Here is a 72,089-nt window from a genome sequence, read left to right as displayed (position 1 = left end):
TGCTCTCTGATTCCTTGTAATAAAGGACTTGCTGACAAATGGGTTGGTGGAGTATAAAGTGAAGTCCTTTGGGAAATCCCCTGTTACTACAGCCAAACTATCTAATCTGTGACATAACACATAACCCTCAGTATGATACAATGACAGAAAAATTCCCACTGGCGCTCTCTGGTATGTGTCAAAGATTTAAGAGGAAAATGTATGTATCTTGTGCAAGCGATGACATTTCTTCTTTCTTCTGCAGTTCTTATGGGTGATGCTCATTACATAGGAAGAGAAGGCACCATCACCTTGATGGAACCTGGCTCAATAAGGTTCTGAGGCAGGCCACTAGATTTAAATATTTATTCTCATATTCAACCTTCATTGAAATAATAACAGCAACAAAAGACCAAAAAATATATAAATGCTACATATTCAAGATCAGTCTGTAACTCACAGCCAGGAAAACTTTTATTTCCTTTACAAATACCTACTTTTGTTGTTGCATTATACTTATTGGCATATAAATTCTTCTCAGTTAAAGTTCCAGTAGTGATTGCTGTTGCTGCCATTCAAGGCGCTTGCCCTTCAATAGTGCCTATCTTCTCCCCCAGTGTTTTTTGTATAATGTCTGAGGGCTTGTGTACATGAACATTTAATTTGTAGAAAGCTGGGATGTGAATCTACCCTGCGCTAGCCTGCTGCACTAACTGCCCATGTGGACCCTGTTGACATATATTAACAGTTTCTTGATGCACCTTGATCTAGTCCTGTTTCAAAGCAGTGCAGATCAAAGCGCAGTAAGGAACTCTGAGTGCACATCAGCAAGGTCTACATGGAGAGTGCACGGTAGGCTATTTCAGGGTAGATTTACACCCCAGCTTGCTGTGAACTAAAAGTGCATGAAGACAAGCCCTGAGAAAGAACAACAGAACACCAAAGTATGAATTGTTTCTTTAGGTTAGCCTCATGAGAGAAATGAAGAGGGCTGCAGACTAGATTTCCGTTTCTCTAAACCTTGTAAGGTGTTCAGATACTATGGTGTCTGACAGTCTAAAAGCCTAGATAGACCTTCTCCAAAGCTTGTATCCCCACATATCCAGCAACTGTTACCTTAGGAAACGGAGGATCTGAGATCAGTTTGACTGGGGTTACTCCAGTAGGTCTTGAGGATTATCTGAATGTAGATTTTTATTATTTGTTTTTGTTTGTTTTTTAGTGATTGTGAAATCTCTAGAGGCAAAATTGAATACCTGTGCCTCAAAACCACAACATCTGGATGGTATTACACTCTCCTATGGAAAGCAATAGCAAATTATAAGTACAAAACGTAATGTTACTCAACACAATGTGGAATGTAGAAAATCGCTCTACTTTGAACTTGCTTGCTAAGAATATTTAATTGTAAGCAAATATCTGGAACATATGAAGAACTTCCAGAGGAAATGTTCATGAGGGTGTTTTGGGTTGAGTAGAACAACCTAATGTTCTGAGACTCCTGATAGTGTAGCAAAATTTGATAAAGACACTTTTGGAGAAGCATGTCATCTCATTTAGAGATGTATCTATTCTATTGAATCACCAGATCAAAATGAAAAGAATTGCGCTATGTGAGCTCTAGTTTATGTCCCTAATTAAACTGTGCCTTTCAAAGGTTTCTCAGGTCAAGAGAGAATTTTTAAAACACAACAACATACACACAAAAGAGAAATACTTCGTGTTGCGAAGACTGTTCATACTGTGGGCCAAGTCCTAGTTAACTCACTCCTCCAGCCAATACCATAGTAGCTAATGGGGTGGGACAGGGAGTAGTCAACTTAAACATGGCTCCGTATATTTCCAGATTTGTCTCTTGTGACTTATCAAAGAAGGAAATGTTTTTTTAAATGAATTCTGACAGAGTGGGATGGAAGTTAATGTCTTTTTTTTCCGGCCAAAATTCATATAATTCGGGGTGGAAAAATGTATATTTTGTAGCTTATGATGAAACCAAGTGCTTACTGGATATTATACTGAAATGGAATTGTCTACGCCAGATTGCTGTACAGTTACTATAATGATATATAACAGCACATTTTCCCAGTTGTTTCCTTTGCACTCTGGCTGTTGCATAAATACTGAGCTTCTTAATTGTCATACACTATGCAAAGCTATGTACTCCGATTGTCTGGCAGCCATTATTAGCCAATGACCGTACAGGGACTTGTATAATTGCTGTATAGTCTCGTTGACAGTATTGTGAATATCCAAATCTCTGCATTTGGCTATTATAGATCTTAGCCTTATTTTTCAGAAGTAATGAAACTACTGCCAAAGCTCAGCACCTTTAAAAATCATGCCATCTGGCCTGACAGGCGCCTACACTCAAAATATACAAGCTGTTTGCCAGCAACAAACATGCAACTGCTGCTGCTTACTCTTTTCAACTGAGGCAGAAAAACTCCAAAAGGTACATGAGAGAAGCCGGGAGTCAGGGAGCCCCTCCAAAAATTAACATGGGGCTCTGAAAGAGATGAAATTAAATCTGTTTAAAAATATAATTGGAAGATCCTTTGACTAATTAACCTCCTTCCTCCATCTGTCTTACCAGCCATCCCCTTTTCTACCTATAGGTCGGCAAGTGTCTTGTCCTCAGAACAACTGCTCTGCGTGTGTTATTGTTTGCCTTCTTTCATTGGAAGGTTCCCAGTTTTTTGGGGAGAAAAGTCTCGCTAACTTGGAGGGTAAGACATAGGTAGGCAGGGAAAGATGAAGAAGCAGAGAAGAGGAGGGATAGAGGTGGAGTAGTGGGGAAACAAAGTTTTTAAATGCTTTAAAACAATTTCCCTTACAGCAGTTGGCAGCCTGTTTTTGTTTGTATGTTTATCTTCTCTCTCACTTAAAATTTGAATATTTAATTAAAAACATCAGAATAATGAAAACAACTTGAGGGTATTGCCTTTTAACTCATTAATATCCTGGTCTGAATAAACTCCTTAGCATTTGGCCTCAAAATGTATTCATCCAGGATCCAGTTATTTCTTTGTAAACAGGAAACAACCTCAAGTTATCATTTAAATACATTTATTAGAAACTGAAAATATACTGAAGCCTGACAACAATGATTTCGCTGTCAATTCAACTATTCCAGAGTTCTACAGTAGATGTTAATTGAATTACATATTGCTGGTTAAATTAAAAGGCCCAAGAGGGAAAGGATGTTCTTGTGGATAAAGCACGTGGAAGGGTTAAAAAAAAAATCTAGGTTCCATTCCTGAGTCTGCTGAGCTCTTGCTAGATGACACTGGACAAGGCGCGTAGGGTCACTCCTCAATGGTGTCTAGGCACCTAACCTCCCATTGAGTCCATACCTTAAATACCTTTAAACTTCTTCCCCTTAAGGGCAGTTGTTCTGGGGTGTTGCCAGTGGAAAGACCCAATGTTGACTTCAGAGGACTGTGGATAAGATTAACCTCCCTGAGTCTCAGTCTCTACATCTGTAAAATGGAAATAATAATATTAAGCTTCACAGCGTCCTGTAAGGTACTTAAACACTTTAGTGTTTGCAATGATCATGAAGATCCACCAGTGGAAGGCACAATATTTGTATGGCCATTTCTTCCTAAGGCCTCTGTCAGGAGCGGGGCACCATTCTGCTAGCAATGTACAAAACATTCGTCATCTCAGTTTTACTCCCCTCAAAAGCCTCATATCTTTTCAATGTGTTTTTCCCACATAGAGGAGTGGAAAGTTGAGGACTTCCAGCTTGCTGTGCAGGGCTGCCCAGAGGATTCGGGGGCTGGTGCAAAGTGGGGGAGCGGACATAAAAAAAAAGGCGCCACCCGGTGCGGCACTTGTACTCACCGGGCGGCGCTCCGAGTCTGCGGCAGCAGGTCCTTCACTCGCTCTGCGTCTTCGGCAGCACTGAGGGACCCGGCGCCGAAGACCCAGAGCGACTGAAGGGCCTGCCGCTGAAGACCCGGACCACTGCCCGGTGAGTAGCCAGGGAATGGATTCTCGGCCTGGGCTCGCGGGGCACCTGCGGGGCCTGGGGCAAATTGCCCCACTTACCCCCTTCCTCCCCCCCCCACCCCCCGGGTGGTCCTGTTGCTGTGTGACCTTTAATTGTTTCAACTTGGATGGTGGATTTTGCCACATCCACCGGGGAGCCTATGGATCGACTGTAGGGAAAGTCGATGCCATAGCTAGATCCCTGGCCTCAGCACTGCTGCACAGCCCCTTGGACACCTTTGGATTGTACAACCCCTGCAAGAGTCATGCTGCTAGGAGCTTCCTTCTGAATGCCTCACAAGTGGTTGTGGGATTCCAGGAAAAGGGGGTGGGGAGGGTTAATAAATTCCACAGAACTTGTAAGGATTTGCTCTATGGGATTTTGAGGGAAGATACTGGAACACTCCAGCCAACCAACAAGCTCCAACCGTCCTCAAACTGCAGATCTTCATGGAGGAGCTTCCAAAGAATTGAAGGGAAGGAGCAGCATGCCATGGTTGCCCGTCTGTGCCCTCCCAGCTGAGACATGTGGCACACTCTCCCCTCTACTCATGTAACCGCAGGGGGAGCATTTGACCCTAGAACTGAATAATGAGGGCTCTCCCTTGTCTGAGTAGTGCCTGTCTCTTTTTTTCTTTATACCTATACCCTGTCTCCTTCCCACCCTCGCTTTGCACGGATTAGTGACAACAGTGACATTAGCCCTGCAGAATCCTTGTAATTTCTGAGACCAAGATTCCATATTGTGCCCAGTTCCTGCACAAATGTGATGAGAGGCTCCTTGCACGCTCTCCTTTTGCAGATCTGCTCAGAGGATAGGCACAATTTGGCCCTTACCTTTCTCTGATTCATTTCCCTTTAACTGTCCAAAATCACAGAGGTACCATAGGTGGCTTTTGAAGATAAAACATGCTATACAGTACTGGGCAGATCCTGAATTCTTTGTGCATCCAGAACTCTCATTATAGTGACTGGCAGTTTTGGATGTGCAAGGAATGCAAGATCAAGCTCTGTAAGAGTAAAGCATTAGAATTAAATCCCCTTTAAACCTATTACAAGCTCTTGTCCTCGCTGAAGATTAACTGCATGAACTTTTAAAAGCAATCATTTTTAGAGCTATGGACAGAGAGAGGGAAAAACACCCAAAAAAACTGAACAATTTTTTTGAGAATGGCAACATACATTTTTCAGCCCTATAACTCAACATCAGCTTTCCTGATTTTATTGAAACTTTTCCACAGAAAGTCACTTATGAGTGGAAACTAGACATAACGGCCAAGAATTTAGAGCATGTTTGCATTAAGTTAGATCTCTCAGTCTCTGTTTAGGTCCCTTCATAAGTGGCATGATTTTCAAAAGCGCTAAGCACCCAGATGCTCCCATTGTGCAGCACAGCACTTGAAAACTTAGGCCACTTATTTAGACACTTAAATAATGACTGGCGAGCCCAACTTCAGGCACTCATTTTTGAAAACCTTGGTTGAGAATTTTAAGCCCAAACAGAATTTGGGGACTTCCTTTTCTTTCTATTTTTTATTTTGCTAAAGTTAAAGGAGTAAAAGAATCACTTGGAATGGCTTATTGAGCCTTAACCTTAACGTGTTACTGGGACTGCACAATATATCTGAATGCCAACTATTCAAGTAACCATACTAATCCTGAAAACGGACACAAAATCTATCACAGTTCAGGGCAACTGCACCTGTATCCCCCTCAATGGTTCATCCAAGGGCATCCACTCTGAGCCTTCCAGCTCCCCACCTATTGGCTTTCTTGGGTGGAGAGACATGACACTCTCCCTTCTGACAAGGGTATTTTCAGGCTGCACTGTTCCCTGCCTTCACTATGTTATTCTGAGCTGAGACAGCCCTATGTCATTGGTACCTACATGTATCATGACCACCAGCTCCTCCCCAGCACTACACATACATCTATCTAGATGTCTTGAGAGAGCCGCAACCTTTGCACCAGGCAGGCAAGTCACCATGCGGTTCTCCCAGTCATTGCAAGCTATCTATGTTTCTAATGATCAAATCACCCATTACTAATGCCTGTCTCTTTCTAATAGCTGGAGTTCCCTCCCCTGAAGAGGTGTCCTCAGTGCAAGAGGATACCACAACGTCATCTGGAAGGAGGGTCCCAACTATGGGATTGTTTCCCTCTGCTCCAGTTAGATGTTCTCTTAAGGAAAGAGACGTTCATCCTCCACAACAGCACAGAGACTGTCAGACTGGGGCTGTGGCCGTTCTACTGTGTCCCAGAAAGTCTCATCTATATACATCTGTCTCCCTTAGCTCCTCCAGTTCAGCCACTCTGATCTCCAAAAGCCCCTACACGGTCTCTGAGGGCCAGGAGCTCCTTGCACCGAATGCACACATACGCCACCTGCCCATAGGGCAGGTAATCATACATGATGTTTTGGGTGCAATAAACTGGGTAGCCCCCACTCTGTTGCTGGACTTCTGCCTGCTTTATCTTTTTACTCCTGCAGCTGGTTCCTTTGTTGTTATTTTGTTTATATCAAGGAGGTATTTTTGGCTTTTAAATTTAAAGAATGTTGAGTTCTAGCCCCTGCTCACACTTCCCCCGGAGAACTTCCTCACAAAACTCCCCTGTTAGCCACTCCTGTTCACAAAAGGGCACAATTTTATTCAGACCTCCACTACCTGTGAGCATCAGTGGTTTTTTTAATGGTACCTTTCTCAGTAACTACTAATAAACATGTAGCGATTGACTTTGTTTGCCAGCCATACCATACAGTTACCAAATCTTGAATCCCTTACTCAATCAGAAGTCCTACTGACTACAGTAAAGACATCAAGATTTGTTTCACAGTTATTTCCTGTTCTGCATATAATGGAATCAATAGTGCCACAGACACAACTGTGTGGTTATTGCTAACAAATGCTAAATTTTTATTTGTGGCCACTATATTGCCAAATAGACATGAGGGGAAAAATTATTTCCCATTTGCAACAAATAATTTATTTGATGAATTTACCTCTATTCACAAATTACCCCTGAACAGACTTTGATTTTTATAAATTTGTTTATTATTTGAAATTGTTAGAATGTTTGTTTCAGGCAATGGGTTATTCATGAATGATTGATTTTGATTATATTTTATTTGCTATATAAAATGTGTGATGGTTGATGGTCATGTGGCTTTGTTTCTATTCTCCTGCTGTGTCAAGGTTCCTTCCCCACTCTGAACTCTGGGGTACAGATGTGGGGACCTGCATGAAAGACTCCCTACGCTTATTTTTACCAGCTTAGGTTAAAACCTTTTCCAAGGCATAAATTCCACCTTGTTCTTGAACAGTATGCTGCTACCAAATGATTTAGACAAAGAATCAGGGAAAGGATCACTTGGAGTCCTATTCCCCCAAGCCCCTACACCCCCTTTCCTGGGGAGGCTTGAGAATAATATCCTAACCAATTGGTTACAGAGTGAGCACAGATCAAACCCCCTGGGTCTTTAGGACACTGAAAAACAATCAGGTTCTTAAAAGAAGTTTATTTAAAAAAAGATAAAATAATCACCTCTTTAAAATGAGAATGGAAGATAACTTTACAGCGTAACAAAAAGATTCCAAACACGGAGGATTTCCCCTCTAGGCAAAACTTTAAAGTTACAAAAACAGGGATAAACCTCCCTCTTAGCACAGGGAAAATTCACAAGCTAAAACAAAAGATAATCTAACGCATCTCCTTGCTATTACTTACTATTTCTGTAATATTAGATGCTTAGTTCAGATATGGCTTAGGGAGATGTATTTTCCCTCCCTGGCTCCTTGCTGACCGGGAGAGAACAAAGACACACGAAAACAGAAACCTTCCCCCACAGATTTGAAAGTATCTTCTCCCCTTATTGGTCCTTTTGGTCAGGTGCCAACCAGGTTATCTGAGCTTCTTAACCCTTTACAGTTAAAGGAGGGATTAACCCTTTACAGGGTTGAGTGACCAGACAAGAGATGTGAAATATCGGCAGGCGGGGGCGGAGGAAAAAACCCTCGAGCCGGCAGTGGAGGAAAGAACAAAAACACAAGCAAAAACAAAAAACCAAGAGCCGCCGGAGCATAGGAAAAATTGGTGGGGGCTGAGCACCCACCGGCAGCTCCACACCCCGCCCCCCTGCACCAGCTCGCCTCTGCCTCCCTGAGCGGGCTGCTGCGTCCTGCTTCTCCCCCCTCCCTCCAGCACTTGCGCCGTCATACAGCTGATTAGTGCAAGCCTGGGAGGGAGGGAGGAGATAGGAGGAATGTGGCATGCTTGGGGAAGAGGCGGGGCCAGGGCGGGGATGTGGGGAGGGATCCAATGGGGCAGTGAGGGGGCGGGGCAAGGGCAGGAATTTGGGGCGGGATCCAATGGGGAAGGGAGGGGGCAGAGTCGGAGGGCAAAATATCGGGACAATTCGTGTACCGACTGAACATCGGTTGGTATGCGGGACAAATAAATAGCGGGACAGTCCCGATAATAGCGGGACATCTGGTCACCCTATTACAGGGTAAGGAGGGATTTTATGCTACCCTTAGCTGTATGTTTATGACAGGCTGGATGATTAAAACTTTTATAAACAGAAGGGAAATCAAAGAGACGTCAAGATGACCACAAAAACTTTCAGGGACAGACTTTGGGACTGATTTTCATTTAAACTAAGGCCACATTACACTCTTTTGGCAGCATAAAAGAGTGTCAATGTAATGTAATGTAAAGCAGTATAAATGAGAATCTTGCCTTTTGCATTTACAGCTGTTCAAGTGACTATTTGTGCGATTTTGCTTTCCAATAAAGCCTTGGAAATTAAAAAAAAAAACAAAAACACTTCCTCCTAGGAATGTTTTCAGAAAACACATAAAAAGCATTATGAATACTACCAAAGCAAACTGAAGTTTTTACTTACATTAATGTTTGTTACAACTTTTTTTTCAGTGTTCTCCCAGCTCTAGTTCCCGTATAATAGAAGCAATTGTTTTGCTTATGTTGGATTTCAGTGGGCTACCTTGTGAAAAAAAAAAATACATTGAAAAATGGAATTGGGATTACAGTTATAAACCTCAGTAGAAAATTCACAGCCATTAATCCTAACTAGATTTTGTGTGTGTGTGTGTGGGAAATCCCCCCAGCTTAACCGATCAAAAAACATTGATGTATATGTAAACGTGACATGCACCTGTGAAAGTCACACGTTAAAAGATCACTTGAACAAGGACCACTTAGGCCTGTGAAAAGATTCCCCTGCTCATTTGGACATCCTTAACAGATTTATTTTGTTAGAATTTCACAGAGGGGAGCAAGGTAACTTTTTTATTGAAAATATGCATAAAAGATGACAGATGAGATGAATGTTCACAATCTATATACTCTGCATGTGTATACAGCACATAGATGTGGGTGATATCCATGTAATAGATTACAAAGCCATAAAATAAAATGCACTTGTCATGCGCTTTTGACTTTCTCACCTCTCCTCTCTACCCCAAATCCATCTGCCCTAGGATTTATGCTGACATTCCTTAACCTCTTCAAAAGGCTGCCACTTTTTAAATAAACTTGCTAGCAGAATGTTTTCTTCTTTCCCCTCAAAATTAAACTGGCCTGAGGCTTAGGATGGACAATCACTAGTCCTGGACCAGAAACAGCTTTGAGTTCCAATATCTCATGACTCCCCAGGGCTCAAACCAGGAGCTTTATATTCTTGGAAAGGGAGTTTTACTGCTCTCTAAATAATCTCTTCTAATAAATAAAATGCAACATAAAATATTGCATTACACAGTCAAAAAACACCTTTAACCTGTTAGTCTCTTCCCTCATAAATGGTCAAGACATCTACACAATAGAAAATAGCTTATATTATAATTACACCCAAGAATGCTTTGAAATCAATTACTGCACCCAAAAATATAACACATTCTGCAGATATTTAGACTCCTTTCTATCATCCTTGGCAAATAAGTAATGCATTAACCTGGTATGATGAACTTCTCTGACGTCCTCAGCTTACCAGTATATGTGCACACTGGATTATGTGTAGATGAATATGTGGTGTGTGTTTGGAAGGTGAAATCTCTGACACACACGAATATGAAGATGAATATGGAAGGTACCAGGTAGCTGGATTTCCAGGCTATATAGGGAGCGCAGTTATGATAGCTTTATCTTTCTGCCTCCTAGTAGAATAACAAATTGGCTAGTGATGGAGAATAAAAAAATGCAATATATTTAAAATTGAATATTAACTAACAACTTTAACTTAAAGATAATTAAGTGCTTTGTCTCTTATGTGTGTGTATAAGCTTTTTATTATAAAGTTACCTATACATTTTTCTGATGTAGTTGGAAAAATCTGGAATTAATTTTAAAAGAAAATGTTCCTTTAAAATAATTACAATTTATTTAGCTATTATTTCTTTGGACTTATACAAAAATAAAAGGGGCTAATGGCAGGGTGCCCCTGACACAAAAGACAAAATCACAACAACATTAAATAGCAGTTTTTCTGCTTGATATCCAATATAAGAGAACCATTATACTGTGGATGACTGTTTCACCTAAAATGGAGTATAACCCAGACTAAGTGTGTGTGTGCATCAAAGGAAGAAGAGTAATGTTGCCTTGTCAAAACATATAAATAAGGGAGTCAGTCTGGTCTTTACAGCTGCTGTTCTTGTGAGGTGAGGTCCTGATTGATGGGTAACACAACCAGCTCACATTATTATTGTGAAAGTCATAAAAGTCCAATTGATTCTGGAGTTGAAGTGTAAGATCTGGATTGTAAATAAGGCTCACTGGGGCTTAACATTATAAAGAACTGGAATGGTTCTGGGCAATGTTACTGGTAAGATGGAGTATAACTCAGACTAAGTGTGTGTGTGCATCAAAGGGAGAAGTAGATTCCTCGCTGCACTGGAAGACTCACCTTTTGACTTCCCTAAGGGCCCAGAGCTTGCTGAGGCAAAAGTCCCCCTAAAGTCAACAGAATTTATTCCTGAAGGAGGAATGTGGGATCTGACACAATCTTGCCCTCTGTATATTAATTATTATAATAATGGCCAACCAAGAACAGGGCCCCATTATGTAACGCACTGTACAAACACAGAGTAGTAGACAGTCCTCACCCCTAAGAGCTTATATTTAAGCCAATGAGAAGACTGTCATTGGATTTAATGTAAGCAGATTAGCGAGTTGAGCTATAGGGGGCTCCAGGACTGCAAAGGTACCCAGCCGCTGCACAGAGGCATAAAAGGGTGGGAGGATCCTTGCACCCTCCTCTTGTGCACTCATAGAGCAGATGAACACAATTTGGCCCTTAAATTGAAGTTCTTCTCTGTAAAGCTCCATGTACATTTATGGGGGGGGGGCTCTAGACATAACTAATTGTATGAATATGAATTAAATGTTTATTTCATTAATATCTCATATATCTTCCTTCCACCACTGAATTGTTTCTGTCAGTAGATTTTTCTAGTGCTCAGTCTGGTCTATTTTTAAATGTTCCAAACAATGGAGTGTCCATTATTTCCCTGGGAGAATATTCCCTATTGTAATAGTTATGCCAGGAAGTGTTTCCTGATATTTAGCAGAATTTTCTCTATCCTCATTCCACCTTTTTACCCTTCGTTATTCCCAGAGAAGAACTTTATATCAAAAACTTTATAAAATGAGACACAAATGTATTTAACCAGTAACCAACCGAAAGCCTGGTTAATCTACTAATGAGAATCATCAAATGATTTTTAAAATTGTTCTAGAATTGGTTGAACTAACAGATGGTGTAATTCCAGGGATATATATAAAATAAAAAGAGAAAGCACAAAACAAAAATCCTATCCTTAAATCAGTCACCCTATTCAAAGTACATTTTTCTTTTGACTTAACTGGTAATGTCTTAAGTTGTTTTATAAGTAGGCGATTATGAAAGCACATTTTTTCTATCATAGGTGAGGATGTCTGGGGATGAAGATTGTCAGAGATAATCACCATAAAGTACCAAAAGAGGCTACTTCGTGCTTAGTAAAAGTTTTGGGTTGTTGTTTTTTTAAACCAACCAAGAAAGCAGATGGACACTGTGCTAGCTAATGGATCAGTGAATTGAGTAGATGTAATTGTCAAAAGCTAACATGATTGCTCTCTATGCATAATGAGGAGGGCACTATTAACACTAAATGTGGGCCAAGGCATTTCCTTTACAACTGACCTACTTAGTTGGTGGAACTCTTTTAGGAAGGTCACGTTTTCCCAACATAGTGTATAGTAAATTATGCTTCCAACCCCATGATTGTTATGATAAATTGACCATGGATTCCCATTCTGCTCCAAAACAAGGATATACACATTGTATGTAGGGTCTGAGCTCAACCTTTCCTGAGTTTTGGCTTTATTAATAAGGTGACTCAAAAAAGAACAATACATACTCCACCCCAAGCCTCCTTGCCAGGTTTGGACCACATAAGGCTGGAAACAAGCTAATAGATTTGTTCATGCTATTGAAAGGGTTTTTGGTTCCACAGTAAGACAAAAGACAAATTTTACAAACATCCATGCCTTGAGATCTTAGCCAGAGCTTTGTCACAGGAGCTGTTATCCTTACCACCCAGTGCATGTATGTGACTGAAGCGTGGGGAAACTCATGGCTCCATTTGTTCTGAGTGTATATTTCTACAGTTCCTATCCCACCAAAATCTTTCTCAGAGGACATAAGTAAAGGTTCACTCTTCCATCTCTCCACTTAACCTGAAAAATGCATTTAAAATTTATCACCTTTTTGCCATATGAATGATTCTCTGAGAGCTTGCCCATGTGCTCAGGAATTTGGACAAGGCAGATCCACCTCCTGCTTTCTGGAGCCCTGGAGAGTGAGAAGAGCTCATAACAGATAATCAGATCTAATAAAATGATCCTAATAGAGTCCCCTCCCCTGCAAGCGCAGTATTGTACCCTCCAGTATGTTTTCAAATCTACTTTTTAAATGTTCCAAGCGATAGGCCGGGAGATGATTCCACAATCCAATAAATCTCGCTGTTTGGAAGTATTCCTAATTTTCATTTTATTTCTTCTTTTAGTTTCATCACATTAGTCTTGATTGTATGCCCTAAATAACTCATCTTCAGATACTTGGAGATGATTAACCACTTTTAACATTTGTTGATGGCTATCATCAGCTAGGTACTAAGATAAGGAGTGATAGATAGATAGTTTGGCTGACTGTTTTCCAGGTTTCTTTTGCCACTGTATACATGTGCTCCAAATGAGTATCCCCCCACAATTCTCTTTCATTTTTCTCCAAACTGGATCTCTTTCCATACCGTTGTTCACAGTATCACTGGTTTTGTATCTTCTGCATATTTCATTAATGTAGTATTTATCCCCAACCCATTTCTAGCTCTTGAATTGGGGGAGGGATAGCTCAGTGGTTTGAGCATTGGCTTGTTAAACCTAGGGTTGTGAGTTCAGTCCTTGAGGGGGCCATTTAGGGATCGGGAGCAAAAATCCGTTGGGGGATTGGTCCTGCTTTGAGTAGGAGGTTGGAGTAGATGACCTCTTGAGGTCCCTTCCAACCCTGCTATTCCATGAATTACTTTTAGACTTAACACTGACCCCAACAGCACTCCTCCACACCTGACTACATTGCAATACTTTGCCCTTCAGCCTGTTTTTAATTTATGTGAGTGTTCATATAACAGCCAGTTTGAATTAATTTTGTAAGGTTGAAAAATGTGTATTTATCTGCTAGTTCCCTTATTTTGACTATTCCTGCCTCACAGTGGATCCTCCCCTTTCGTACTGTGTGAGATCAGAGACCAGAGCTTTCAGATGCTGGCGGGAATTACTAAGGGCTTTCCCCCGGGGAGAACAGCTCCCAGAACCAAAGTGTTCCTAATTTGAAACATACTAAACTGTACAGTAATAACAAATACACTATGGTCCATTTGAAAAGAGCCTCTTAAAATAATTGCTAATAAGAATTAAGTTCAGACTTTGCAGTGGAACTCCCCGGGTAGGTCAGATTTACAAGCATGAATTATCAATGGAATTATAAGGTAACCACAAATTTCCCTTCTGGTCCACAGTCGTGCATAACAATCCTCACAGTGGGATGCACCAGGTTGTAATTACTCAGCCTAGGACGAAAAATCATTTTGAAATCTATGGAGAATTTGAAATGCCAGATTTCTTAGGAGTTAAGGTTTAGTTACTGAGACACCGCATCCAAAACGCTCTCACATTAAATGAGGTATCAAGTGGTGACTGAAGGTTGAGCTTGTAGTGCCTTGAGAAGGGCCATTTTGTCATAGGAAGCATATGATCTTTTGCTAAGCTACTGCCAAACCTATATGGGAATAAGCCTTAAGATTTTTAGGTGGAATGGTTCCTCGCACCTTAATACATGCTCTGTGCCATCTACTGATCCTGGTTTAGGAGCCTTTGTTTCCTCTGGTTGCAGGAGGAGGATAAAGTCTGTATAGGGTTGTGGAGTGACTTATGAATTTGATTTTCTTAACAATTACTTTAACACATCCTCTCACATCAAAGATATGGCACTCAGTCTCATTTGAGTGTTTGAGGTTTGAATCAGACACAATATGATCTCTACCTGCTGTGGTAAATTGGTTCTGGTCCAGAGCTTGACTGGCAAAGGCAAAGTCACTGGTGATCACCTCTCTAAATAATGAATAATTTGCAGAATGGGGATATATAAACTCAGTGTAAGGAGGGATATGCAGTATTTTTGAAAGGTATGATGATGCCTTTGTTGATGGTGTATGGATATTCTTCCCTATAACGCTTTTTAAAAATGCCTCTATTTAAGGCACTCAATTCATTCCAAAGGCGAAAAAAAGAGCCCAACCTATTCTTCAGAAGCATTTTTAATTATGAGTCATGTTTTCTGCTTCAACAAAATAAATGCTTCCCCCCCAAATATTTATATAACTCTCCTGCTTTAAAGTAAAACACATCTAGCACCTCACTCTCCAAATATCTCACCCCCAAAATAAATCCATTCGGTTACATGAATTCCATCTTTCCCCTCTGTTCTCCATTTTGTCCATGGCCACTCATTCTCAAAGTTCCATTTCTGATGGAAAGAGATCTGGGGTTGGGGAGTTGAGAAGAGTTGAGGGTGGGCCCTGGCCACACAGAAAAGTAAGTTTAGGCTGCAAGCTGCTGGGCAGTCTGCTCAGAAAAATTCACTCACTGACTTCCTCTTTCTGGTTGCAGCCCTCTTCTTGAGGAGGAAAAAATTCACACTGCCTATATCTCCTTGTCTTCCTTCTCCTAGTGCCTGCCAGCTGGGGCTTTGAACTGGGAGAAGAGCCAGACTGAATCAGTGCTGCAGTCTGAGAGCTCTGTTCTTTAGTCTGGAGCAGCCACTAGCAGATACCAGTGGTAGACACTCTTTGTGCTGAGGGCAACTGCAAGGTTCATGTTAAAGAGTTCCACAGGACCATTTCATACCATCACCTCTCCCTGGCTGCCGTCTTCTGCTGTTGAATTGAAACCTTCATTTAGAAAGATTGAGACTGATAATTGCAAAGAAAAGCTTACACTTGGTTCACATGTTGATCTGATGCAGCATATCTGCCTGAGGTTTCAGAGGGCTGAAAGGTTAGCACAGAGAGGTGTGGACTGTGACTGTTCATCTCAGGGAGGTGTTAACTCAGATGCCCAACTATGACAGTTTAAATCTTCACATTGTTAACTATTTCACTGCTGAAAGAAAGGAGAGGATGAATCATAATAAAACTATCTGCACAATCTGCTCTGATTGGTGTGTGTCTGTGGTGCCACAAGGATCACCACATCTTCCTCCAATCACGATGCAGCCAATCCCAAGGAGCAAGAGTCCAGCAAGGCATTTGAGCCCCACACTAGGGGTAGCCAATTCAATTAGTCCAATGGGGCAACAGAGGTTCAGTGAAGGGGAGCTAAGTCTGAGGACTCAGACTTTGGGTATTTGAATCCCACTGACGGTGTGGGAGGGCAGGCTCAGAGAGTTTGGTTCTGGTCAGTGGTGCATGCATAATCATATTTTGATCATCAGCACAATCAATTGTGCATGGTATCTCAGTAGGACATCTCAAGTGGGTAAAGCTTATTTTGTGGGCATAGCTTAGGCTATAGATTAATCTTGGGAAAATATCACTTTTTTTCCCTTTCAATTCAACCCCCCAAGGACCAGTAGTAGCCAGAGGCAGCCACTCACAGTCATTGCATCAGTGCATATGCACTCTAGTCCACGAAGCATAGTTCCATAGATTGTGCCTAGTCAGCCAGAGGATTCATCTGGGCCTGTTCTGAGCATGTGAGTTTACATGTGAGCTTTGCCTACCCACTTTCAAAGACCATCAGCCCCCACTATACTGTCTTTTCCTGAATCAACCCTTTGATAATCACAACTATGTGAAACACTGTATAGTGTCATCTTGATCAGTGATTTACTGACCTAACATCTTGCACAGTTAGTGGCAGGCAAACTGAAACATCTCCCTGCATCTGTGTGACCTCCAGTGACAAATGGCTCTTAGGCAATTGTGGGACAATGATTTTGCATTCTGATCAAATTGAAGAGTGGCGATGAACTTCAGCCTTTATTGTCAAGCCAAGTGAAACAAGGAGCAACATATAAGATTATAGAGATATGGGTGAACAACAGTAGATGGTATTATTGACAATAGAAAAGGGTACACCTCGGTAGATAGGTTAAATCTAGTAAGTACATGAAAGTAAGCAGACAATAGTATATAAAATATGATCTGTGTTAGAATTACCATTATCTCCAATTCTATTGGACTTTCACTTTCATTTTCTTTGGAAACAGGGATGAGTTTCTCTGAAGCACAGATACACAATCTGTTCCATAGCAGATACTGCAGTGACTCATTCAGGCTACTGCTATGTCAGTATGCTATGTCACTTCTCTCTCTTATCAGTCTACTTACATTTCTGTCAAAGAAGGTATTGCAAAGTTCACCTGTGTCGTTTTCTAGCTGCTGAAATCTTTCCACAGTCTCTTAATGTTGGCAAGAATAGCCCCTAGTTTGAGCACTGGGCATGCTGAGGTCTCTCTCTGTGCTTTGTTGGTTAGTAAAAGGAGACGGCTGGATTAGAATTTATTAAATCTGCTGTTGTCTCATGGGCATCATTTATGGATTCTGTCTCAGCCCACAAGATCTTCTGTTATAATGAACAATGTAATTAGTCTATAATTAGCAGTTAATCACAAATCTATAAAAGATGTTTCAGAATATTGACAACAGTTTAAAAAAAGTCACATTACTATGTAGCTAATTAATTACAGATTTCAAGTTTTGTCACAGAAAAATGCTTTCTTAGAGCACCTTTAATTTCTACAGCAGATATTAATCTTTCCTGTTCTCATCTCCAGAAACTATATGCAAATGATGATATACTGTAGTAGATCAATAGGACAAAATCTTCCAGTAATGTGTTTAATCTAGTGCAATTCTGTTCTGAAAAGTGACTGTGTTTAAAATGGCAAATTCTTACTCAGCAGATCAGCTCCCTGTGTGTATTCCGAGTCCTGTCTGCTGATTTTGGTGACGAAAATATGTTTTTATAATGTTCCACTCCTCCTCCTTCTGCAGAGCCAACACAGCTGAAAGACAGTTGGATTTTAGTCTTGCTTGTGCATCACCCACAGAATTTACTAAAATCCCATAAGTTACACTTGTGGAACCCCACTGAAGACTCAGGCTTGTCTATACTAGAAAAATGAGTCAAAGTTAGGTCAAGGTGTGTTAAGCAACTTCAACCTAACCACAACCTTTTTCTTAGTATGGATACATTTCAACATCTTTTACCAAGATTACACCATGATCTACGCCATCAGTCTAAAGGCATTACAATGTACCAGCACTAGGAAAACTGTTGTGATTAGGTTGAGGTCGGTTAACATATGCTAAACTAACCTTGGCTGATTTTTCTAGTGCAGATATCTCCCATCATGCAACACAGGTGTAATTAGAGGTGTAATTTACCCCACAGTTCCTTTATTCCTGTTGATGATGCATAAGAAAGAAATCAGCTAGCGTGACTTTGAAATCCTGGGCTGGATTTACAGGGCTGACAGAGTTTCCTCCTGTAGTTCCCAAGCCTACCAGGAGAGCGTTCTTACTGCTACAACCATTCAAGAAGTGCAGCATATCTGCCTGTGTTCATGGCTAGCTCTGCCTCTTCCAGTCTCTTTTTAGGTGTCCTGCACTTCAGAGGGTGGTGGGAGGTAGCAGTCCCTATGATCAATAGAGTGCCAATGCTGGGTCTAATGTTTTTACTTGGCCTTTGCTCTCCCCTTACTTGGTGCTGGGCACAGTCAGCCTCCAAACGAGGAAGAACTTCCAAACATACAAAACATAGCATGCAAAAATGATTTCATTACCAGGAGATTTCATGAAGAAAATAGACCGTTTTGCTGACTCCTGTTTGTGACATTCAACCATGTCTTGTATACATTATGATGATGTCACAATGTGAGAATCTGTTCCCCACATTTCATAAATTAATCATGATCCACCACTTTACTCAGGGACAAATCATCTCTCTCTGAATGAAGTCTGAGGCAATAGGCCAAGGAACAGAGTGACAGTGGAGTACTATCTGGCTTCTGTACTTGTCCCTTCCCCTTTCTGATTCACAAAGGAAATGTAGTGGACTAGAGCCTGTTGTTGAGACTGACTGCACAAAGAAACCATGTTTGGGAATTAAAAGTAGGCAATGTTCTTTTATCCCCCCTCCCCACCCTCACTCCCATAAAAAGACACTACATGCACAATACAGAGAATTTCAAAAGTGTCAGTGAGATGAATGGGAATTCCTGCGGCATTGCACACAGTATTACATCCACTAATACCAAGTGATTTTGTCATGGTTAATGTCATTATGGTGACTGACCACTGATACTGAAGTGCTAAACAGTGGTAAGGCCTACAATACATCTGTTTAGGGTGTCCTCAGAAAGCTGGTCTTAAATAGGAAATAAAAACCAGCCATTCCTTGTATGCCAATAGTAGGGTAGTGAAAATAACGTTTAAGATCTCAAGACAACTTTGGCATGTTTTCACTGTGTGAAAATGTCACTGCATCTATAACAATGTCAAATCCTCTAGCATCCCTGCAAAACGAACTTGTTAAAGAACCAAAGCAGCAACTGGAGGAAAAATGTTCCATATCTTGATATCTGGGCTCCCATTAGATGCCCATTGACCCTTAATCTTTTTCATGTATTCTCCCTAAAAGTAAAGGAGTCATCTCTGTTCTATGTGCCCTACCATGCAGAGATGTAGGGCCTCTTGTACACCTTCTGGTCTGTGGTGGGTCCATGTGCAGTAGTGCAGAAGGGGCTTTGAGGACAGAGATGGGGGCATGGCCATAGATCTGCAACTAGATGGATGCACCAGTCAACCCACATCCACACACATATCAGCTCTGGGTGCCTCTGATGGCATTGAGAAAGCTGGGCTAGGATTCTGACTCTCAAGCCTCTCAGAGAACCTATTTATATAGACTTTGTGCAAGGAGTGAGGATTTGTCTGAGTGAAGGGATAAAGCCTTTGAGGTAGGTGGGGAATTACTTCTCCTCTCCCTTCCTGATACAGTCATGAAATGTTCATTACATTATTGTTTAAATTGAGAACTAGAGCTTTACAGCACATAGTTATTGTTCATGAAAGGTCTTTTTATGTAAATTTAGTTTTGGGACCTTTTGGTTCTATCCTGTTTTCTTTGGTACAGTAGGTCATCTATTACCACCTCGCTGGGCAAGCTGTCTAACAATGTCCTTCCAGTCAGTAGTCTGCTGTATTAAATTTAATAGCACTATTTTTTTCACAAGTGGTATGCATGTAAAACGCAATTTCTTTGAATGTCTTCTGTAAATGTTTTGCATTTCCTCAGTTTTGTCCCCGTCTAATGCACTGTGTCAGGTTCCTAGAAGGAGGATGTATGATCAATTTTCAAACAACACTTTTGAGTTCTCGGATGAATACTTCAGCAAATAAATGCCCATTTTGGCACATCAGGGTCCTTAACTTTTTTTTTTTTTTTTGCTTCCCTTGCTTCCCATTCATAACCCTACAGATTCAATGTACTGTGAAGTGCCATGTCAGAAGAAACTCATATCAAATAGTTGCCATGCGGTAGGAACAATGCAGTGATAAAGTGTCTCTGCAACGTTTCCTTTGGATGTGAGACTGTACTATTTGCAGGTACTACAACAGGCATGTCTAGGCGTGCCCAAAGCTAGAGACCCGCCCTCTCCAATAAGGGGAGGAGCCATGGACCCAGGCTGCAGGTGAGTACTGAGGACAACAAATGAAAAAACAGGGACAGGAGTGAAGGTTAAAAGTTAAAAACTAAGGATCCAGAGGGGTACACAGCATAGAAAACTCCTGACAGCACCTTGGATGTGTGACCATATGAATGGTCACATAGAAGGAAAAAACAAACAAACAGATGACTCCAATTAACTACTCCTCCCAGAGGCTTCTGGGAGTAGGAGGGGTCTGAGGTCTATATAAGCAGACCCAGATCATCCTATAAGAGAGGAGGAGCAGTTTCAACACCCAAGAAGACTGGAGGCTGAAGGAATGGGAAAGCCAGCTCTAAAAAGGGTCAGGAGGAGGAGAGGAGACAATCAACTGGGGAAACAGGTATTGAGTTGGGGGAGAGTTGGGAACAGGCTGCAGCCTACCTGCCTATGACACTTTGGACTTGCCTGAGAGGGAAGAGAATATATGGGGAAATGGCATTAAAGACTTTGGGTGCAAATGATGATAAACTAAGTACTGATACATTCATTGTATAAATATTCCTACATTCTCTCTGGTGTCCTTCCGCCTCATCCCCCATTCTTCCTGTTATGAGTAGCTCATCCTGGCCCACCAGGAAACAGCTTCATCACCTTTGATGACATCAGATTTGGGGTTTAGCTGGAGGGCCAAGTCACTTTAGTGATTATCTGCTGAACTCTGAGGCTGGTGAGAGCCTCACCAGAACCCACTGGTCCACGGGCTGCCTCTCTTCTTTCCCAACCTAGACCAGCCATTTCCCTCCCCCATCTTCCTGCCAGCACAACATATTTATCCACTGTGCAGGTCTGAACAGTGCTGTAACTCCCCCTAGATGTCCATCAGCACATATACTGGCTGTTCTTTACAGACAAACCCTGCCTACACACTTCCCCTCATTGCTTTTTGGGGCTTAAAATAAGGCATGCCTATTCCTGCTGTATCCTTAGGCTGCCTCCTGTGGAGTAATAGGGCTCTGCCTAAAGGGAGCTTAATATCTTCCCCATAATTTAAAATGAGACCCATATTATAAAATAAATGGTTCTTTCGTTAGGTCAAACAAAATGCTTTTACCCTCAGATCCCCAATCGTTCCCTCCTCACTATGTTTGGCACAAGGAAAGCTGATACAGATTGGATCCTTTAACTCATTCTCATTTGAAATGACCATTTTTCTTTATGGATCTCTGCTCCCTTCAAGATAACTGCATATGCAGTGCTCCTCCTTGTTACTGCAAGTGAGGCCAAAGTGCCTCTTGACTTGTTCCTGTCACTTCATGGATCAGCTGTCAGGAAGAGCCTGCAATCATTCTCTTCCCAATGCCCTTCCTCAACTCCTCTCTGCAGGGCTCCTGAGCGCCAGCATGAAAAACAGGTATTTTTTTGGTCCTACAGTCAACAATAGGAACCTAAACACTTGAAAATTGTGCAGTTTTTCTCTCTAGGCATCTCTGGAAATAGGATAAAATATGTTCAAAGTAAATTAATATTGGGCTTGTTGGAGGAGAAGGTGACCAGGCCTTGATGTCTAACTCCGTTTGCTTTATCACATTTTTATTTACCTAGTTTTAGCTTCCTCTCATTCAGAAGCTCATCATTGCCTCCCTATCACCATTATGATAATCTCTTCCATATGTTTAGGTTTATTACTCTTTGCTACAGAAATTATTATTCCTCGGTTGTCTTATACTTACATGCTGTCATGTCATGTTCTTGACCTAAGTAGATTTTGCTTGGCTCAGTGTCAGCTGTTTCTTTCAGCACATGAACTAGGTCACATCGAAGTCTCCTGACTTTCCAAGGACACAAGATCAAGCCATCAACACCACACAACACCACTGTCATTTGGGTGGTGCACATTTTTGCCTCCTTCCTATGCCCCAGTTCAGTTAAAACGAGTCTGAATGCCTAAAACCAAGTCTACACTATGGCTAACTGGTTTTAAAATGTACTTAGCTGAACCAATTTTAAGACGGGTTAGAAAGGTTTCCCAGGGTAGACAGGCCTATAGGCACATATGGAAAGCTAGATCAGCCAGTAGCCAGCAGCAGAGGCACAGCTGGATTCATGACATAGATGGACCACAATCAGCCAGAAGCAAAAGATGGATCTGGGATGAAAGTTTTATGAGGCAACTAGTGGTTAGAAGGGTGGTGGGGATGCATGAAGAGAAGGGGAAAAGAGAACAGTTTGCTATGTACTTGCATTTCCCTGGAAATCATTCTGGGTATGCCTTGCTTTGATTGATAATGTATTCCTCCAGCAGTACAACCCAGCCTCCTGTTTCCCTTCATCGCTGCAGCTGCACATTGTGCTGAAGGCTTGGGGGCCTTTGCTTCCATTACTGCAAAAACTGTTTCCTGATCAGTATTCTGAAGAGCTTTTCCATTTGTCAAATATTTCCTCTTTTTATTCTTCGCCCTAAGAAATATTGTGCTATTTGTCAGCATTAAACTGCGTTTGCCATCTAAGTTCTTCTGTGCCTGACTGCACTGATACTTTGTTTATGGCGGTTCTGATTAACAAAATCTGGAGTCTAGTGTTCTTTTCTGGTCCCTTGCTAATAACTTTTTCTCATTCTGAAGGGAGGGTGTGCACTTATGATGTATTAGTTTAGTAAGGTGTGGAAAGCAAGAATTGATCATCACGTGTTTTATCTGCCTGTGCTGCACTGGGTTGTGCTCTCATCAGATAACAGAAGCTAAACATGGTCACTCCTGCTATATACTTGGATGGGAAAGGGGAATATGCAAGAAAAAGATCATCCAGTGCAGGAAATGGTGAAAATTCAGAATGTACACTTGTCCATTTGAGTCTTTATTGAACTAGTGCTTCAGCGTTGTCTTAGGATTTGTTTTGATGGAAGTGTTTAATTTAGGAATAAAACCAAGCACCTGACCCCTCATGATCGTTAAAAGTCCCATAGCACTTGCTGCAAGAGTTACGGCATTGAGTCTGGTGTCCTGGCCAAATTCAGAACCAAGAAATTGCATTCTCCTAACTTAAAATCTACCTGCAATTTCAATTACAAAGCTATTCTGACTTGCCCGTGGAAACTCAAGTAGAGCGCTTCTTGAACTAAATGGGTCAGGAGGAGGAGAGGAGACAATCAGCTGGGAAACAGGTATTGAGTTTGGGGAGAGTTGGGAATAGGCTGCAGCCTACCTGCTTAGGATACTTTGTCTCACATCAGAGAAGACTGTATTTTAATGGTGACCCCTATAGTATGTAAGGCTCTCTCTAAAGCATGCCAGGGGAAAGGCACTATATTTCAATATAAAGTGGTAGTGATGTTATCGAACTTACTTTCTAGACTAGATTTTGCAACTTTTTCAATCCTTCTCTGAACCAAGACAAACTTGCACTGGTTTTGAGATTCTCTGTCAGTGGATTTGTGTGCCCTATAAAGCCATTCCTTTAAAAGGCTACTAGGGCCCTTAAGGTGACTCATCTTGGGACTGATCCAAAGCCCACTGAAATCAGTAGGAGTATTTCCATTAGGAGGGTTGCACTAGTGTGAAATGAATCACTGTATTCCAGACCATCATTCTAATATTCTGAATCTTTCCATACAGCAACTGTAAGTAGGCTATATCATTATAGGCACCAACACTTATTCTTTTAATGGTTCCTCTATAAGGTATTCATTTAAAATGGAGTTGTATTTCTCTCCCTATTTTAATATTCTATATGGAAAATGCATTCTTTTCTAGGTTTTTAGGTTCTGGAAAGGCCTCCCAATAGGAGTTCTAGGGGCAAACAACCTAATTAGTTTTAAGATAGAGCTTGATAAATTTGAGTGGGAATTTGACTGGGTTGCCTATTGTGTTGGGGAAGGGCTGGTCTCAGCAGCTCTAGGGGTCCTTTCCAGTTCATGTCTTATGTTCCTAAACACACTTCTGGGCTTCATCTGGTTACCTGCAGGGGTCAGAATGGGGGGAGGGGGAGGAATCCCTATGTATTCTGGGTTGTTTTTTTTTGTTTGTTTTCTTTCTCTGAAGCACCAGAGATGACCTGATTGGAGATGGGACAGTATGGGATGCGCTGGTGCTCGGAGGTGGCACTGAGAATTTTTCTCAGGTGCCTGGTCTGCTCATATACTCAGGGTCTAGCTTGATTTGCTATTTTTGACATCAGGAATGAATTGTCCCTCACATCAGGCTGGCAGCAACCTTGGATTGTTTTTTTTTCTTCTTCAGCAGTGTGGGGTGCAGATCTCTTGCCAGGATCTGGTATCTGACTTAATCATTTCCCTGCCATTACAGTGGCATTGGGGCACCTTGGTCCCTTCTGTTCTCTGCCTGTGGCACACACCAATTTAGTCTCCTGAGAGTTGTAATACTTTGATCTAAGTTGGGTTGTTGGCCTTGGTATGCTTGTGGCTGGGTGGTGTTAGTGGCCTGTGCTATACAGGAAATCAGACGAGATGATCTGGTGATCTTTTTGAGCCTTAAACTCCAAGTCTTACCATTCTTAAACCTCCAAAGCTACCAGTTCAGTTATTATATATAATAGAGATTATACAGATGAGATGTCAGTTATGTTTACTATTTAATCTTGATGTTATACAAATACATGTAATATTGAACTTTACCAGGAAACTGGGATGCTTATACGGATATTTGGGTTCGGGGGCAAAAGTAATACCAAATATTTACAATTTATGAATTCTCTACTGCAAATTCTTTTCTGTATTTTCCTCTCTAATATGGTTCTATACACTCTGTACCTTTTGAAATATTGTGGCCTACTGAATTCTTGGAGAATAAGGATAGACACCCTTAATATGACCAAATTCAGTTCAGTCCCAGAGCAGTGCACTGCGGTAGTGGTGGCCGCAGCTGAAACAAAATGCAGTATGAAGTACAATACAATATAAGCAGCAGACATTTCTATACAATAGCTCTCTTTAAACGAGGTCCCAGAGCACTTGAAAAAGGAATAGTAAACAACTACTGTGCAAGCAACAGTGTGGCACTTAAGGCGAAACAGTAGGCAACTCCTGTCTGAAACAACTACTTTAAAATGTCCCTAAGGTTTCCAATACAGTTTCGTCTGATCTCTAGTTAGACCATTTCTACCAAGCAACTGTGGTGTGGAGGGTGTTTTCTTGATCCATTGCATGGTTACTTAAGACATGTTTTGCTGCTAGTAGTACTAGGTGAGGAAGAAAAATACTCTCTTTCCACAGAGGTCCTTCTTATAAATGAAAAACAGGATCTGCAGTTCAAAGATTTACTAGGACCGAATGGAGGGATTTCAGGGTAGAAGTGATATTTCAGGAAAGCCTGCTCCCTGTTTAAACTCAGGCAGCTGCATTCTGAATAAATCACAATAGTGCAAAGGAGCTCTTGGGGCATCATACAAAAAAGACTTACGTACAACAATTGATCTGTGAAACCACACAATTGTCAGGATTTCCATGTCTCATCTCTTCTTGTCCATTTAATCATGTAAAGATTTTAACATGCCAATGCAAACATTGTGTCAAAAATAACATCAGATGGCTTGACTGTTCTGACACGTTATATGGATCAAAGATGGAGTAAAAATGACATCAAATGAAAATGCGGGGAGGGGGGAGGATGAAGGTTGTTATGTGTGCGCTATGTAACACTGAAAAAGACCTTTTTTTAAAAAAATGAAGTTCAATTTCATAAATTGCAACCCATCAAATGGAAATGTCATGGAGGCAACCAGATATTCTTCTTCGAGTGCTTGTTCATGTTGATTCCAATCAGGTGTGCGCACGCTGTGTGCACCGTTGTCGGAAAACTTTTCCCTTAGCAGCTCCCGTCGGGTCGGCTGGGGAGCACCCTGGTGCGGTGCCTTCCTGGCGCTCAATATATGACCCTGCTGACCTGACCCCCCCTTCAATTCCTTCTTTCCATCTGTGGCGGCCGTTGGAACTGTGACTCGCTTGCTTTGCAAGTGCTCCCTTAGCATAGTTACCTAGTCTTATTCTTCTTGTTGTTTTGTAGTTGTTAGTTGTTAGGACAGTTATAGTTATAGTTAATATAGGTGCTTGTGAGCGGGACTTTTCCCTAGCCCCTCACCCCTTTTTGGGCTCTGGGGCATGCCGTGAGCCCAATGCTTTAAGTCTTGCAGCACATGCCACAAGCCCATGCCAAGTAGTGACCCCCCACGGCTCTTGCCTGAGGGGTCTGGGGGAGGCACATCAGCTTGAGCACTGCAAAATCTGCAGGGCTTTTAAACATAGGAAGAAAAAGGAGCGGGATTTCCATTTGAAGCAGCTGCTCATGGAATCCACACTTCGTCCAGCGGCTTCAGACCACCAAGGCTCGGGCCCGAACACGTCAGTGCGGAACGCTCCAGCATCGGTTTGCGACTCGGGGCTGAGAAAGGACTCTAGTACGAGAGACCCTCGTCAGCGGTTATCCCTGGCACCGCAACAGGGAGCAGCAGCCCAGCACTGCTCTACTTCCCTGGTGCCCCACAAGCGCCATAAAAAGACTAAGAGAGGGTGCTCTCCTCACAGAGCTGCGGGACTGCCAGGGGACGCTTCGCTGTACCAGAAGAAGGACCCAGCTCCCAGACAGCAAGAGTTGATACCGATGACTCTGGTGCCCCAGAAGGCACCGTCGAGTCTGGTACACAGTGATTCTCCAGAAGGGCAGTGCCAGGTGGAGGTGTTGGAACCACCCTCCATTCCGGACACTTTTGAAGCCGCAAGAGATCTCATAGAGATGACTGCGGCTCAGCCCCCAGTTATTAGGGACAAGTCTCCCGTACCGTTGAGACTGGTACCATGCAGAGGCAAACCCGCTATGATGTGGCACTCCCAGGCGCACCGTTCCTGATCCCTATCATCGCAACACCATTCCCCGGCACCAAGTCCAGTGAGAACATGCCCGGCACCGGGGACACGGCATTCTATCTCTGCTGCACCGAGGACGGATCGGTCCACAACACCCTTGCAGGACCGGCACCGACAAGCAGCGCCAGAGCTGCCACTGGACCCGACGGCACTGGTCCCCATCACCAGACTGCCAGCACCAATCCTCAGCGAGATCATTGCAGCACCAGTTCCCTGCCTCTTCCATACGACACTGGTGGCCAGCACATGAGGCTTCAGCACCGCTGTGGTCATTGCCCTCGGGCTCTTCAGAGTCTGATGCCAACTCGTATTATTAGAGGCACAGTTGGCACAGGTCGGGCAGGCACCGAAGGGATGCATGTGTGGCCTGGCAGCTACAGTGTCAACTCCTTGCGCAATAGCCCTTTTGGACCCCCTGGGCTTACCCCTTCCAAGGGTTCTAGGTCTGTGATTTCAGGACACCGCCCTTCTCAGTCACCTAGAGATAGACATGCCCCTCGGGGAGCTGAAGCTGCCTTCGCCAGGCTGCCCCCTCAGATTGAAGAGGTGGGGCTGGAACCAGCTCAGGACCTGCTGCTAGCCCACGAGACAACCACCCCTGCTGAGCCAGTGGCAGAGTCCAGGAGCAACCCAGGCAGCTCAAGGGCCAGGAGGACCCTGTACAACCACTTGCCACCTCATCTTCTTTGCCCAAATGAGGCGGTAGCAGGGGTGTCAGCTTCAGGGCTCCTGCCTATTGACCATAGGGCACACCAAGACCTGCTCCGTCACTTTGCCTGCAACATGGGCCTGCAGGCAGAGGAAGTGGTCGAGGCAGACCAAGCTCTCATTCCACATCAACATCAAGAAGCTCAGAGCTGTGCGACTAGGCCTGCCAGACCTTCCAGTCCAGAATGCAGGGCCAGTGCGTAGCGGTGATGATCGACAACACCACCGCCATGTTTTACATAAACAAGCAGGGCGGAGCCCGCTCCTCCTCTCTCTGTCAGAAAGCTCTCCAGCTTTGGGATTATTGTATAGCCCACTCCATTCACCTGGGGGCATCCTATTTCCCAGGAGTACAAATTGAGCTTGCAGACCACTTCAGCAGGTCGATTCACAACCACGAGTGGCCCACCCATCTGGATGTCATACATTCCATCTTCCAAAGGTGGGGGTTTCCCCAGGTAGATCTGTTTGCCACCAGGAGCAGCAGGAAGTGTCCAATGTTCTGCTCTTTCCAAAAACTCAGTCTGGACTCCATCTTGGACGCATTCATGCTACCCTGGGGAGACAGCATCATGTATGCCTTCCCGCTGGTCCCACTCATCCACAAGATGCTGCTCAAGATCTGCAGAGGCAATTCTGTTGGCCCCAGCGTGGCCACACCAACATTGGTACACCATGCTCCTAGAGCTGTCAGTGGACACCCTGATTGCACTGCCGCTCTACCCTGATCTGATCACACAAGACCACGGTCACCTCCTTCACCCAGACCCCCAGTCCCTCCATCTCATGGCTTGGAAGCTTCATGGTTAAACCCAATGGAGTGCCAATGCTCGGAATTGGTGAGGGAGGTGCTGTTTGGTAGCAGGAAACCTTCCACCAGGGCCACTTACCTAGCTATGTGGAAAAGGTTCTTGTGCTGGTGTGAGCAGCGTCACGCACCTCCACTTCAGGCATCTATACCGCTCATCCTGGAGTATCTACTGCATCTAAAGCAGCAGGGATTGGCAGGATCATCCATAAGGGTACACCTTGCTGCCATCTTGGCATTCCACCCGGGAGAGTTGGGGCGCTCTGTATGCACCAACCCCATGGTAGGACGTTTCCTGAAGGGCATGGAAAGGCTATATTCATATTCGTGACCACCTGTACCTGCTTGGGATCTCAATTTGGTTCTCTCCAGACTAATGGGGCCCCCATTTGAACCACTGGTGACATGTTCCCTTCTGTATCTCTTGTGGAAGGTGGCATTCCTGGTTGCCATCATACCGACCAGGAGAGTGTCTGAGTTAAAAGCGCTAATCTCCAACCCCCTCACACAGTCTTCCATAAGGACAAAGTACAACTCGGGCCTCACCCAGCCTTCCTGCCCAAGGTGGTGTCTCAATTCCACATTGGCCAAGACATTTTTCTGCCAGTCTTCTATCCCAAGCCGCATGCTAGTGCACAGGAGCAGAGATGGATGTCTCTCACTGGATGTCTGGAGAGCACTAGCATTCTACATTGACCACACGAAGCCTTTCAGGAAATCAAACCAACTGTTTGTGGCAGTGGCAGGTGTTGTTCAGCTGCGTCGATTGTCATTGGTGAGTTAGAATTCACAAGAATGGGCTCCTGCAAGCTTTCCAGTGCATCTGGGAATCAGCCAGGTCAAAAACTAGACTAGCCTCTCTTACTGTGTTTTGCTATTTCTGTGCCCAACCAAACCCAAGGAAAACAGAGTAGACCAAAAATGAAAGACAGTTCACCAAGCATGTCTGAACAAACATCAAACATGAGAGATGGGAAATCTATTAGACCATCCCGTCTCCCTCTATACCACTGTTTGAAAGGTTCAGATTCACTTCAGGGTTTGGGTGGAAGTTCAGGTCACATCTGTCTGAGCCATTTCTTGCATCTCTGCTTATTACTAGGGCAAGTGGTTCAGGAGGAACCATTTAAATCCATGAAACTGAATCTAGGCATTTCTTGGAGTTCAAGCAGGCAAACGTAGTCACTATTATCACTTAGCATCACGTCACTATATTGTGCCAAAGCCCTGTGCAACAGAATCTTGTGCACAGGGATGTGGAGATGCCCGTAAGATCTCTGTGGCCAGCTCCCAACTGAGACCCAGTTAACTCTGTTACAGGATCCCATCTCTGGAGCACAGGCTCAGAGGTTTATTTAAAGAAAAAGAAGCAGCAGAAAACTCAGAGATTCTGCATCACAAGAGTGTTGCTCCAGAGAGGTGCTGATACATCATATTGCCAGGAATGGTCCAATTCAAGCCCAGGTTAAGATAATCTTTGTGAATTGCTCTGATTCAATGGTTTAGTGCAGGGATCGCATGCTACACATTTCAGAGGACGGTGGAGCTCCTACTCCAGTACCCATTTCCCTCGTGCCCCTGGAGGGATTTGGCTAGTCATCCAGAACTATTTCTGAAGCTTCTGCCTTAACGAGACCTCTCCTCACACCAATATGGCAAATGATTTTAATTAAAGAATGTGATGGTTCATTAAATAACATTATCAAATCTTGATGTTTGTTCTAGTTTGTATTTAATTTTCACATTAATCTATACTCTGAACAAAACATGAAGACTAAAATGGCTTAAATCTGAGTTAAATCTGATCCACAGACATGCTCCTGGGTCCTGGAAAGTGCTTGAATTAGATGGATGCAACTGTGGGTATGCGGCACCTCCTGTCTGTCAGTTAAAAACAGAAAACAAAAATTGTGATGAAAAGAAAGGTGGCTGGGAGCGGAAGTATAATGGCACCCTCAGCTTTTACTATATTGAGTGCTACAGCTGGATGGTAGAGTTCAGAGCTCTGCATGTTAATTTATCCTGACACTAATGCAACTACTCTAAATGTGCGCTAATGTCTTTGCAAGGAATAATGCATAGTGCTTAAAAACAAACTCAGAATGATGATGAGGAGGAGAACACAAATACTCCACTGCTGCTTCACTTTATGCATTTCCAAACGTGGACAAGTTTGAGAGAGCTCCCTGTTGTCAACAAAATGTATTTGCTATCTATATGTGCCATTCGGGGCTGTTTATGTGAAACTGATCTTTATAACAGCATAGCAAAAAAATCAGGCTGAACAAAAAGGCTACTTTGCAAAGTAAGAGTCAGGCTGATACAATCTGATCTAAAACAGAACTTCAGCCATGAAACAATATGGGTCCGGATCCTTGTAGGTGTTACTCCTTTTTAGACCAGTCCTTGCTCAGCAAAATTCCCATTTGACTTGAATAAGTTTTACCTGACTAGACAAATACTGAGTAAAGCCATCAGGATTTTGCACATGAACTTGCACATGTGCCAGTGTGTAGCCACATTTTCTAATATGGCTACACACTGGCACATGTGCAAGTTCATGTGCAAAATCCTGATGGCTTTACTCAGTATTTGTCAGTGAACTAAGGCACAATTTGGAGTATATTCAGTGAACTAAGGCACAATTTGGAGTAACTTGATCACACTCCCCTTCCTTTATGCAAAGTGTACACATGTGGCTTTGTAACTCCCAAGCAGAGGAGAAAAGGCCCCATCCACTTGTCTCATTGAAGTCCATGACCAAACTCCAAACTTCAACTGGAGCAGAAACAGGACCAATCGACCAGATCTTTGTGACCCCATGTGTGCACTAATTGTGCACACAAATAAAGTGAGTGCGTGTGAAATTGCAGTGACTGTGAAATTTAGGCATGTACGTTTTTACATGCACAGTAGTGAAAAATCTGTGCTAGTATATCTTGTTTAACTGGACTGTTTTCAAATGTGGCTGTGTTTTCACAGAGATCATTTGCCCGTACCAACACAATTGAACACTTACCCATGTTTTTTAGAGCAGTTGTGGGTTGAGGTAGAATTTTGAATCTTTATTTGGCTGAAATCCTTTAAAATTTGGCGTTTTTAACATTTGAAATTTAGGTGTCACATCTTTCTAATATTTGTATTGAAATAGCATGTAGAAAGTCCAGCCAGGGATTGGGATCCCATGGTTCTAGACAGATTTTGTACAACAAAGAAGCACCTGTCCCAAAGCACTTTAAGTAGAGTTTACAGTCTAGTGTTTAATAAGAGCAGTTAAAGATTATTCAGTTTTAAATTACACTGGTGGAAAAAGCTAACACAACTGTTAATAAAAAAAATTCCTCCTTAATTGAATTCACCACCTTTGAAATGTGATATAGACACCTCAGCCACATCTACACAGGATGTACAAGCCCAGAGCATGTACAGGTGTTCATTAGTTATTGAGGGCATTCCTTACAGGTACCTGGTTGTAATAGAAACATATGGATAACTGCAAGGAAAAGATTAATAAAAAAGTGAGTACAGAATAAATAGCTGAGAAACTGGTGTGCCTTAGTTTATACTAAAATCTGCATTCATAGAAAATCGTAATGAAAATTAGTTTGAATAATATTACATTATATTGTAATTTGTTTCTTGAACCCAAAGAGTTGTTTAAGTGTTTTATTTAAAAGCAGTTTGGTTTTGGTCCATAAAGTGTTTGAAAATAAAAGGTTTCCATTATGCTGCTTTTACAACCAGAGCCATGAGAAGAGCATTGTGGAGCTGTACAGCACCAGTATCAGTGGACAGCAGCATTCTGCCTGAGAAGTACTGAGGCAGGAAGAAAGCCTTATGGGGGGCGGGACTAGAGGAAACAGTTTTTACTGCACACACCTTTTTAGAGATGTAGGATGTACTCCTAGCATTGCTACTAGTTGATAGCCAGTGTGCGGGGGAAGCAATTTCCCTGACCAAGTCCTTGCTCAGCCAAATCCCCTATAGAATGTACAGCTCCTATGGCCATGACAGAGAGACAGACCCCCACTCCTGTCTCCAAACTCAGGAAGTGCAGTACCAGCATTCTATCTGGTAGAGAAGGCTTCCTTTATTCTGTCTCCCCAGCCTCTTTGCTCTTGGTCGAGCCTGAAGCATTGATAGCTGGGTGATATTTTTCATACTGAGAGGAACAAAAAGAAATGGAATCCCTCACCTGATCTGCAAGCCCCCAGGGTTTGCATTTGAAAACTATCCTTACAGTATAAAGCATTTATACCTTTTACACAGTACATTATCAGTGTTTGTTTACCACTTGTGTATGTTAAATTATCTACAGGAGGGCTTTCATACTGTTCCCTAAATTTAACATGAATGTAGTGATTATTATATGTCAAACATTTATAAAATATCAAAATATACAGGCCCCAGAGTTCAAATACACTAGTTTTTGTTCAAAACAAGATTTATGGGCATGCAAAATGTAATGCAAATCAAATGTCATCTACTGTTTCACTTCTTCAGCAAACAAAAAAAATGTAAGGAGAAGATGATGAAATAGAAGTAGTTTAGCTATAAATCTCTCCCTAAATAGGTCGTCTGTGTCACATTGAAGGTAATTTTGAACTGCATAGCTGTGTATGAAAACACCCCAAAAATTTTTTTTTGCTGTAATCAATGCAATAGTAGTGAAAGATGAACCTGTGACAAGTTTGTCAACCTAGGTTGTTGTTCTGTCTGGTATTTATCTGAATAAACATTGTAATCTATAAAAAGCAACAGAGGGTCCTGTGGCACCTTTGAGACTAACAGAAGTATTGGGAGCATAAGCTTTCGTGGGTAAGAACCTCACTTCTTCAGATGCAAGTAATGGAAATCTCCAGAGGCAGGTATAAATCAGTGTGGAGATAACGAGGTTAGTTCAATCAGGGAGGGTGAGGTGCTCTGCTAGCAGTTGAGGTGTGAACACCAAGGGAGGAGAAACTGTTTCTGTAGTTGGATAGCCATTCACAATCTTTGTTTAATCCTGATCTGATGGTGTCAAATTTGCAAATGAACTGGAGCTCAGCAGTTTCTCTTTGGAGTCTGGTCCTGAAGTTTTTTTGCTGTAAGATGGCTACCTTTACATCTGCTATTGTGTGGCCAGGGAGGTTGAAGTGTTCTCCTACAGGTTTTTGTATATTGCCATTCCTGATATCTGACTTGTGTCCATTTATCCTCTTGCGTAGTGACTGTCCAGTTTGTCCAATGTACATAGCAGAGGGGCATTGCTGGCATATATAACATTGGTGGACGTGCAGGTGAATGAGCCGGTGATGTTGTAGCTGATCTGGTTAGGTCCTGTGATGGTGTTGTTGGTGTAGATATGTGGGCAGAGTTGGCATCGAGGTTTGTTGCATGGGTTGGTTCCTGAGTTAGAGGAGTTGTTAGGTGCGGTGCGTGGTTGCTGGTGAGAATATGCTTAAGGTTGGCAGGTTGTCTGTGGGCGAGGACTGGCCTGCCTCCCAAGGTCTGTGAAAGTGAGGGATCATTGTCCAGGATGGGTTGTAGCTCACTGATGATGCGTTGGAGAGGTTTAAGCTGAGGACTGTAGGTGATGGCCAGTGGAGTTCTGTTGGTTTCTCTTCTGGGCCTGTCTTGTAGCAGGAGGCTTCTGGGTACACGTTTGGTTCTGTTGATTTGTTTCTTTATTTCCTTGTGTGGGTATTGTAGTTTTGAGAATGCTTGGTGAAGATCTTGTAGGTGTTGGTCTCTGTCTGAGGGGTTGGAGCAGATGCGATTGTACCTCAGTGCTTGGCTGTAGACGATGGATCGTGTGGTGTGACCGGGGTGGAAGCTGGAGGCATGAAGGTAGGCGTAGTGGTCGGTGGGTTTTCGGTATAGGGTGGTGTTAATGTGGCCATCGCTTATTTGTACGGTGGTGTCTAGGAAGTGGACCTCCCGTGTAGATTGGTCCAGGCTGAGGTTGATGGTGGGGTGGAAGCTGTTGAAAGCATGGTGGAATTCTTCCAGGGTCTCCTTCCCATGGGTCCAGATGATGAAGATGTCATCAGTATAGAGTAGGTAGCGAAGGGGCATGAGTGGACGAGAGCTGAGGAAGCGTTGTTCCAGGTCAGCCATAAAAATGTTGGCATATTGTGGGGCCATGCGGGTGCCCATAGCGGTGCCACTGGTCTGGAGGTATATATTGTCACCAAATTTGAAATAATTGTGCGTGAGGATAAAGTCACAGAGCTCAGCAATAAGTTGTGCTGTGTCATCATCAGGGATACTGTTCCTGACAGCTTGTGTTCCATCTGTATGTGGGATGTTTGTGTAGAGAGCCTCTACATCCATGATGGCTAGGATGGTGTTTTCTGGGAGGTCACCAATGCATTGTAGTTTTCTCAGGAAATCTGTGGTGTCACGGAGATAGCTGGGAGTGCTGGTGGCGTAGGGACTGAGTAGGGAGTCCACATATCCAGACAGTCCTTCAGTGAGAGTGCCAATGCCCGAGATGATGGGGCGTCCAGGATTTCCAGGTTTGTGGATCTTAGGTAGTAGATAGAATAACCCCGGTCGGGGCTCTAAGGGTATGTTGATTTGTTCCTGTGTTAGTGTAGGGAGTGTCCTGAGTAGATGGTGCAGTTTCTTAGTGTATTCCTCAGTGGGATCTGAGGAAAGTGGCCTGTAGAATTTGGTATTGGAGAGTTGTCTGGCAGCCTCCTTCTGGTAGTCAGACCTGTTCATGATGACAACAGCACCTCCTTTATCAGCCTCTTTGATGATAATGTCAGGGTGGTTTCTGAGGCTGTGGGTGGCATTGCGTTCTGCACGACTTAGGTTATGAGGCAAGCGATGTTGTTTTTCCTCTAACCCAGGAACCAACCCATGCAACAAACCTCGATGCCAACTCTGCCCACATATCTACACCAGCAACACCATCACAGGACCTAACCAGATCAGCTACAACATCACCGGCTCATTCATCTGCACGTCCACCAATGTTATATATGCCATCATATGCCAGCAATGCCCCTCTGCTACGTACATTGGACAAACTGGACAGTCACTACGCAAGAGGATAAATGGACACAAGTCAGATATCAGGAATGGCAATATACAAAAACCTGTAGGAGAACACTTCAACCTCCCTGGCCACACAATAGCAGATGTAAAGGTAGCAATCTTACAGCAAAAAAACTTCAGGACCAGACTCCAAAGAGAAACTGCTGAGCTCCAGTTCATTTGCAAATTTGACACCATCAGATCAGGATTAAACAAAGACTGTGAATGGCTATCCAACTACAGAAACAGTTTCTCCTCCCTTGGTGTTCACACCTCAACTGCTAGCAGAGCACCTCACCCTCCCTGATTGAACTAACCTCGTTATCTCCACACTGATTTATACCTGCCTCTGGAGATTTCCATTACTTGCATCTGAAGAAGTGAGGTTCTTACCCACAAAAGCTTATGCTCTCAATACTTCTGTTAGTCTCAAAGGTGCCACAGGACCCTCTGTTGCTTTTTACAGATTCAGACTAACACGGCTACCCCTCTGATTGTAATCTATAATTTCCAAATGCCTGGAAGGAACTGTCTGTTAATATGCTCAGCAGAGATAAACTCATGTTGTTTAGATTTTCTAACAGAGGACCAGCTAATGAACATGTATAAAAGATTGGATGGAATAAATGTTTCCCGACAAGTTAATCTACTCAAATGGCTAGTTATATTGGTCACTGGAAAAGATATTATTAGCTTAAAAAGTTCAATCAATTTAGAAGGTTAAGAGGTGATTTAATCATTATCTCTAAGTATTTACACAAGACGACATCCGATACTGGAGAACTCCTTAATGTAACAAAGCTATTACAAGATGTGATGTCTTGGAAGTTGAAGCCCGAAAAATTGAAACTGAAAAACAATATGCAATTTTTTAACAGAGAGGGCAATAAACCATAAGAACACTTTACCTCAGGTTTGGGGAGAGGTCAATTCTTCATCACTTGGAGTGGACTGGATGATTTTGAAAAAAAAAATCTAGTTCAAATGGATGCAGGAACAGCTCAGTGAAATTCTATGACCTGTGTTATACAGGAGGTGAGAATAGAGGGTCATACTAGCCTTCTTTGGCCTTAAAATCTATGTGTGAGTATATGGTGATGCCAGAAACACAATATTTGTTGACACAATGAACTTACATAATACCAAGCAAGTAACAAGTCTGTGTAATGGGTTTTGAAATGTTATGTAATAGTTGAAGAATACTGAAATGTCATAATTTTATGAACATTGGATGTGACTCTGGTCAGTGAGATAAAGTTACTATAACTATGGTGGGTTATTATTAGACTTCCCTGTATGACCCTAACGATCTGACTTACACTGGGGGTTAGTGGAATGTTTATTATACACTTATAATGCTTCAATTCAGGAAGGCAACACAATGGCTTCCCAAATAAGAACATCGAGGCAAACACTTGAAAGACAACGAGGAAGTCTGTTCATTTCAAGAATCCCGCCTCCTGTCTCCAACAAGAGCCAAGCTTTGTTTTGTCAGAGTTGGGAGTTACCAGATGAAAGGGTTATAAACAGTTCAATGGTGACTTGATTCGGGGAAGGGGAGTTATCAAAGGATTGGGCAGGATTTAAAATGAAGTTCCCCGAAGCGCGGTGAAGGAGGGCAAGGAGCTCTGAAAGGGAGACATGCTGACACAAAACTGCTTGGTGGGTTAAGGGAAGAGGGCTTAGCATTCAGGGGGAGAAGATGGTCCTGTAGGGAGCTTAGACCTACCAGGATCCCCTTGTGGCAGATGGATAGACACCTCATAAGATAGACATGCATAAAGTGTATTTTAAAAACTGTTTTCTCTATGCTTTTAATCTAAATAAATAATACTCTGCCTTTAAGAAGACTGATAACTAGACACCACTGTCACTGCTCCCAGAGGAAAGAGAATTGCAGGTGTTGAACATAAATTAGACATGCCAAGGTAATTGTGGTTGATCAGAGGGGCCTGCGGCCCAGGGCCTAGTCTGAAAGTGGGCAAATCATGTGATTCCACCCTGATCCAGGTTAACAGCTAGAGTCCTGAGTGTGTGTATGATTGAAGAGTCCAGGTGAAACCAGAAGGGCAGCTAATGTGGTAATTGTGACACTATGTGAAGGGAGAGAGGGTATGATTAAAGTCATCTACATGTGTCAGTTACACTGGAATGGAAGTATGCTTGCATTCCCGGTCCTGTCTTCTTTGACTGGAATCAAGGGCATCGACAAATTGTTGCCGATCTTTAGAGCCAGATAATCTTGCAATATATTGTAATCTGAAGGTCAGTGCATGTCTAACATTGCTTCCTGTAGTATTCATATAGGCATATACACATTATGTTTTACTTTTTGCTTCTGTTTTTCTTGGTTTCTATAAAGTTCCAGTTTAAAAATGGCTTTGGTTAGGGTGAAACTGAATTGATTTACATGACTGGTATTTGGGACAGAGAAACAACTGAACTCTGAGTTTTCGGGAGAGAGAGTAAGATGTGATACTTGGGGATCTGTCTATACAGTTTTTGAATTCTGTGAGAGAATATGAACTTTCTGTATGTAGCTTTACCAACCTGCAAACTCCATTTTGAAGATGCAGCCTTTTGCCTTCTCTGTTTGTTTGTTGGGCTGAAGTTCCAAAAGGTAAAGGAATAACAAGAGGGACACCAACATTAAGTGCTCTCCTATCAAAATGGAATGCTTCTATTCATAGACTGGCTCCCAACCAGGTAATCTGGTTGAGCAGAGAAGAGAAGAGGTCACCTGGGCAATGAAGTCACCTGACAGGGGCATCTGATCACCTGAGGAAGCTTGACAGGAGATCACCTGACAAAGGGAACAAGAAGTTATTAAAAGGGCAGGAGCTGCTCTTGTGGGGGCCATTTTCTCCAAACTCAGGGGGAGTCAGAAGCAGTGCAACATGTAAGGCACTGCATGATGCAGCAGACACTGCCTACCTTTCTGAACACGGATGGTCTCCCAAGGGAAAAGTGAGTGAATGGGGGCAGTGCATTTAGTGTGTTTGTGTTCTAAATGATCTGTCCTCTCTTGTTCTTCATATGATTAAGTTAAGAAGCAATTGTCTTAGAATCTGGGCCCAGTGTCTGAGTGTTATATGCATGAGCATCCTGAGAGCGTTCTGGCTCATATTTTCAGTGGGATTCTGCGAGAGGGTGTGTTCTAGCTTCTAGGCTGTCTTGGGTGTGTGTGTGTCCGTGCTGGCCTGGGGACCTAAGGCAAGAGGGCTGGGGATCTACATTTCTGTAAAGGGAAAGCAGACTGTTGGTGCCCAGGAAATGTGCCAGACAGGTCAAGGGAGGAAACAGTGTTGCAACTTTCTGAGACCTGAAAAGCTTAATACACATGGGGAGCCAGAGGCTGGGGTTCCCTTCACAGTAATCCAGTGATCATATAAACAGGGGAGGGTGACTGGATCAGTGCCGCATGGGGAAGGTAACTCTCTTCCAGCATACTGGCCATGTCACAGACACAGCAAATGCTGTGGGGGCCATTGTGAGAAACAGGAGGACTGAAGGATCTACAGTGTAGAAGGGGCGGGCGAACTTTTTGGCCTGAGGGCTGCATCGGGTTTTGTAAATTGTATGGAGGACCGATTAGGGGAGGGAGTCGTGGCCTGGCTCTCATCTCCTATCTGTCCCCCCCCACCGCTGGGACTCCTGCCCCATCCAACCCCCCCTGTTCCCTGATGGCCCCTCTGGGACCCGGGCCCCATCCAGACTCCCCCGCTCACTGTCCCCTGACTGCCCCCAGGCCCCAGCCGCCCCATACAACCCCTCCTCTCATTCCTGATGACCCCTCCAGGACCCCTGCCCCATCCAACCCCCTGTTTTCTCCCACCACCATCCACACCCCTGCCCCCTGACCACAACCCCGAACTCCCCTGCCCTCTATCCAACCCCCCCCTGCTCCCTGCCCCCTTACTGCGCTGCCTGGAGCACTTGTGGCTGGCGGCACTACAGCCGTGCTGCCTGGCTGGAGCCGGGCCATGCCGCCACTACCACGCAGCACAGAGAACGGGTCAGGTCGGCTCTGCAGCTGCACTACCCCAGGAGCTCACAGCCCCACTGCCCAGAGCATCGCGGCAGAGCCAGTAAGCTGAGGCTGTGGGGGAGGGGGAACAGCAGGGGGGAAGGGCTGGGGGCTAGCCTCCCAGACCAGGAGCTTGGGGGCTGGGCAGGATGGTCCCATGGGCCGTAGTTTGCCCACCCCTGGTGTGGAATGTGATACTGACAGTACCTTAAAACGCCAGTATGTTTATTTCATTTTTAGATAAAAATCTCAGGAATTATTCAGATTGTCTGTGCCTCTAGGATCTATCAAACTGGGCTGGAAACTAATGATCATAGACTTGATATCTAAGAAGAAAAAACCTCATTTTTTGCTTACAAAGTGACACTGCAATTATGTCAATAAAATTGGAAAAAATCACTCTGATAAAAGTTCACGGTCAGTTTACAAGCACAGGAAAAAATGAAGCAGATGACTTCAGGAGACAGTCATGGTGTATCTAAAAGTTTAAGACTTGATGGGTTTTGTAGACTTATACCATTTCTGGGCCCACACTGCCAAAGAGCAAACTAAAATCAATAAAACTGGCTTACCATTTCTATGATGTGTGGATTATTGAATGATTTGTTGCCGAATTCCATGCCTTAGAAATATACTAACATATTCCAATTTGGCATGTTCTGTATTTCTCCCAATGATTCAACAGAAAAAAAATGCCCCCCAAAAAATCATGTTTAGTTAAAATTTCTCATTGGAAAATGACATTTTTGACTTTAATATTTGAAATTTCAAAAATGTAAATAATAATTTAGAAAAAACTTAGAAATCCACAGTTAAGTCACTAAAATAACCATGTGTGGGGGGAGAGGGGAGAAGAGGAGAGAAATGTAGTGTTTGTTTTTTTTAATCAGTTTCACTTAATGTAGAACAAACACTTTATACACTAATACTCATTGCATGGTGCCATTAGAGAGCAAAGTTAAAGTTCTTTGGGTGCCTTAACTTGTATTTCCATACCTTAGCATGTTTGGATATCTTTTAAGTTTATTGAAAACAAATCAACAGGTTGTTAGAGCAGTCATCTGCAGGTGCCTTAAATTATGGATGCATGGGGGAGTGAGGTCAAGATGAAGTGCACCATCCAGACACACTATTTTGCTGTGAAGGGACGTTTTCTGCTGCAATTGCTTCATGGAGGAGTGACAGTTGGAAGAGTGGGAATAAGTGCAAATGCAATGAATAAGAAATAGTGACAGGAGAAAAGAGAGGCTAGGATGACCCAAAGTACCTGGTGACTAGACAGACTGCAAGAATTGGACTATAATACTTGGAAATTGTTGCAGGCAATGTTGAAACCACTTTACAAGTACTAACAAACGGAACCTCTTAACAAACGTGTGAGGTAGGAAAGTATCAAAGTCTCTATTCTATAGATGAAAAAAATGAGACACATAACTTGGGTGCCTAGTTTAAGGTCATATGAGAAGTGTACTGTGGAGAGGCTGTTCTAGATTGGATTTTTACAAATATGGAGGAACTGGTTGAGAATTTGAAAGTGGAAGGTAGCTTGCATGAAAGTGATCATGAAATGACAGAGTTCACGATTCTAAGAAATGGTCGGAGGGAAAACAGCGCAATAAAGATAATGGATTTCAAGAAGGCAGACTTCAGCAAACTCAGAGAGCGGGTGGGTAAGAGCCCAGGGGAAACAAGTCTAAGGAGAAAAGCAGTTCAAGAGAGTTGTCAGTTTTTCAGAGACACATTATTAAGGGCACAAGAGCAAACTATCCAACTGCATGGGAAAGATAGTAAGTATGGCAAGAGACTTCCCTGGCTTAACCAGATCTTCAATGATCTGAACCTCAGAAAAGAGTACTACAAAAAGTGGAAACTAGGTCAAATTACAAAAGATGAATATAAACCAGGGGTTCTCACAACAAATTTTTTGATGGCCTCAGAGTGCAGCCTCCAACTCTCTCTGGTGACTTAATTAACTTTAGGAAAAACCATTAAATATGCACAGATACACATCCAAATCATTGTAATTTAGATTTGTAGGGTTTTTTGGCTGACTCGATAATAAAAATAATGTTGCCTCCCCCTTTGGGAGTGATAGTTGTATATTTGTTAATATCACAGCACACTTAGTAGCTACCTGGGAGGCTATGAAAAGTGATAAGTGATATTAACAAACATACAAGTATCACTTTTCACAGATAGCTAGTAAGTCTGCTGTGAAAAGTGATATTAACAAACATGCATGTATTACTTTCCTCAGCAAGCCCCGGGACCCATTAAGCCCTGGACGGGGAAGGCCAAGGTGGGAGGCAGCAAGGACCAGAGGCGATCATGGGATGTATACGGGGCCGGGGGAGGTGACGGTGGGATGGATGCGGGGCCGGGGAGGCAGCAGGGTCGACGTGGGTGAGTGATGAGCACCACTGTTGCATAGCCAGAGCCAGGACTTGGTTTCTGCTGCCATGCGGCCAGGACCAGGGCTCAGTGCCTGCAGCCAGAGCCCAGAGCTGGGGACAGGAACTGAGTGGCCAGAGCCAGGGATCGGAACTCACTGCCATGCAGCCAGAGCTGTGGGTCAGCGCTCTGGGCCAATGCCTGCTGCCGCATGGCCAGAGCGGGGCTGCATGGCTGGAGCCAGCGCCTAACCCTGAATGACTGGAACCAGCTCTCGCTGCTGCACAGCCAGGGCCAGGAGTCAACACCCCAGGCCAGCTCCTGCCATCCCGTGGCCAGAGCCGGGGATCAGGGGCTGGAGCTGTGGGTCAGCACCTGCTGCTGTGCAGCTGGGGCAGGGGTTCAGTGTCAGGGGTTGGGGCTGCATGGCTGGAGCCTGCCACCAGCACCTGCCACCGCACGGCTGGAATTGTGGACCAGGGGCTGACCGAAGCTAGGGCCACATGGCTAGAGCTGGGGTGGGATCGGTACCCATAGTCAGAGCCTGGGGCCTCGTGGCCAGGTTCCTGAATTTCCACCCCTGGAGCCTGCTGCTCAAACCCCCTCCACCCAACGTGGGTCAAGAACTTACCTTGCTTCTGCAGTGATGTGCCCCACCTTTCTCCAGAGGCGGTGCAGGGTGGCACATCCAGGAGCAGCAAGGAGGGAATGAGAGGGGCCAATGCTTTCCCCCCGCTACCCATCACCACCCAGGAGGCTGTTGTAACTGGCTGCATGAAAACCCCCTGGTGATCACATTTGAGAAATGTTGATATAAATAAACAACACGTGCATGTAAGGACAAAATTAGAAAGGCCAAGGCACAAAATAAGATTAGAGACATAAACATTATTTAAACAAATTAGAAGCAAGAAGAAGACTAAGGACACAGTAGGCCTGTTACTCAATGGGGGGGGGAACAATAGCAGAAAATGTGGAAATGGCAGAAGTGCTACATGATATTTTGTTTGTTTTTCACCAGAAAGTTTAGTAGCGATTGGACGTCAAACATAGTGAATACCAGTGAAAATGAGGTAGGATCTGAGGTTAAAATAGGAAAAGAACAAGTTTAATATCTTGGTTGCCAGGGCCTGATGAAATACATCCTAGAATACTCAAGGAGCTGACTGAAGAGATATCTCAGCCATTAGTGAATATCTATTTTTGAAAACTCATGGGAGTTAGCTTCTAGAGGACTGGAAAAGGAAAAGGCTATAGTGCCAATGTATAAAAAGGGGAATAAGGACAACCTAGGGCATTACAGACCAGTCAGCTTAACTTCAGTACCCAGAAATGTAATGGCCCAAATAATCAAGCAATTTGCAAATACCTAGAAGATAATAACATAAGTAACAGTCAGCATGGATTTCTCAATAACAAATCATGTCAAACCAACCTAATAGCTTTCTTTGACAGGTTAACAAGCTTTTTCATGTGTGTGTAAGTGAGTGTGAGGAGAGAGAGAGGTAGATGTGGTATATCTTGACTTTTAGTAAGACTTTTGATACTGTCTTGGATGATCTCCTCATTAACAAACTGGGAAATACATCCTATATGGAGCTACTATAAGGTGGGTGCATAACTGGTTGGAAAACTGTTCCCAGAGAGTAGTAATCAGTGGTTCACAGTCAAGCTGGAAAGGCAAATTGAATGGGGTCCAGCAGGGACAGGTCCTGGGTTTGGTTCTGTTCAATATTTTCATCAATGATTTAGATTATTGCACAGAGAGTACATTTTGCAGACAATACTAAGTTAGGAGGGATTGCAAGTGCTTTGGAGGATAGGATTAAAATTCAAAATGATCTGGAGAAATGGTCTGAAATAAACAGGATGAAATTCAATAAGAACAAGTGCAAAGTACTCTGCTTAAGAAGGAATAATCAGTAGCATACATAGAAAATGGGAAATGACTGTCTAGGAAGGCATATTGCAGAACGGGATCTGGGGGTCATTGTGGACCACAAGCTAAATATGAGTCAACAGTGTAACACTGTTGCAAAAAAAAGCAAACAGCGTTCAGAGATGTATTAGCAGGAGTGTTGTAAGCAAGACACAAGAAGTAATTCTTCCACTCCACTCTGTGCTGGAATATTGTGTACAGTTCTGGGTGCCACATTTTAGGAAAGATGTGGCGAAATTAGAGAAAGTCCAGAGGAGAGCAACAAAAATGACTAAAGGTCTAGAAAACATGATCTATGAGGAAAAAATAGAAAAAAATTGGGTTTGTTACTTATGGCAATGTTGGTGACAGTAATAGCTCAGGAAAGCGAGAACATCACTGAAAAAAATCAACGAGATGGCATCATTTTGGTGGCATGGTCTTATTATGTGGACGAACACGTGTCACACACTTCTGCTGGTAACTGATACTCAAATACTGATGGTTTCTATAAAGAACGTCCTTTCCTTAAATGTGCCTGTCCTTCACTTGTCAATTATCTCACATTTCTGTCATGCTTCTCCCACAGTAAAAATGCCCAGATTGAGCCTCCAGAAAATAACCAGGCTCCTTTTCTCAGTTTATTGCTTATGCAAGCCTCAATTACAAATGTGCATATGCTGGTTTATATTACTTCAGGACAGTCCTTGTATGCAAGGTTCCATGAGCCACACAAAAACTAACTCACTTCAGCTCCCCTCTCTACGCCAATATCACATTAGACTAGTAGTGAGACCCATCAGAAAAAGAATATATAAAATATATATTTGTAACTAAAACCTATGTTAACTCTTTCCTGTCAGTTTCTGACATTGTTGAAGGTTGACTCAGCAGTTCCTCAGCTAGACGTATGCAGGTGTTAGCCTCTCACAAAGGGCTTTTAGGCATTGCCGTGCCTAACTCCTAGGCACACTGCCACATAGTGGAATCCTCAACCCGGAGCTAGACATCCAGGCTCCATGCATGGGGAGAATTAGGCAGCTAAGAAAAAGATCCGCAGAAGTCAACCAGCTGAGTGGGGAGCTGTTTAAACTAGCCAGGAGTGAACTGCTGAGGAAGGCAGCAGAGAGGAGCAAGTGAGGGGGGAGGGACCAGAGAGGAGGGCGGGGCCTTGGGACGGAGCACAGGCAGAGCAGGGGGTGCATTGGAAACCCAGTAGTGGGTGAGGTTTAGGGCCCAGATTCACAAAGGTACTTAGGTGCCTAATTGCCATTGATCTGGGCCTTAGGCACCTGACTGCCAGGGTGGAGAAGCGCACCTATTGCTGACTGGGATTCTTAGCTGTGAATGCTCTCTCCTACAATTGGGCACCTAAACCTTTCTCACAAAGAGTCAGAGAAAGACCTGTCCATTATAACCAATAGCCAAGTGGCTAGGGGACTCTCCTGGGAGATGTGACCTGGGCTTAAGTCCTTGTTCCAAACTGTGCCCTGTGAATGCCTACCAATTTGAGCCCTGCTACGGAGCTAGGCAGGGGAACACCTAGTTTGAGAATCCTGTCTAGGCTTAGGCATGAGCAACAAGTTAGCTATTGGTGGCATCAGGATTTAGGTGGCTTTGCACATGTCTGCCAAGGGAACTTGGATTAGGCATTAGCTGAGTGGTGGTTTTGAGAAAGCCAGTGGTGCCTTAAAGTTGGAGTTAGGTTCCTAAGTACCTTGGTGGATCTTGCCCCAGTTATCTAAAAGTCCTCATACCCAAGAAGGTAATGGCCATCTTTTCTGCTAATGTAGTAAACCTCACACAATGAGGGTAACGCAAATTACTTAGGCTTAAGTGCTTTCCCATGGGATTCTGACATTTAATGTTTAACAATCAATCCTTAAAAGTAAGGATAACTGAGGATTAGAATTGCAGCTGTGCCTAACTCCCCTGCTGAATTTTGCCATATAGAGTTAATACACACATATGTGGACACCATATGTTGTGAAGAGGTTGAAGTTATCAAATTTTCCCACTTGCAGTAAGTGTTTGTCATGACTGTGTTTCATTTTAATTGTCTTGTGTCACACATTATTATTTTTCAAGAGTTTTGTTGTTAGTCCAGATGTTACCTGTTGAACATAAATTGTTGCGTTAGCTCTCAAACATATAGGGTGACCAGATGTCCCAATATTTAATCCTTTGTCCCGCGTCCCGATCAATGTATGATTGGGATGCCATTTGTCCCGATATTTAGGTAAGGAGGTGAGCGGGAGGGAGGTGCCGACTCCATGGGAGCACCCACGTGAAAAAATTGCAGCCAAGCTTCCCCCTCCTTGCCGCCTCCTCCCTCCCTTCCCCCAGCGCACCACGTCCCCACTCCTTCCCACTCCCAGTGCTTCCTGCTGCCTAATAGCTGTTTGGTGACACTTAGTGCTTTCCAGGAGAGAGGGGGGAGGAGCAGGGACGTGGCGTGCTCAAGGGAGGAGCTGGGGACTTGGGGGAAGGGGGTGGAATGGGGGCAGAGCAATGGGGTGGGAAGAGGCAGGGGCTGGGTGAGCACCCACCTGGCAGAGGGGAAGTCGGCGCCGTGGGGTGAGTGGCGGGTGGGGGGGTGAAGAGGTGAGCGGGTGGGGGGTGAGGAGGTGAGCAGTGGGTGGGGGACTGAGGAGGGACGCAGCAAGCCAGTGAAGGCCAGGGGATGAGGAAGTGCGCGGTAGGAAGGGGGGTGAGCGGGGAAGGGGCGGAACCTGGGGCAGAGTGGGGGTGGACTGTGGGCAGGGCTGACGGCACCCCAATGTGTCCTGATATTTTAGTGTTCTGATCTGGTCACACAGCATTGCATCAAATTAGTTTGGTAAGGGGCCCTCACATTTTGTCAAACTGGAAAAAAATAAATATTTTTTTTAAAATATGGGTCCAAAAATCAGCTTCAAAGTAGGGAAGAGGTGGAGACCTAGCTGTGTGATATGCGTCCTCAACACCCCACCCTCACCCCTTCAGTATTATACATCTCCCACCACCACTGCAGTGGCCAAAACCCTTCTTTGTACTCCCACCCATCCAATGGGTAAGACTCTTCCTGCATTACTTCCTTCTCAACATCACAATTACTTTCCTATGAAATCTTAAGGAAGTTTTAATTATTTTTAAGAACGCATCACAATATTTCTAGACACCAAACTATATTAAAATTCTCTCTCTGTGTATATATAGATATAAATAATCTCATTGATAAACTTCAACATTGGAAGAAATTCATCCACAATTAACCTACATACCACCAAACTCATCGTCATCAGGCACAATGACCTAATAACCATCACAATTCGTCTGTACAAACCAGTGGTATAATGAATCACACAGATGACAGCCCTCCACTGAGAATGCCCTAACTTCAACCCTCTGATGTTTTCATCTAGTAATCATGACCAGATGTGCCCCAGCTGACCTCAGCTGTCACAGTGACCCAGAAGGAAAGAGGTAGACTAGGGCACTTGTGTTGAAAATCCCTAAATATGAACATGTACTGGGTGGGGGTATGACATTCTCAGTGGAGGCCTCTCATTTCCCTTTACCTCTTCCCTAGGAAATCAAAACATATATGCTGTGCAATCGTATAAGATGTGCACCAGGACTGAATTAAGCTGCTGGAGAAACCTTAACTTTTGGAATTTCCTGACTTCAATGCTTGATCTCACAGTATGATCTTCTTAGAGTACGAAGATAAACATTCTCTATATTATCACTAAATGGAGCATTTGAGGTTAGAAGTCAACTGTGTCCCTGTGAAATGATAAGGAAAAGATTTACTTATGATCTGGAAGGTGAAGCCGCAAAGGTGATACAAGCACATACTGGTATTCACCCACGAAAGGTTATGCTCCAATACGTCTGTTAAGCACATACCGGTATTTCTGCAACATCATCAATAGCTATTGGCAGTCCTGGGTAATTCAAAGGTTCATTTAGTTTTAGTCACAGCCACAGGACACTAGATGTGATTTATAACAAAGATGACATGTTTACCTTTGATCATTTTCCTGCCCTATTTTTAGGTCTGATGCCAATTCTCTTTGTGAGAGGATTTAAACACTTGGCATGAGAACGTCCTAAAGTAAAGAAAGATCTGAATCTTCCTCAGCAATTCCACACTTGTTAGAAAGCCAGGTATCTTTGTGACTCTCTTCCCTTTCACCCCCAGTACCATCCACTGAAAGTGCCCATCTGTAGAGCTCTGAAGGAAGGAAAAGGTGATGCTAAGTTCCAAAACTCTCTCCTCCTTTTTATTCAAGCTTTTATCCTTTATTCAACCAGCTGCCGGGGTAGGATAAGGGTGTGGGTGTGTGCGCATGCACACGCATTATCAGATAATCACCACAGATAATCAGAACTGTTCCAATTCTAGTACTATCTTCCACATCTTCACAGGCATCAAGAAAATTTAGGATATTTCTGTTCAAAGCAAACAATGTTAAATACTGCATTTCCTCATAGCCAAGATATACCTAATAATATATGTCAGGCTGACTAATTTATCCAGGGCAGGCTACCTGTTCAGACCCAATTCTTGTTTTTGAGACACCTGGACATAAGTTTACCTTGGACATATATGTAATTTATAAAAAAAAAATCCTTGCATCAAGTGGAATTCTTTGTTCGGGATAGGGGCAGGAAAAGAATGGCAAGGGGATGTTGCAGGTTAAGGTGGAGCTGTATTGGCAGAGCTGTGTGTGGAATTGTGAGACACTTCCCCACCTTAAGCCAGTGAAGCAAATTCCCATAGTCCCAAGGATTCATAGGTTCTAAATACAGCCACAATGATTAAAGTGGGAAATGCTCTAAATTGTAATAATTGAAGTTACAGTTGCAAATTATATTGTTGCAGGATTTGATGCCCTTCTGGTGCCTGTTGATCGATTGACTTACTGGTATTAACTTACTCTTGCCAAGTTGATTTGTAGAATGCTAATATTGCCTCTCCTGCTGCTCTCTCCATCTGTTGAGAGCCCAGTGTTGCCCTCCTGTTTCCCATTCTCCATGTTATTAAATGCTACTGTACTTGGTTATATATGATTGAAACGCAAGTAAATGTTGGCTTGTTTTCTGCAGCTTGTTAGTTGAAGAGGGGTAGTGTCTTTTGGGATAGTTCATAGGGATTTTAAAGCCCTTTGGGATACACACCATGAAAGATGCTATAGGGTCACATTTCTTAGTATATGTACAGTTCTTAGAAGAACTGGTTTGAAACAGAATCCAGGATCCACTCCCCTCCCAAACTTTGGATTCTGATTTGAAGCTGGGTCCTAACTAGGCAAGTTGGGCCCATCTCTAATTATTAACAGAGGTAGAAAAGCACATAGAAATTTAGGTGCTATGTAAAGCTTTGCATTTTCCATTCACAGTGCATCATGCAAACATTTTCTCCATTTTCAAATCACACAGGCTCACACCCATTGGTTTTTAGGGGCTTAAACCAACCCAAATACTCAACATGAAACTCAGGTCAAAACAACTTAGTCTTACATGGTTTCATATTGAAACCATGCAAAGTTGTAAGTTTCACATGGGTTTTAATGGAGAAAAAAATCAGGTTCACTAAAACTGTGTCTGTGTTTTTGCCAAATGTTCTCAAACCTCAGCATCTTCAAAAGCCTTTCCACAAAGCAGAGCTGAGTTTCCTGTTGTTAAGCAAACCCCAAGTTAGGCAAGTTTCACATGATTTTGGGTTCCATTACAAACATTTATTGCAGCTCTAGTTTTAATCACAAAATTAGCATTAATTATTCTTTTGGATTTGTACAATAAAAAGGGCCAGCTACTCACAGCTTTACGTTCCCTTGTCACAAACTACAAAAATATAATGAAACTGGACCAACCCAACAGCACAGAACCACCTACTAAATACAAAACTTCCCTCCCCGCATAGATATAACCATCTGAAACCTCATGTTCCACAGTAGCTCACACATACAGGTGTTCCTTGCAGCATGCCCTGAAAGCCAGCAGACCAAGACTATTTCATACTGGGAAGTGAGCTTTTTCCAGAGATGAGGGCCTCTCCTGGAGAAGGCTCTACACAGCCAGCTCCATCTCTTTCAAACAGCTTGAGAGCCTCCTCTTATCACAACTGTGACAGCACGGCTTGAGGAGAGAAGTTGTCTCTTAAAGAGAAAAAGTGTTAAATGGCTTGAGGCCTAAATTAAAACCAACATCTTAAGTACTGAGATTAATTTGAATCCTAAACCCAAACTTCATTCAGTGTTCTAGGAGTGCATCCTCCTGGATCTTAGGGCTCTTTGGGGATGGCATTGTGATGCAAATGTGCACTATTAAAGACTTGGTGAAGCAGGACAGAATGTGGCTTATTTGGGCTGCTTAAAATGTTTGTCCCAACTCTTTAACTGGGCACAACAAATGAGAAATATCCACAATTTTTCAACCCTGAAAAAAGGTTCAGTGTGGGTCTTGGGCAAAGGCTGGAGACACTTCTTATTTAACCAAACAATTTGACATACTCTCACTCATACTTCCCAAAAGGTGGGAAAACCACAGGCATCCACATTCTGTTAATGTGTGTTGTAGTAATAATAATAATAATATCTAGCTCTTGTATAGTTCTTTTCATCAGGAGATCTCAAAGCACTTTGCAAAAGGAAGTCAGTATCATTACCACCATTTTACAGATGGGTAAACTGAGGCATAGAGAAGAGAAATAACTTGTCCAAGATCACCCAGCAGGCCAGTGATAAAGCAGAGAACATATGGAGTCCCAGTCCAGTGCTCTATTTACTAGGCCATACTGCCATCCATTGTAGTAAGTGTCCTGCAGAAAGGGAGAGGAAAGGATGATGCTTCAGATTTTTAAATTGCATCAGGTCTCAACGACAAAATGTGGAGGTAAGCCTGCCTCTCTCTCATTTATACATTCTGTTGGGTCTATGTACTGTAGTACCTGTGCTAAAATCCCACTGTTCTCTGACTTTTGCATTCCCTACAGTTAAGAATAGAATTGAAGGCCTCATTTTGGAAGTTTCTTGTTTATGTGTGTCTGCATATGAACTAGAAGTAGATGATCCTGGGAAAACCCATCTGGTGAGTAAGTTGGTTTATTTGCTCACTTGTTTAATTTGGAAAGGGCTTCTGTGTTTGCCAGACTTATGAACCTAACAGGAGGCAGTAGAGAAATGTCCAAGAAATTCTCTATTTTTCCATTTAGGTTTTGGTTTGTTGCCTCCTGTCTTGAGTGGCTATTTAAAATGTAATATGCAAATTCTCCTCTGCTTGAGTCAATTTGAATGACCTCTCCCTCCCCCAACTGGGTGGTGAGACTGAACATTCTTTGAACATGCTTTCAGGTTTTGTCTATATAGAATGAATTCTCACATTCATATTCAATTCTGAGGATGCTTTGTCAGTTCAGCTTATATTCTTAGTTACATGTCCTTATATGAGAGACTGGGCCAAATTCTGTACCCAGTTACACAGGTGTAAATCCAGAGTAATCCCATTGAAGTCAGTGGAGTTTCTCTAAAGTTACACCTGTGTAACTGAGGGCAGAATTTGGTCCTAGAGTATCTATCCACATATCAGTCTGACAATTACTAACAGGTAGTTAATCCTAAAATGTTATAAATGAAGGGTAGATCTTGGACAGTGTGCAATGGGGGTACATCCTTTGGCCATGCACTCTGCACACAGGGATAGGCACAGCCACAGTCCCCACATTCAGGGGGATATTTTACTTTCAGAAGCTACATTAAAGATGTATGAGGACTGCTACCTCCTAGTGCCCCTGGGAGGGGAGGGGCTGGAGGCCACCCCAAAGAGTCAGGGAAGGGGACATAGCTGATCACAGAGAGGGGATCATATTGGCCCGACTGGTTAGATTTGCACACACTGAAGGAATTGTGCAAGTCAGCCTGGAGCTCTACTGGGATATTCTGTCTATGCATTGACTCTTACTTTGGGCAGTGTTAATGACATAAGAAGATTGAGTTCCATTTTTGGAGGATGTGGGGGACTGTTTCTTCCACTGGTTTGTTCAGCACCAAACACACTTTCAGCACTAAACAAGGAATTATTAATAAAGATAAAATAGCTAATATAAATCTTTGGCCAGACAAAAGTTTGAAGTGGTTTCCCTCTCTTGTCTCACCACACTCTGATATGATACAGATAACCTTTCCAAAATACCATGCCAAAAAAAACAATAGTGCCCCAATATTTGGTATCCAGTGTGGGTGCATCATGATTCACAACTTCAGGGCTTCCTTTTGTCTTTCACATTCTGAACTGACAGGAGACCTTGGAAATAAACAATTGGGGAAAAAAAGACATTCTCTAAAGGTAACTATCAAATCCAATAAGGCTCAAGTAAAAAGGTCCAGCTGTCACAGTAAAATACAGCATATCCACTTAGTGCTCACAAGGTGAGGATAATGCTAACCAGTTGCTGTAGACAGCCCAGTGTCACAGTGACAGCTGAACAAAGGGATATACCGCATAGCAGAGTTCAACCAAAGCAATGCCAAACAATGTTTAATAGCTATGTAAGTAATTATCTTCAGAGGACAAAATGAGAAGGAAAAACACACTTTGTTTAAAGGTCATCATCAATGACAGTAAAAAAAAAAAAATACACCTCACATGAAAGGCATTTTGAGCACAGGCTCTGAAAATGGCTTGAAATTAATGTTACCACTGTAAAAACAACAACCAGTTTAATAAATATAAGGTGAGGGCAAAGGGGCTGGGGTGTTCATTTTGTGAAAGCATGCAATGAAGGGACAGGACCAAGGAGCCTCATGTCTACCTGGCCATATGCAAACTGGCCATCCCTGCACACCTTTAAGAACAGGCTATTCCAGGTTAGTCCCACTGCCAGCCATAGCCTTCATGGGGGGGGAAAAGAGGAAACAGGACCATATTCCTGCTGCCTGATCCTGCATGTGGGGCAGGGCTTCCTGCACAGCCTGGCAGGTGTGTGCTTGCCTGAGGTACAATGCTCCTGGGAGTTGCCTTATAGGTGGATTCAGAGTAGCAGCCGTGTTAGTCTGTATCCGCAAAAAGAACAAGAGTACTCGTGGTACTTTAGAGACTAACAAATTTATTAGAGCATAAGCTTTCGTGGGCTACAGCCCACTTCTTCGGATGCATATAGAGTGAAACATATATTGTGGAGATATATATACACACATACAGAGAGCATGAACAGGTGGGAGTTGTCTTACCAACTCTGAGAGGCCAATTAAGTAAGAGAGAAAAAAAAACCTTTTGAAGTGATAAGCAAGATAGCTCAAGATATCTTGTAGATCTCTCCAGCGCATCATCAGAGATCTACAACCTATCCTGAAAGATGATCCTTTACTCTCACAGATCTTGGGAGACAGACCTGTCCTCGCTTACAGACAACCCCTCAACCTAAAGCAAATACTCAGGCTAATGGGGAACCCAAGGAGGTGCTATGCCTCAGTCAGAATGCCTCCACTGTTCTCTGGGTAAGAGCATCAACTCTTACCATGTCTCCATCCTCAGAGCACTGAAATCGCGCTCTCACCATATCACTATGTAGTCACATTTATGTATGCGGATTTAGGGCCTAATTATCATTAATGCTAAGGTCCCTTTACAAAACTTTGGTAATGCAATGCAGCCTTAAATGGGGGTTAAATTACATTTATATTGCATTACAAATTACATTACATAGCCTGGCAAGAGTGGTGAAAAAGGCCTTAGTGTAAATTAGAATCAGACCCAGTGCTTTGGGGTAGATTAAAGCCTAGATTTCTCATGCCAGCAAATCCTGTATTTCCTTAACTTGTGTAATTGAGATCATAAAAGCAACAGTGTTATAAATAACTCTGAGGATCAAAGACATGATTATATCAGTCTGGAATACATTTTAGACTTTGCATTGCTCATTTCCACTTTCATTCATTTTTCACAGTGAATATCTTGGTTGCGTGTTATTCATGGAACTGTGGCTTTGAGCCCTACAATAAATGTTTAAAAAGCACTATTTACCATTAGGTTATCTTTCATATTGGTGGACAACTAGTCACAACATCCTTTCAAAAGCCAGAGTGCAGTAACAGCGCTGCTGATTGGCCATATTTGATTTTCCTTAAATCATAACCTGATTATGCCTCATGATACATAGAAAAATTATAATAGTAATGTATCCATTTTTCTTATTGTAATAATGTTTTTCTTCTTATAATACTAATGTGTCCAGATTTCTTATTGTATTTGGAACTTTTCTATTTCACCAGCTGTGTGGTAACTAGTAGAGAAGCAAAGCTGACACATTGAGCTATGTCACAGGTAATAGGGTAGCTTCTTTGTAACTTCATGGAATTAACTCAGTAATAACACGTGTTACTCAGAATGTGAATACTGCCACACCCTTATCAAATACTTGCCCCCTGGATCCTCAGGTGACATCAGATCTGAAATGAAGATGGTGGATGAGGGAATAGTAGACAATGCCATATCCTCCGGCTGGCAGATGCTGAAGTTTGCTAACCACCTGAATTAGGCCTGGATACTTTGGTACATTTCAAAAAGAGGCAGCTTTACTGAAAGTGACAGATGACTTATGGACCAGGAACTCTGAGCAAGATTGCCTTTGTTGTATATGTATATGTGTGAATTATTAAGCAGCTGATGCACAAGCTTTTTGCAATGATAATAAAAATAATGAAAGTAGAAATTAAACCGAGTACATGGATATCTTATTGACATTGTTATCAAATAGCCTAACTCCATACACCATTGTTTGATACCTCAAAACATAAGCAGCATCACAAGGTATGAAGTGAAACATTTCAAGTGAATCTTGACTTTTAATAATGCTGCACATTAAATACGAAGCACCAGAACTGCTGCCTTTAATGATGCTGAATACTGTACACAAGTAGTCGCAATGAGCTCACCAACTCAATGAATAAGGGACTACCTCGATGTCCGTGCAAGTGGCAGAGTCTGACCATAAAACAGCGGTCTCTTTAAATATGTCCCAACTTAAAACTGTTTGTTTAAAATAAATATTTCACTACTGATGGGTTTCAAGTTTTTTGCCTGTAGGTGACAGTAGGTAGTGGGAGTTCTGCCACCAGCTCATTTCTGTTTAAAATATATCTGTGATGGGAAAGGACTGGATATGTGAAAAAACAAAATAAAATTAAGGGGAAAGTGTGTATGTGTGTGTGAGAGAGAGAGAGAGCGCGAGGAAAATACAAGTAGAAGACAAGAAAAAAATGTTATCAGAGACCCAAGTTTAAGGATGCTCATATAAGAGAGCTTCGCAAATAATCATGAACATTTTTTTAACATGGACAATCTTACTCAGATCACAAGAAGTACAAAACACATAGATGCTGTATAGTACATGCACTATATCCTGTATTTTATACAGTTTACATTCTGTTCCATAGTAAATGGACAGGAAAATTAGACTGAATGGGGTTTAGGCACCAATAGATAGGATGGCTTGTTTCAAACCAATGAAAAACTAACCTATCCACTTGCATGAGAGGTTTTTTTTCCATTGCTAGTTTTGTTTAAGATATATAAAGTTGCCCCAAACTTTCCTGTACTTGTAGGGAATATTTTGACTACTGAAAGTACTGAGGTAAAGTTATACTAGGGCTTTTTACACATGAAAATTAATCCAGAGTAAAATAGGATGTTAATTTAAAGCAGATTAACTATTTCTGATTAACTCCATGTTTGGATGCTCTTATTTTGGATTACGAGTGCCTTATTCCAAATTAGTTTAATGGCTAATTTGGAATAAAGCACTCTTATTCTGGAATAAGAGCATCCACACAAGGAGTTAATCCAGAAGAGCACTTCTGGAATAATTCCCTATGTAGACAAGCCCTTATTTATTGAAGAAAACTGGTAGCTTTGAAGGGAGCCCACTTTTGCATCTTTGGCGAGTCTGAGTAAATGGGTTAAGGGTCAGTTCATTTTCAAGGTAAGTACCAATATAAACTTGTTGCGCATTGTTTTTTTGTCGCATATTGGGAAATTTCTGCCTTCCATTTTGTGACCATTTTATGTGAACCTGAAAAAGTATGCAAAATGTTATGACCATTTGAGCCACAGCAGTTTGCCCAATATCATCCAGACGCAAAGCATTTTAAAAATGTTCCCATATTTTGAGATTTTTTGAAAATATTCTTCTTTTTCCTCAACAGGCGTCCTCTTGTACATTTGCTAAGATTTAGTTGGGGTTGGTCCTGCTTTGAGCAGGGGGTTGGACTAGACGACTTAGAATCATAGAAGATTAGGGTTGGAAGAGACCCTAAGTGCAATGTTAAAGCGACTTGCGGCAAGACAGGGTATTTTTTTTGCCTTTTTGAAAATGTCTGCAAACTGTACCAGTTTCATTTTTGCTGTGAAACTTTTCATACAGTTCTCTTGATTGTGTCAACATAAGAATATAAATGTAAATATTATTGTTTATTAGTAATAAATACTAATGTTAGCCAGACACATGATTTTGTGTGGAAATCTAAACCCATGCAAACTATCTATGTGGGTTTGGTGAAGCTGTGCCTGCCAAATATGACAGGCGTGGTTCTAAAGGTATACCTGTGTTACCAATACTGTTACTATCTTTTAGTTATTTCCTCCAAGATAAAAAGCTTGCACCAGCATGGGATAACATTTCCATGGTGCCTTTGCACTGAGGCACAAACATCGTCCCACAAGTCACCATGTGAAACAGGAGGGCAAAGAGAACCCTTCATTCCAGCAACTCTCCCTAAAGCAGAGGCAACAAGAAAGCTGCTAGGTTTAGAGGGCTGGACCTCTAAAGGAACTGGGTTATTGGTGATGACCTGGGATCTTCCTCAAACCAATTTGAAATGATGGTAGTCTAGTGAGCCAAACTCATACAAAGACATAAAAGTTTCAGTAACTCAAGCTGAGAGAACACTGCTCGTCTCTTTCATTATGAGCTGCAGAGTGTGTGTGTGTGTGTGTTTATTCCACTAATATTGTCTTAAAACTGCACATTTACACGTTGGCCCTTTGTTTGGCCTTTTCATAAAATATGGTGATGAGTCAAGCTTTCTGTCACTTATCTGCCAACACCAGCCTCCCTTTCTCAATGCAATGAGAGGTCTGCTGCTGCTGCTGCTCCAATGATATGTCCTTTTGTCAGCCATGGGCAGTTTGGATGATGGCACAGCCTAATCACTCCTACTAGTACTGAATTCTAGCTGCCTGGCATGTCAGTCTCTTCTCTGTTTTGAGAATACCTGTTCACCTTTTATCCCTAATGCAATGGTTATCAGCAAGGCTTCAGCAAAGACTGGCTGAAATCAATGTAATTTAAAGAAATTAATGCTGGTTTTGCACAGTCCATTAAATATTTGTCTAAACTTTAGTGTAGATACTGTACATGGATTCCTACCCTACATTTCATCCTCCAACATTCCTTAACTTATATTATTTGCTTCTGATAATCAGTTGAATGTTATGTAAATTACATTAGCAGAGTGGCTTAACCCACCTGCCGTTTCACATACTACAACCTGTAATCCCTTTTCACAGCGCACCTAACTGTTTGACATGATGCACAATAGTAAGCACTTGTGACTGCAGAAATTTACTGCAGCAATGAAAATGTGCTTGTGAAACACAGGAAGAACTACAAAACCATCCATCTAATCTTTTAAACATCAAGCAGTCTGGCTCTAATTTTCGGCATTACAGGGCCAGATTTTTCATTCATACAAAGATGACTGCACATGTTTGCATGTGCCGTATTTGTTTACATGCACCAGAATCTGCACCTTAATGCTGGGCACAACCACAACTACATGCACATATTTGTTCAATCCTAAAAGCAGAGTCCCTGCTAATCCATATTCATGGCTGAAAGCTGTGTTGCAAATTAGCAAATATTAGACCAAATCCCCAAAGGGGGTTTTGCCTGAGTAAAGACCTTGTAAAAATTCCATAAAGATTTCTGCATGTGGCCTTGTGAATAAGCAAATATGCAAACACAAAACAATATATATATATATATATTTAAATAGTGAATAAGTATTCACAAAATATCCTTTTTTTTTCATCTATTTGATAAAATATTTATGATACTTCATAGAATTCCATATAAATTAAACATAAATGTCTGGCAATGTGTTCCGTAAAAATAAGGGAGCCGTAGTCATGTGAGAGTTCACTACAAAATATTTCCATTAATTTTTCTAAAAAGTAATAAAACCACTGTTTTATTTATGATTTAGAACTACCATGTTCCCAAATGTGACTCTGTGGTGAGCTATTAAATACACTTCAATGCTGTGCTTTATACCAGCTTTGCAACTTTATCCCCAAGTTAGGATGTGACCCTTCCATTTCCAGAGGCAACTACTTTTTCAAACATGTAGTGATTCAGTCAACATTTTCTGCTTTAATAACACTCACGTAGAACCATTCGGGGTACTGACACTGAAGAAGAAGAAGACCTTGAAAAACGTTTGGTTTATCTTTTCGGTTGTGTAGTGAGCAACAATTGCTATAGTTGCTAAACATTTAGAGTTGGTCAAAAGCAGAAATTTTGAACTGCCAGGTACCGGCAAGCACAGGAATGTTTGCAGGCCCATAAATAGGTCAGACATTTTGACGAGTCAGCTGAGTACTGCATTATGGTTGTTTGCCACCATCTAGAAAGACTCCACGGCAGAATGAGAGATACATAAATCTGTGTGACTACATCTTTAGCAGCACCTGTACAAAACCCCTCACCAGCATCCTTCCCCAAACAGGGAATCTGGCTGTAACCAGCTGTGGCTGAGATCACAAACAATTTCTTAGATAAGAAGAAAATTAATTGTAAATCTCCCCCTGTGATATCATCAAACCCATGGCACTGTCATAACCTATTTTTTCCAGGATGTATCAGATGCATGCAGTAATGCATCAGAAAAGGCCTGACACAAATAGCTAAGAATAGAAGGAGGTTTAAAAAGGCTTAAATAGTCTAACTCTTCATAGCTTCCCAAATGGCTTCCATCCTCTCCCTGAAAGAATCAAAGGCCTAATGACTTGATATGTTTTTATAATATTTCACCACTCAGGGAACAGTTCAAAGAGCATCTGACTAAAGATGACTAATAATGCAGTGTAAATAATGAATACCGAATACCAAGAGCAAGTATGGGTCACAAACAAGTCATAAGCTGAAATTTGACAGCATGGAGTATTTTGATTAACTACAAATTGGAAACAAATTCATAAAAATTAAACATTGATAGATTATTTAACGGGGAAAGGAGGCTGAAATTTGTTGTATAAATTGTTTACTATGAATGATGTGACCAACTCTAGATGCAAGCAGTGGCATTCGAACAATTTATATAGTGGGGGTGCTGAGAGCCATTGAACCAAACTCTAAACCCTGTATATGCTGGAAACCACTTCAAGGCAGGGCATGCTGCCAAGCACCTCGGCACCTCTAGTTCCAGCACCCCTGGATGCAAGGGCTGTTTTCAATAATGGGTGTCACGTGCTAGGCCTCTAATATCATATTTTAGCACCTGAATAAATGATCTGATTTTTAATAGTGCTGAGCACACAGCAGCTTTCCCTGGCTACCAATAGCCAAAACATAGACTTTGTTTAAGTGACTGTAACACCAGCAACTTTAATGGAGTTACAGTGCTCATACTAGGGCAACATTTGGTCTTAGATTTATATGGAACAGACGACAATTTGGCTACAGTTTAGCGAGAGACTAGGTGTGCTAATGTTTATTGAAAGAAATACTTCTAGCCACAACATCAGCAGGAGCAGAGCAATGCTTCATTGTCCACGTGTATTTTTTCAGCAAGGTACTTTAGATCCTTAACGCTTCTTTAAAGAAATATATCACTGAGTTATAATACATGGCATAATACTGATGGAACATTGATTTTCCACAGTGTGATCAATGATCATGTATTAATAAAAGCAGGGCATACGGCGATTGTCCAATTTACAATGCACAGAGGGGCGTTGATATTTTATAAATTGAACTACATCCGCAAAAGAATTAGCTAATATATCAGCATTCTTTCTGCAGAAATAGCAGACTCAGTGTGTAAACTTACTCATGGCTGGTCTGTCTAAAGGTTAGTGTGAGAAGAACAACACTGAAGTAAATAGGAATTTCAGGTATGTTACACCTCTCCGGCATGTCCAGGCCAGTATATACTAGTTGTAATTATCATAGTTACTGGGGGGGGGGCAAGAGGGGGGCGGGTGGTGCATATTCTTTTTTGTGGAAGCATAATTTTCTCTCCTGCACTTCATAGTAGGTTCTCTCTTCTATCAACCCAGCGTGTGTGTGTGTGCATGCGCATGTGCATTGTGGGGATAGGGATTGCGTAATAGAGGGCAGGGTGAGAAGCTCATCTATCCACTTTCTTGTCAGACAGCTCACACCAAGGAAACATGTAACAGTTTGTGGTTGTCAGGTGACAGCTTGAGCTTTGCCCAGGCAAAGTTATTTGTGGATCCACTTCCCACATGAATGAAAAACATGCTAGAGACCAAGTCACAAGTAGTGGATCAATAAAGCTAGTCTCTTGACCCCTTCCTCAGAGTATGTGTGTGAAGTAATGGCCCTTCATGTGCTTTACAATAAAGGCAGGATGTTGCTATGGTCACCTTATATGGGCATACTGTGTAACCCACCTTCATATCGTTAGGCAAAACACTAGGCTACTGAAGAAGCGAGACACCGAGATACCTTGATTTGAGCATGTGTCTGCTCTTGGATACATGAGTGTAAGTTATACTATTGACCAGCATAATGCCCCAAAAAGCCGGCTGAACACCAAGAAAAAATTCTAAGTTTGTATTTGATTGACATTGCCTGTATTTGTGGAATAATGTTTTCATGAAATAGACTCTGACTGGCTTTTTTTAAGAATTAAAACTCTATGGAATAAATTAGATAAAAAGGGAATATTTGCTAAATGTATTTGGTGATTATTGTTGGACCATCTCTATTAACTACAACGCTTATATATAGAGTAGTGCCCTGTTTGCTTATTCTGTCTTCTGCTTCTTTTAGGGCTCTTTGTTATCTTGATTTTTATTTGGCTCCAGTTTGTAAAATGACACTGAGGGCAGAGCTCAGTAGAACATAGGATTTGCCACACCAGATCAGTGGCCTGCCTCTGGCAATGGCCAATACCTGATGTTTCGGAGGAAGGCCAAAAAAATCCATATTAGTCAGTTGTGAAGTGCTCAACATGGGGGGGCAATGGATACGTTCCTGGCCTAAAACCAAAGATCTGATTACAATAGCTTACTTGATTATAGTTCTACAAATATCACAACATTGCATGCGCCCTAAACAAAACCCCAAACCTTTGCTGTCATGTAGCTGAGTGGGAATATATGTAGCTCAGACTTCATTATACCCTAGGACCTGACTCAGACTTCAGTACAAAATAGGTTTCTTTCTTCTAGCAAAGCAAATGTAGTCTCCCTTGTTATTTCCATGGGTGCACCAATATATGATGGTATCAGATGATGATGTGGCCTCAGTCCAGGTGAGACAGCGTCCTGGAATAAACATTCATTCCTAAATGCTTTCAAATATATCTTTCTTAACATAACTGCGGAGTGATATCTAGCTGTTATATCAGGAGACTGAATGAGAACTTCTGGGGTCCATTCCCTGCTTTGCTAATGACTCACTCTGTGACCTTGAGCATGTTCCTTAAACTTTTTGATTCAGTTTCCCCTCCCTCAGAAAGTTGTTGTGGGGCTTAACTGATTAATGTCTGAAAAGTGCTTTGGAGTTTCTTGAAGGCAAAGTGTATGGCAACCTTTCTTCTATTTCTGCATATTTGATGCTGGAATCTGCTGCAATAACATTCCACTGCATGGCCCAATCACCTGGCATTGGAAGCCAAGCAGCTAGAAAGCAAATCTGGAAATTCTAATAGGTGCATTGCTTATATCAAAGATAATGACTTCTGTGGCTTAGCTGGAAGAAATTAACCAGGCAATAAAAATGCCAAAGTTGTAATGAATTTAGAAATAAATAATCACTCATAATTTAGCATTCAACATCCCAGAGAGTTATTTCATTTGGTAGGTTTACATCATTACAAAGAAGGTTCTCCTTCTTGCTTTTGAAACTATATAAGAAGGGACTGTAGTTTATGGCTGCTATATATTTGATGAGATATTAAAATTTCACAGTGCAGCAGATGCTGGGTGGGAGGGGGAAATATTTAAGGGAAGGTTGTATGTCCCTTGAACTTGGGTAGTCTGTGTTATAAGTAGGCATGAAGCTGTTTCTGTTTTTATAGCTTCCTATATGTGTTTTATACATAATTAATGTGGACAATGTTGTGGAAGATGCAGTTAATTGATTTTTAAACTTCAGTTCACATAAACCATGTGTAACCCACAATCAAGGAAACGGGTGAAATCTCTTATCTTTTCACAGTCAGATGTCACCTATGCTTTCTGTCTTCATATACCTCTCTTCCAAAAGTCTCTCATTTATTAAAGCTGCAAATTAACTGAATCCCTGTGAAAAATCCTTTGTTGCTGTAGTAAGATAAGATTTATTAAAAAATATAGCTGCCAACAAACAACCCCTCCTCCTCATTATTCCCTACCTAATTTCTATTATGCACATGTTGTGGGTCTCTTTCAGCAGTCACATGTTTTAAATATTGCAGGCTAATAGAGCAAAACAAACCCTGCTGGCCCAGCAGGGAGCATGCTTTTCAGCTAATCATTTATTGTGAATGTCACTCAGGTGCTTCCATTAAGGCATAACTGCCAAGTGCACTGATTCTGTCAATATTACACAGAATCTGAAACGGTCATAGATTATTAGGCTCTTTTTATTTTAAATTACTTGCGGTTATGTTTCTTTTACATTTTTGTTACTTTAAAGTGAATGTACATATGTGAAATTAATTGGTTTTTCAGTGCTGAAAAATGACTTCATATTTATTCTTCAGCCAGTTACAGTGCCCACATAAGCTGTTCTCAGCCATTCCCTCTCCTATGACCCCATGTTAGAGTCTCTTCAGCAACTCTGAGAATTGCAGTGAACGACTCCTTTCTTTATAGAAGAGTCCACTAGAATAAAAGAATAAAAATCCTATGGGATTTTAGCATCATATAGGAGGTTGTAGAAATAATTTTTAAAATCTCTTTTAATAGAGAATGATCCTTTCTATAGGTTTTTTGAACCATCCTATAGAATAGCAATACAGGGATACGATTCTCTATTAAATGCTAAAGGATGATTGAATAAAAATACAAACTATGGAAAAGATACTATTAAATCCTATAGCTTTATTCCATAAGGGTTTTGTGTTTGGCTCACTGAGCCCTCTAAAAGAGTCATTAATGATCTCAGAAAGGCTTTTGTTTTTGCTTGAGACTAAGCCTTTGCCTTTCCGGCATAATCCAACCCAAGGTTCCATCTGCATGAGGAAAACGACTCTGTGGTTGATAGGGAGTTAAGCACACGTTCTGCATCTGGCGCTTAAAAAAAAGGTGTGTGCATATTATCATCATTTTGCAAAGATTGAGCTCATTAGCGGCCTACTGGCTCAGTGGAGACCTCACATGCCCCTCCATTGGTGAATTATTATGCATATACCAGCCCCAGGGGATGCCTGTAAACCTCTGTGCATCATCCGCCAGTTGGCACTCAGGGATCTCTGGGTCAGACTAAGCAGGGTCCATTCAAACAAAATGTGTCCCCCCAATGTAACGCTGACAGACCCCGGTCGTCGGGATTGAACCTGGGAGCACTGGAGCTTAGTGCATGAGCCTCTGATTTAGTTGGGGATTGGTCCTGCTTTGAGCAGGGGGTGGGACTAGATGACCTCCTGTGGTCCCTTCCAACCCTGATATTCCATGAACTTCCTGTTTTCAACTCTAGATGAGGATGGGTTTGGGTGAGCCTGAAGGTGGCAGCCATTATCAACCATAAGTCATTTTCCTACTGCGGATAGGGCCTTAGAGTGCCTAGGTTTTGTTCAGATACCTGGCTATAACTCTACCTTAAGACCTTCAGGAGGGGGTGAGGTTTGTAGTTTAATCAGCTTGTCCCCAGCTTAGCTGCTATGCAGAACCTGTCTTTCACTAGGAGGCCCACCCTCTTCCTCAGGTTTACTGAAGCTTAACTGCAGCCACCATTAAAATGCTTAATCATTTCCCATCTCAATGACAGCTATTCCCTCTTTTATGGTCTTCCTAAATCCTGACTCTCTAAACTTTAAGTGAGTCCAGAACGCTCTCTAACTCTACTAGAAAATGAGACCAGATCATGCCCGTCTCTGTTTCCCACATTGTCTTTCTATTAATCTCTGAATCCCATTCAAAACTGCCCTACCAATATCCAAAACACTCCATGGACTTGCTCCATGCTGTCTATTTACTCCTCCACCCATTCATTTGCTCTTCACATCTTGGCCACACACTGCCTCTGCCCCAAGCACTGGCTGGGGGTGATGGTGCCTGTGGGCGAGAGCAGCGCGTGCCGCGGAGTCTCCTGCCTCGCCCCCCCCCCCCCCCGCCTAGGAGCCAGACCTGCTGGCCGCTTCTGGGGCGCAGCACGGAGCCAGGAGTAGGACAGGCAGGCAGCCTGCCTTAGCCCTGCTGCACCACTGGAGGTAAGCCCATGCCCCCAGCCCCAGCCCTGAGACCCCCAAACCCAGAGCTCTCTCCTGCACCCCAAACCCCTTTCCCTGGCCCCAACCCAGAGCCCGCACCCCAGCCCAGAGCTCTCACCCCCTCCTGCACCCCAACCCCCTGCCCCAGCCCAGTGAAAGTGAGTGAGGGTGGGGGAGAGCGAGCCACGAAGGGAGGGGGAATGTAGTGACTGGGGGCGGGGCTTCAGGGAAGAGGGCGGGGCTAGGGTGTTCGGTTGTGTGCCAATAGAAAGTTGGCAACCCTAAACCATGCTAAACTATCCTAGTTTGTGAATGCCTTCTCAGGGCAGCCTCACTAGCCTTTGGAGTACCGGAAGCAACTTTGCTTGTTTTGCTCGACCCCATTCCTTCCCTCTATACCCACAACTACCCCCTATTTGAAAATTAGCTAGAGGGGCTAAGAGTTTGTATGATGCATAGATCTGTTGGTCTGCAACACTCCCCTTAATATTCCCATACTTCCTAGAGGGCAGCCTATTGGCCTGCTCTTCCCTCCTGCAGTCATTAGGAGGGCTACCTCTCCTATCCCTGAAGTACTCTTTGGTATGGTTGAAGGCCTTGCTTGACCCCAATCTAGTGCAGAAGATCAGGAAAATCTCCTGCTCTTACTGCCTAGCTGAGCCTGGGGCCTGAGATGCACCAAATCCTATCACACATGGTAACTAAGGAAACTTCAGAGATTCTTAAAAAGTCAAAAATCAGAACCAGAATAAGAACTTTCACTTAAATTTCCCTAATCCTCCTGCCTCCTGCCCACCCACCCAAGAGACCTTTTCAGGGATTGGGAGAGCAAGAGACTTACAGTACTAGCTCCTGCAAATGTGGGGGATGGCAGCTCATCTTTCCCCAAAAGACTTTGGAGTGAGATGGAATTATTCCTTCACAAAAGAGGAGTCTGGGAACTTCTTGTAGGGAAGGAGGAAGTGGGGAGAACTCACTGGTTTAATACATTACACAGGTTTCATTTCAAGTCTCAGGTTTTGTGCAAAGCTGAAACACAAAGTGAACCTGAAAGTCTATCAACCTCTGCAAATCTAATCTGCTGTTCAGTTTAGCAAACCCCACAAGGACTGAAACAGACAGCTTTCCACAGTACACGATGCTGCTGCACTATCTATTTAAAACCATCTACCCGGACCGTGAATCACCAACTCTTTTAAGCTTACTTTCTTCTTGAGCTTACAATTGACTTTCTTTGTAAAGTGGCCTGTGTGACACTGTGTATTAAGGAGATGATGAGCCAACTCCAGAGATTCTTACTCAGGCAAATTCCCACTGAAATCAATGAGAATGTTGCCTGAGTTAAAACTGAATAAGATCTGAGGATGTTGTTTTATATTAAAACTTGCATATCTCTTGTCAATTCACTTTGACTAAATTGAATGAATCACTGCAGAACAAGGGCATGGCATGTGCGTATGCAAGTTAAAGAGGATTGCCCGCAGCATATGCTTTATGTTAATATTATAATTGTTAAATCATTAGATGTTTTTAAGATAAATACAAAGGAGAAATTAGTAAGCCCTTATATGCATGGGTTTTCACTAATGTTCTGCAAAACATATCTTCTGAGACTCCAAATGCCTCCACCACCAATAAGGATAAATCTTAGTAGTAAGCACTATGTAAACTGATCTAATAGGAGAAATGAGTAACACTTAAAATGTCTCAAAGAAGCATTTAATTTGCATTTAAAAGGCAGTTATTGTGAGTAATTATAAGTTAATTAAATATTGATTATTACAAGAGTCCCATTGTGATTTAGGAAGTACCAGCTATAGGATAAATCTTGTTACTTTTTAACTCAAAATTACATTGGTAATAAATGTACAATTGCACTTGATTGTTATTAAATATGATTTGTCTCATCATTCACCTCTAATTGGCATTGCAAGGTAAACAAGTTAGATATCATTAAATGCTGGAATGAGTGTTTTAAATATCTAACATTGCTACAGTTATGCTGAACAGACAAAAACATTTCTTTTCAAGTATGCTGGCAGTGGGGTGGGGTTGGGCTGTTTGTTACCAATTGACTGGTTAGGTTTTATTTATAATTCTGACCTATTTTAAATTTTCAATCATGGCAACTAGATATATACCATGCACTCCTGTTGAATCTCAGAAACTGAAAATGTTTTAAAAAAACAACCCCAAAATCAATAATAAATTATGCAGCAACTGCCCTGCCTTTTAATCTAACTAAAACTTTAGTAGCACTTATTTTTTTACTGGTGTGCTTTTTAATGAACTAGGGAGTGAACTGGCAGACTCTCCACAACTCCTTCACCTGGGGAGAAGAGACACTCAGGTGAATACAAGCCAAACTAGAAATTAAACTGTTCTGTATTGGTTTGTCTTTCTCTCTCCCCTTCCCCCGCCCCCCAATATAAAATGAAAGGTGAAGGAAAGAAGCAAGCTACTTTAAATAATTATTGTGAAGCAACAGCTCATAACTTTGAAGACTCTACCTCGATCCTATTTAGCGCTTATTTCACTCTAGGTAAGTATTTTTGCCATTTTTCAGATGGGGAAATGGAGGCATAGAATGGTAAGAACCCTGAAAACATTCATAGATTCAATTTGGATAAGCATTTAAGAGTTTGGAACTACCAAATCTGAATGTTTTGGACTATGTTTTTTCAAAAGGTCCAAGGTCTCTACGAAAAAACTCTGCACATGGTTATATTTACATGCAAATTGTGTGGTTGCACATGCAAATGGCTAGCTGTGACAGTGACACAGAATCATCTGATTTATACATTCATTAACCCCAATTGCCTGCACAAATGTGCATGTGAAGTTGTGTGTGATGGTATGCAAACCTCAGTGTCTTTTTTAAAAATGTGGCCCTTTGAGTCTGCTAAACTTGGCTGGACATTTCCCAAGAGCAGGATTTCTTGTGAGATTTCAGGCATTCCCTGCTTCAGTTCAAAGCAGAAATGCCAGCCTTTTACTCAATATGTTAACACTTCCACGCCAGTCCTATCAGGAATAAGAAATAAGGAAGCACTGAGGCAAAAGAAAAGATATCTTTTTTGAAAGATAATGGGGAAGAAAGAGATCCTTTTTTGGATTTAAAAGTGTTTTCATTCTAGTTTTTCCATGAAAGTTCAGGCCTGTGTTTATTTTATTCATACCTATTTGCCCAAGTCCTCATCACAGCTGGCAGACATGGGAACAGCTGGCCCAATTTTCTATTAACATCCTTAAAATAAGGGTCACACAGAATGATTAAGCAGAAGGCATGGGACAACAGCGAGGAACTGAAAGGGGTGGGTAGAGCGTGGATGATGGGGGATGAAGGAAGTAGTGCAAAATGCTATCCCAGTAAAACAGAAAAGGTCAAGAACCCCACCAAGCACATTGGGAGAGTGGAGGACTGGTAAAGAATTTGGAGAACAATATACAATTAAGTACGACTCAAGACCAAAAAATCGAAATCAGAATAAATGAATTGTACCCACAAGAACAGAGTCTTACAAGAAGAAGGTTCCTTCCTTTTGCCAGTACAAGTCTCACTCAACATATACATGATAAGGCGGTTTGCCTCCTCTGCTCCAAACAAGTCGGGTCTAAACATACCCCTTAATGGGGTTTGGTTTCTTTCAAAAAAGGAAAGTGAAACAATACAAATTCAGCCCAAGCCTTCTCCACTGACTTGCCTACTCCCCGGGTCACCCTGTGATGGTGGATCTGCCCACAGCCTAGGTCCTCTCTCTCCAGAGGGTGACTCTCATATCTAGATGGTGTCAAGTCACCTGCAACAGCGAATTAGAAACACACTTCCATCAGGATCCTTCCCTGCTGACAGAGTGATGTGTTGCAGGCAAACGTGGCCTGCCTGTTACAGTACAGTATGCTTTCTTTTCATTGAAAACTGGAATTCTGGCAAATAAACTTGTCTGTGAGTTGTCCTTACATGCGCGCTTTCACATCCTCGAGTTGGCTGGCAGCCTTTAGGGCACTGCTTTCCCCTCAGTGGTGTCTAACTGAAAAATAGGTGGGGGATAGGAGGGAGGATTTGTCCTTGTCTGGTCGTGTCTACAAACACACAAATGCTGGCAAGCACACACAGATTATTATTCCTTTGTGGGAAGAGAATGTCAGAGCCAATGGCTCCACTGGAGCAAATGATATATACAAAGAAAGCAGATATAACCCCCCCGGGGGTTGTGATCAGCCATTGGGTTTATTGAGAATGGCTTATATCTTAGTCTGTGCACCAACAAAGCACCTTTCAAGTATAGACTTTTAATCTTGGCATTTTAAATACTCCTTTTCAAAGTACATAAATCTCTGGAAGCTTTTCCTTTATTAATATGCTGTAAGCTTCAAAATATTGTTTTCCCCCAACAGAGTCTCAGTACTAAGAAGGCACTTGCCCTTGTCTAATCACATCTGCAAGTAAGCAAATATTGGCAAAAACTCATAAAACTTTATTATCCCCTTCAGGCAAATAATGTCAAATTCAGTGGCCACTGTTGCCATTTATAAATATGAATCAAATTTTCATTGCCTCAGGACATCATAAAAAGACTTTCTGCTAAAATATAAGTCAAAGGCTCTGCTTCTGCTCTCACATAGAGGCAAAGTCAGCATTAACAATAGACTGAAGACAAGTGTTTACAATTTCTTAATGTAAGAAAGGTTGCCCAGGAAATTCTTACATCGCAGTAGGATGGTGAAGGTTTTACTTCGTCACCAGTTGACATATAGCTGTAGGTAGAGTTGTATCTATTTTCACACTGCACGCCAAGAAAGGTGTGACAAGTCCTCAGAGGCTGTCAGGTGCTTGGAAAAACTGGGTATCATATCCCACAGGAGATGCAGATGGGGATGATTCATGCAGACAGTTATACATTAATAGATGCCATTCAGTGTCATTCCAGGCAGGACTTGGCAGATTCATCTCAACTGGAATTTTCTGCTGGTTGCACCACCAGGCAGAACTTGCACAGTTCATTAGTACCAGCTTACACAGTGCCCTGCACCAAAATTCACAGAATCTGTCGAGCTCAAGCCATTGCCAAGCAAAAGCAGCCATGTGGGCAATTGTAAATGTGCCAGTTCCTAAGAACTATGTCAGTTTTACACCAGTGTAACCCCATTGAATTCAATGGATTTACTCCTGATTTACACCAGCGAGAGTGAGCTAGATCCTGGCCCTACATACAGATTAATAGCACATACAATATGTGATGTTTAAGGCATTAGAGAAAGCCCAACATTTTTCTCAGTACGGACGACCTCCACTGGACACAAGCAATGTTGGGATTATTTTGGGCCCCAGTGGGGCTGTCTTATTCTGGTTATTCTAAACTAACACTAGTACCAGAGGAGGAAAAATACAGACTTCACTGTTGTTGGAGCATAACCCTCCAGTTACTCACCTATAAGATCAAGCCTAACACAGAGATACTGACACCCGTTAGGATTTTATCTTCACCACCGTCTTGTGCCCCATAGATGTCCTTGCAGTTTTTTTAATTATAGCGTTTGGCTTGCAACATCCTAGAATGCCTTGTCCATCTCAGACTGCTATTTACAAATGTTTAAATGGAAGTAATGGCACACTGGACTGAAAGTAGCATGTGTGGAATTTGGAGGGGAGACAAGATCTCATCATGCATGAATTAGTCATAAAGAGCTCAGTCCTGTGAAGTACTGAGCACTTTGTCCCTGATCCAGTAAAACACTTTAACCATGTGTTTAACTTTAAGTACGTGAACAGTCCAATTGACTTCAGTGGGGATACTCACATGCTTAAAGCTAAGCATATAAATCCTTTGCTAGAGTGGGGCCAAAGTGCTTGGTATCTTGTATGACTGAGCCCAGATAATCAGTAGAATGGCGGAGACCATACAGAGGCTTCGTTGTGACACCTGTCTGGGCTTCAGTTTCTCAACTGGGTCACTGAGAATTCATAGGACAGAGTACTTTTAAAGATTTGGGTGTAGCTGAGGAGAAACATTTATGAGCAATTGAAGCTATTGAATTATGGTATTTATGCCTTGAACGAGATTAAAAATGGAATGACAGATGAGGAAAATGTCAACAAGGGCCGGCTCCAGCTTTTTTGCCGCCCCAAGCGGTGAAGAAAAAAGAAAAAGCGAAAGCCACGATTGGTGGCACTTTGGCGGCAGCTTTGCCGTGCCGCTTCATTCTTCGGCGGCAATTCGGCGGCCGTCCTTCCCTCCGAGAGGGAGCGAGGGACCCGCCGCCGAATTGCCGCCAAAGACCCGGATGTACTGCCCCTTTCCATTGGCCGCCCCAAGCACCTGCTTCCTGCGCTGGTGCCTGGAGCCGGCCCTGATGGCAACTGAACTGAATCAGTCTGAAGAATCAGTCTGAAATTAATTTATATGGGAAAAGTCACACTGAGCTAAATAATTAGGATCTAATTCTTCTCTCGGATATGCACGTTCATCTCCAAGTAAGTTCAATGAGAGCTGCACATACATATCTCAGGGCAAAATTTGGTCCTCACAAGGCAGCATCCTAGAACATGTAAAAGGATTCTCCAGAAAATGAAGAACTATCTGGTCTGGAAAATGTGATAAACCTGTGGGAAATTTATATATTTATTATTGCATACTGCAGTTGTATTGGCCACAGTAATAAAGATTTTAAAAGACATTAAACACTCCAGGAGATGGATTTTAAGATGAGAAATAGGTTTCTGAGGAAAAAAGAGAAATAATTTTGCCAAGATATTATAAGGTAAATGTCATAGAGAATTCAGCTCTTTTCCTTGCAGAATTTAGAAAATATGTGCGCATAATTCTAGCTGGATGATATCACAGAGATTTCAAAAGAATAACCTGAGGCAATTCTGAACTGCTTTCACATCAAAAACAGAATGAAATAATACATCCATATTTCAAGTGCACAAAAAACAGATTCAACCCCCCCCCCCCCCCAGCCCATAACAGAATCAAAGCAAAATGTTATCTCCTTTAAGTTACACCTGCTAGGATCATTTCATTCATTTCCTGTACCCAAAGTTGGTCCACGTTTCCAGGCATAGTGTTATGAACTGAAATGATCAACACTTGCAAAGTAACTTGCAGAGATAATGCCATGCACATACCCCTGTTTATCTATTAGAATAATTCTGTACCAGTGGATGTGGAGCTTCCAAAATGGCCACATATTATTTATGGCCTAAACCAGTGGTACATATTCTCTGTGGCACCAAGGGCCACGCTAACAACTTCTCAGGAGCACGAAGTCAATGGCTAATTTGCATATGTATTTACATAAATTAACATAATGAACCATGAATGACTACATTATTTTATTTAACATTTTACTGACCTGACATGTGAAAGTCATAGCCTGACTTTTCTTGTGACTGGCCAGGACACAGGCATATCTGGATGATACCTGGCTTCCAAAATGACCTATT

General features: G+C 42.4%; 1 long non-coding RNA gene across 1 annotated transcript; it reads left to right on the top strand.

Annotated features, from left to right (window-relative positions):
- Window positions 1-38,272: 38,272 nt before the first annotated feature.
- On the top strand, window positions 38,273-54,667 carry LOC101953238 (uncharacterized). The gene is made up of 4 exons (XR_010588679.1): window positions 38,273-38,622; window positions 50,605-50,873; window positions 50,974-51,068; window positions 54,413-54,667. It is a non-coding gene; the product is annotated as an uncharacterized LOC101953238 (long non-coding RNA).
- Window positions 54,668-72,089: the final 17,422 nt, after the last annotated feature.

The sequence above is a fragment of the Chrysemys picta genome, chromosome 6, assembly GCF_011386835.1.
Source record: "Chrysemys picta bellii isolate R12L10 chromosome 6, ASM1138683v2, whole genome shotgun sequence".
Classification (NCBI taxonomy): Eukaryota; Metazoa; Chordata; order Testudines; family Emydidae; genus Chrysemys; species Chrysemys picta.
This window is presented reverse-complemented; position numbering and strand designations above follow the sequence as displayed.